Source organism: Pygocentrus nattereri, chromosome 10, assembly GCF_015220715.1.
Source record: "Pygocentrus nattereri isolate fPygNat1 chromosome 10, fPygNat1.pri, whole genome shotgun sequence".
Lineage (NCBI taxonomy): Eukaryota > Metazoa > Chordata > Actinopteri > Characiformes > Serrasalmidae > Pygocentrus > Pygocentrus nattereri.
Window position 1 is genome coordinate 2,041,081 of NC_051220.1, and position 72,089 is coordinate 2,113,169.

Below are 72,089 nucleotides of genomic sequence, written 5' to 3' on the forward strand. Positions count from 1 at the left end.
TACAGGCTATGCAAAACCATCAGCCACCTGAGTTTTGTATGTATCTTTGTAAGTTAAAAGGCCTGTATGCACATCCATGACATCACTGATAAACCTCATATCTCCGTTTTTCAATTTTTTGACATACTTTTAAAATACCCATTGTCCTTTATATTGTATGTAAATTTAATGATGAAGGCACCAAAGAAACTGACCCAAAAAGACTTGAAAAACTTCTGGTTCCATTGTAGACTAAAAGTGAAGTCCGTTTTTTGCATCTCCTGTAAAGTTACCATTTTGGAGAGGTTTTGTTCAAACAACAGCAATATGATAACCACTAATGTTGCTCATGCAGATGGATGGGGCAACAGTCAACAGTCAATCAAAGTTTTTCTAGCTGATTGGAAGTGGGGAGAAGTTAGGCCTGTTTAAATTTCAGCTGCATTATTAAAAATGCAGTTTATTCATTTTCTAGAACTTTTTAAAACCTGCCAAAATAATGCAGCCCTCCCAAAGTTTCCCCCCTGCCCAATCCAACCATAATCTGCCCAAGCTGGTGATACCGGTGAGCAAATGCTTTGGGATTTTCTTCAGTTACCAAAAAACAGATGTAAATGCTGTGAGCCACTGATGTGTCTAGATATGGGCACTCTGGTATTTGCCCAGCCCGTGCCCTTTGTCCTGGGCGGATTTCCATTCATTTTATTCAGAGCTACATTATAAATGACCATGCATTTTTTTCTCTCTCTCTCTCTCTCTCTCTCTCTCTCAGCAGCCCACACATACAGTGGCCCTTATTAAAAATGACCAGTCTACCCGTGGCTCTACCTAACCAGAAACACGAGCAGCTGCAGGTTTGACTTAGAGAAGTTTTCAGACCAACTTCAGCATCACAAAACCAAACAAACAGCTGCAGTTACTAGCTTTTTATACAACAGTGAGTTCCGGCCACGTGAGCTGATTGGGTGAGAGGCGTCTAACGGTGCTGTTATTTCACCAGAACATCAAAGTTTTTTCACAAACACCATATCACTCCACTGAGACGCCGTTGCTAAGCAACGACTCTGACAGCTGTAGGAGACGCTCGAGCCATTTCAACGTTTTTACTTCTCACTTTGCCACAAACAGAAAACGGACGCTGTTAAGACCACATCTGACCGACAGCCGATTTGGTCCGACTCTGAAGCCGAGACGACACTAAATTCCCAAACTGTCGTCTCCACTGAGCAGCTTTTCAGTCAGCAGCTGTGACAGAAGAACAGCTGAACAACCTGGAATCAGCCAGAAATGAACCCAACACCATTCGCCAAACTAAACGGGCTGTAAGAAGCTTTACAGACCGGCTGGAACAAAACAACATTAATACTGATCTGAAACTGACCAAACTGAGCTGAACCTGATATTGGCTCAGTTTTACGGCTCAGTCTGTACGTTAAAAGGTGAGGCTTACGGCAGACTGAGAAGCGAGTGGGCGGAGTTCGTTACTCTGACGTAGCAACAAGCTGCTCATTAAGGAGCTATAATTTGACAGAAGGAACTGCTAACATGCCCATTTTTATTATTTCTTACTTTTTTTATTCAACTGAAGCAATAGATCACTCGAGGTCATGTGTTATCGCAAATATAAGCTTTTCTTTTCCGTTTAGTCCTAGGGACTTCTAAGACTGGGGAACCTAAGAAAATAGGTCATTAAGGCTCCTGAGTGGCACAACTGTCTAAGAATTGGTCCCATCATCATGAGATCACGCCCTGATGATGCTACAGCTGCCCATGTCTGGGAGTCCAAGAGAGCACAACTGGCCCCTTGGGTGGGTAGGATGGCCTTCCTTGCTTGTGCTGATGAGCAGGAGAGACGGGGAGGCTGAGTGTTTCTTTATGGGGGAATCGATACGAAAGTGCAGCTCCACCAACTCAACACCTCTCATTTAACACCAGGAGGTGCTGCTTCACTTCGCAAAGCCTTTAGCCACAATATTGACCTTTCCTGGTATTAATGGTGCTTTAATGTCGTACATGTAATAACGACGTATGTCGTAATGTACAAACTCCTTTCTTGAAAAATTACGACTTTATTCTTGAAATATTACAGCTTTATTCTCAAAGTCTACTATTTTTATTTTTATTAACGCCATAAAACACCGTCATAAAATGCACTGCTTTTTTTAAAATGGAAAACAATCGTTCTTTAGCATCAAATCCGAACAAACGCTATTAATCGCAATTATGGTTGGGTAGTGTAGTGGGTAACACCTCTGCCTTCTACACTGTAGACTGGGGCTCAATCCCCACCTGGGCAAACACCCAAACACCCTACACTGTACCAATAAGAGTCCTTGGGCAAGACTCCAAACACCGCCTTGGCCTTCCTATGTAAAATGATCAAATTGTAAGTCGCTCTGGACAAGAGCACCAGCCAAATGCCGTAACTGTAAATAAATGTAAATATAATAATTAACAAGATGAAAAAATGTGATCAAGCGCCACAACATGGACAATGCAAAGCTTATACACCAGTGAGAGAGTTACACGTGCATGAGCAAAATATCAGAGCAGAGGAAAATTCCATGTTCCTTTCAGCTTCATCACGACAGGCTTCTGAAAGGAAAGGCATTGTTCCTCTGTGAGCAGACATGGCCATGGACTACATGGCTAATGTATCTGTGTAATGTGTGTGTGTGAGACGCTTTCATTTCTCTTACACATAGATATAACGATCCCAGTTGTACTTGCTGCCAGGCAACAACAACTGAATAGGGGGCTCATAGCACACACACACAACCAGAAAAGGTACACTCAATCACAGAGAACTGTTAGCAGAATCCCCCTCTCTCTTACCTGCACACGTCCTCTTCCACCTCCACTGCTATCAGCTCACATACACAGCTACAGCCTTATTATCCTCCTCTAATGCATTATCCATATGTGCCTCAGATCCATCACAAATAACCTTTAAACAGATGCTGAAACAGCACGAGGACGTTTTATATGCTGCCGTTTACCACCACACAAAGCAGGCAGATACTGACCATAAGTAATCTTTTTATTTATCAGCTCCACTGACCGTATAGCTGCTCTCTGTAGTTCTACAGTTACAGACTGAAGTCCATCTGTTTCTCTGATACTCTGTTACCCTGTTCTTCAGTGGTCAGGACCCCCATGGACCCTCACAGAGCAGGTACTGTTTGGGTGGTGGGTCATTCTCAGTACCGCAGTGACACTGACGTGGTGGTGGTGTGTTAATGTGTGTTGTGCTGGTATGAGTGGATCAGATGCAGCAGTGCTGCTGGAGGTTTTTTCCACCATCACTTGTTATGTTGACACAAGAAAGTTTACATAGAAACAAAAGATAAATGCCAATAATCAAGGATGCCTTAGTATATACCTTCACACACATACACACACACACACACACACACACACATATATATATATATATATATATATATATATATATAAGATTAAAATGATGTTTAGAGTGCTGCTGTTGGGATAAACCTGAAATGACAACTTTACAGGAGAAGGAAAAAAACATGCTTTACTTTTAATGGAAGTCGATGGATCCAGACTTTTTTCCACATCATTTTGGGTCATTTTGTTTAGTCCATTCAGCATGAAATTGACATACAGTCTAAAGAGCAACAGGCATATTCAAATTATGTCAAAAACTGAAAAAAAAACGACAAAAATGGAGATAAAAGGTTTTCTTCTGACACGTATAAGCAAAATTATTACTGGACTAAAGAGAGCGATGACACAAAGCGATTAACCTGTATCCTAGTTTGCATAACATCTGGTTCTTTGTGGACTCTCATCTCTTCTTGCAATACGAACTGCTGTTAATGACGACAGACCCGCTATAAAATAGTAGTCAAGCAATGCCTTTGACTTGAGCACCCAGACTGCAGAACATACTGCTTCAGTGACCTGATGGGTTACAGTCAAATCGACAAATCTTTCATAATGAAGCATATATCAAGTAAGATTAGGCCAAAGTGAGAAATATAGGGGGGTCTGGGACCACCTACTTAACCTCTTGGACACCCCTGAATGTCTCAAATATTAATTGGGGGGCCCTGAAAATGAACGTACTGTGATGTTATGCTATCCATTACGAAAAAATTGACATTCAAATACAAATTCAGGGAAAAGATCATTGCTTAGCTGCTTCACCCACAATCGGCAATCTTCAGTCTTTGATACTCAACTATCTGGGGCACTGGTCGGCCTCAGGGTGGCGCTGTTGCAAGCTGGTTCACCCAGTTGGTCCTTCATAGCCTGGAAACTGTGGGATACCAGTGAAAAACTTTATAGTATCCAACGGAATATTTGTAAATCTGAAAAAGTGGTGTGATTTAATTTTTTTAGAGGAAGAGATGAGTAAGATCTTAATTAATGCATGGAAGACTGCACTGCCAAACTGGGGAAGGGCATCTCCAGAAGAAGAATCATTAAACCAAACATGTTGCTGCCACTGAAGCTTGTATTCTTGCTCCTACGGTGATTTAATTAGCAGGCACTCTGTGCTGGAGTCGCCAGCCAATATGGAACCCCACGAACACCAAAAGGTGTTTTACACACTATTTTCATGAGCAGTAAGAGTTTTTTGGCTCAAATGGTGGCAACAATGACAGCAACCAAGCACTTGAATCCATAATTACTCTGACCAATAAACAAGCATCGCCATGCAAGACAAGCCACATCGCTGCGAGTGGTGAGAGTAACCATTACACAAGCTTTACCTAAGATTAAGACCACCCAGTTTAAACCAAGCAGTGGACACTGGAGCAAAATCCACAGGCCATACTTTGGCCACAAGAGCAGGACTCTAATTAGAAAGAACCTAATTAGAAAGAAAACACGTATCCATTGATGTGTCCAAAAACAACTATAAAACATCAGAATCCCAGAACAGAGGCAGAAAATCAAAGAAAGCAAATTCAGTGAACTGCCTGAGCTGGTTTCTTTACAACAGATGAATGACCTCGGTTGAAGCTCCTATTCTTACCGTCTTTTTGGGGGGAAATCTGAAAGACTTAGTGGGCTATCCATCACCGGGAAACCTGTTTCTGATGAGGATGAGGTGCAACTCGCAGGTTATCAGATGAAGACGCTGCTCATGTGGCTGAATTCCCTTTGTAATTCAAACTCCTCTGAAGCCCCTAATCATTCCCATTAGTTCTGGTGCACAGTCCATACTGATTCCTAAAAAATGATAAGAAAGAGCGAATGTAGACCTGCTGCTTTAATATGAAGACCTTCTGTGGCCTTTACGTTCACGGCTTTACGGCGGTAATATTAAGTATTCAGGACTTTATGCTCAGTAACTTGGAATTGATCATTTAAGAGCAGACATGGTGGTTTATACCAAACCCATGTTATGGTTTTTTATCCAATGAAGGGAATCGTCCTGATCAATACCTGAGCCACTGGTTTTGGGACAGTTGGACAGTTAATGTAGGTGGAGATCTTTGCACACAGAAATAGAACCTTCCAGAAAACAGAATACTGGCTGGATGTAACGCTGTGGACAGTCTCACACAGAAAAAAGGAATAAATGGGTTTGTGAAGTGAGACACATTTAAAAACATTGTTACATTGGGAAATATATTTCAAACACTAAAGTTTATAAACAGCGCTGTGTGAAAGTTTAAACAAATGTTTAACCAGTTTCCCTCAGCAGTGAGTTTATCACAATATACATTAGAATAAAGTCGTAATCATAATTCAAATAAACAGAAAAACTATAAAAAGTAACAAGAATTTCTCGGGTCCATATTTTTCCTGGACTCCTTCACAGCCGCCACAGAGACTCGTTAATATCATCAATTACATCATGAGCTCAATTTACTGAGCACTGATTGGTCAAACCAGGAGCTGCTTTATAACTACAAATAATACTGGGCTTCCTCGAGGAGGAGAGGCTTGGAGACGGGTAAACACACACACCAACATCCAGAACATCACTAGTTATTATTATATAATATCATTATTAATTAATATTATATACATTTAGTTTATTCAGATATTAACACATTTCTCAGCAAATAAACACAAACTACACAAATAAACAGATTTCGAGAACGTGTCTTGGGTGCCTCAGACTTTCGCACACTACTGTACATTTTTGCCCATTTTCAAACATTTTCAAACATATCTAATGAATTTGACAATGTTTTCTTTTAAATATGAAATATTAGTAAATATAATATGGAAAAGAAGCACCAGGAAAGACCTAGTCCTCTAATAGTGAGGATGGGCCGAGGCTCTTCACTTTGACAAGAAATGTTCCTCAACAAGCGAATAAAGGAGTTGAAGTTGTTCCACTGGCCTCCCGTAAAATATCGCATCCATTTCAAAAACGATCCTGCTCACATTCGAACCCTCGACAATCTTGCTCCTTTTTATCTGTCTGATCACCTTCTTCCCAAACCCACTCGTACTCCCAGGTCTTCTTTAGCTGGGCTTCTTCTTCCTACTTCTTTCCTTCATCCAACCTCCACAGCTTCGGCGAGTAAAGTCCAGCAGTCTGATTCTCTCCCCACATTCAGATCTAACCTCTTATTTTCTCTTGCCTACAATCTCCCCAAACTCGAGCAGCTCATCATTTGGCCTTCCCTATTTTTATATATATTTTTTGATGTTCTGCGTACTAATGTAATTGGAAGCGTCACTGGGTTCTCGAAAAGTGCTCCGAAATAAAGGTACTAGACTGTCACTGAGGTGGTCCCCTCAAGACCCCATCTCAGTGCCTTCAGTCAGGGAACATAACTGAACCATAATCCACTGAAATGATGTTCTAAGCTGGACTGACTCCACACACCCCGCCTCGCCTCGCCTCCAGGATTTTACTCTACTGCTCTGTTTTAAAACATTCGGTTAGGAAAAGGAACAAATACCAACTTTTCACCTGGAGAACCTGATTTAAGCTCCACAATCAGACCTTAGAACCACTGTAGAACCTTTGAGGGAACATCTACACTGTTTTTACCTTGATGATCGAAAGATTTACCTGTGCAGAACCTTCATTTCCAACTGTAGATGTTGTGTTTTATTAGCAGTAGTAAAAGGAGCCGTAGTATCATCTTCATTGTTTTGCCTTTTTCAGCATCGTCCATGCTTAGTTCAACATGACAACACCAAGCCACATTCTGCATGTGTTACAACATCGTGGTTGTTTAATAAGAGGGTGCAGGTGCTAGACTGGGAACTCTCTCCCATTGAAAACAGGTGCCACATTATGAAGCTCAAACACAACAAGGCTGCACAGCAAAGGACTAGTACAACAGCAGAATGGCAAAGGGAAAGGTGATGTAACACAGTGGTAATCGTGCACCTGTCTTAACTTTTTTAGGAATGTGTTGCAGGCACCAATTTCTTTCCATCTGTCTGCCTGTCTGTCTGTCTGTCTATCTCTCTAGTACAATAACAGTAAAGCTAGTAAATCATATCAATGATGAGCAGGCCAGTTGATGTGTTTCAGACAAAAAGGAGCAGAGAGATCTGAGACAGTGGTGGACAGTAACTGTGTAACTGAGTAACTGAGTAAATGTAATTAGTTTCTGTACTTTAGTATTTTTGGTGTATCTGTACTGAAGTTTCTCCGTTCTGGACTTTCTCCTTTCACTCCACTACATTTCAGAGTCTAATATCGACTTTTTCCTCCTACATTTTGAGAAATCTGTCGTTCCTTTTGGTTTCTGTGTGTATAAAAACGTCACATGTCAAAACGAAAGAAGCGCAAAGCCAGAGCACCAATCAGGGCCCAGCGGTCACTTTGTTTAGAGCTGGTTTTGACCTGTCGGTCATACCGACCCAGTGCAGCACGCGGTTCAACGTCAGCGCAGCAGCGTAAAACTTTGGGAGAGTCTGTTCAACATAAATGATGAACTAACCTAACTTTGTGTAAATAGAGCTCAATATAGAAATATGTCCACATATGCAGTCGAGACTGACGCGGCTTTTTTCTGAATTTCTACAAACACCATTTCATTTTATAGTAAATGAGTTTGGGCTGGTTTATGTTTATGAACAGACGCCTACAGATCAACATAGTAAAGGAGCTCATCTGTGATCCTGAGTTTAAAGCCAGTTTTTATTCAACTTAAACTTGGAACTAAGTTGTAAATAAATCTGAAACTTTGCTTGTGTGTAAAAAGTGATTTCAGAGCCACTCGGTTCTCCCTGATGGAAACTGTTTACCTTCAGTGTTTTGTGCTTCTGATCATTTTAATAGACGTCAGCGTCACTAATTAATGACGTCCTATTAAAAGACTGGTTTACCAAGAGAGACGCTGGAGGACTTTCACCTGAAATGAGTTCATGAAGCCAGTCTGGTTATAAAAATGATAACAGGACATCAGAGCCAGAATTACTCTTTTAGTACTTTTACTTTATACTTAAGTACATTTGAAGGGAAATACTTTAGTACTTTTACTCAAGTGGAGGTCTAAAGGGAGGAACTTCTACTTTTACTGGAGGAATATTTTACCTTGGGTGTCTCTGCTTTAACTCGAGGACATGGTTTGTGTACTTCGTCCACCTCTGATCTGAGAGCACTGAGTGATAATACAGGGTAGTGCTGGAGCTCAGCTAGTCCATATGTGAGGATGCGATCATGGATGCTCACTGAAAAATGGCTAGAGCTTCAAGTTAAATAAGCACAGTCAGCTAAAATGGCAAATAAAGCTGAAAGAGCTCATAGAGACTATTTTCTGAAATATCATTAACTTTATCATTTAAAGTGCCTCAAGTTCAATCGAAGGTGGTGCTAGTTGGGACGGGGATTAGGCGTTGGGGGAACTGAGTTGGGGGACTTGAGTTCCCAGATGTTGGTGGATTGATAAAATGTTTAAAGACCCCTGCTTTAAATCATGAAAATAAGGACCAACCTGTGTTGGTCACATGTGAGAAGAACCTCTTACTTGTGGAAATTGGCAGAAGATCGAATGTGGAACATTGTAAGGTGTTTCATCTTTACTTGAAGTAAATATCACTTGTTTTCATGAAAACTTCTTGGTCAAATCGCACAGATATAAGAAAAGAGGGAGAGCAAGAGTGGGAGCTGGACTACAGAAGAAGAGAAAGAGGCACAAACACAGGGAAGAGAAAAGATAGATGGCATAAAGCTGGACTGAGAAACTCTGTTTCTTCATTAAAGTTTCATTGTGGGGGGCGGCTGATTTATTCGTTTCTCCAGGACAAAAAGCAGGCAGGTCCATTGCTCTCTCCACTCTTTCCTTCCTTCTCCTTCCCTCTCTTCTTCTCTTTGTTAAGGGCGCCACCCATTCAGCCGCCAATCTAATGTATAATTCACACCAGCGACGCCAGGAACATCCCTCATTTGGCATCTAGAAGCATTTATGGCATTAGGCCTAATTCACTTTGCAAACGTGTTCTTTCTGAGGCCAAAATTGATTTTCTTCTGACCTCTATATTAATTGAAGCCCTTTCAAGTCTAAATACTAACCTGAATATCAATTGTCGTATGCTTTCTGTATACTTTAGCTCTCTTGGTTTGATGCAGGATGAGTCTGTAAATTATTATGTTATTATATTATTTTTCTTGCTTTTGTAAATAAGGGTCCACTCTAAACATTGATTAAATGAGTGGTTGGTTTAAGAGCACTAAGCACGTACAGTTTGACTAGGCTGTGAGTCAGGGACTTCACATCGTGACAGTGGATGAGTGGATAAGGCAGCAAGCAGGGGTTTTTGACTACACCACATGCTGGGGACATTGTGACAGCAGAGTTTGAGAAGGCTGCAAGCCAGGACAATTTTCACCATGGTAGCAGAGTTTGACTAGGTCACAACTGGATATGGCTATGAGCCATGGCAACCATGTCAACTGAGTTTGACAGGGCCATGAGCCAGGAATGGGAGTTTATTCCATTATTGATTGAAACTGGCCAAGTGACTTTGCAGTGCAGTAGCACAATTTGATTAGTTTGACTAGTTTCTGAGACAGCAGAGTTTGACTAGTCCATAATCTGGGGACTGTGCACTGTGACAGTGGGGTTTGACTGGGCCATAAGCTGGGGACTGTGCACTGTGACAGTGGGGTTTGACTGGGCCATAATCTGGGGACTGTGCACTGTGACAGTGGGGTTTGACTGGGCCATAAGATGGGGACTGTGCACTGTGACAGTGGGGTTTGAATAGGCCATAAGCTGGGGACTGTGCACTGTGACAGTGGGGTTTGACTGGGCCATAAGATGGGGACTGTGCACTGTGACAGTGGGGTTTGACTGGGCCATAATCTGGGGACTGTGCACTGTGAGAGTGGGGTTTGAATAGGCCATAAGCTGGAGACTGTGCACTGTGACAGTAGAGTTTGACTGGGCCATAATCTGGGGACTGTGCACTGTGACAGTGGGGTTTGACTGGGCCATAAGCTGGAGACTGTGCACTGTGACAGTAGAGTTTGACTGGGCCACGAGCCAAGACATATTTTATCACAGTAGCAGAGTTTTTCTAGGCTGTAAGCCAGGGACTTTGCACCACAACAGGGGAGTTTGACTAAGCCAACATTTGACCAGGTCATGATTGAGGGGCTTTGCATCTTGATCATGGAGTTTGACTTGGTCATGAGCTGAGGACATTGAATAGTAGCAGCGGAATTTTACTGGGCCATGAGCCAGAGACTTTGCCCCATCATAGCAGTGTGTGATGAGGGTGTTAGCTCGGGACGTTGAATCATGGCAGCAGAGACTGTCTAGGCCATGAGTTGGGATTTTGCACCATGACAGGAGAATCACATTAAACCACATTTGTCACTTGTGACCTGTTATTTGTCGAGATGCTGGTGTGTGCACTACACAAGCAGGAGCAGATGAGGCTCACACAGTACATAAACTTTTACCTGAAGAAATCCGTGACTGATGATGAAAGCCCAAAGTTACTGTAGATAGGAAAAAGGAAGAACAATTTTGAATAAATAGCCACTCCTCTGTTCCCTGCATCCATACAGAGTGCGAGTGACCATTGCCAGCACAGAGGAAAGCCTCCACGAATATCGACTCTAAACAAAGCTTTAGTGACAGTGAGCTGCAGCCTCGGTCAATAATCACAGATTTCCGATAACCATTTCGCCATGTTTGTTTTTGTTTTAGTTGGTCACGCCTCTTTCCCTGAGAGCTCTCTCACGCTCTCATTTGCTGCTGCTCATCGCTGCTTGTCGTAAAGGTGCTCAGACAAGATTCACCTCAAAGAATTTTACACAGGCCTCAGCAATGTTGGAGCTTTCACGGACAAGGAAAACTGGGATTCTTAACTGTTCATACTACGTGAAAAGTTGCCATGTGCACCCACCGCAATTTGGCTACGTTCCCACAGCAAGTAAAAGTGGCCTTTTTAATGTGACCTGCATGCAACAGTCTTACCAGGTCAGTTCCTAAACCGACCCACACGCGCAATAGAACAACGTGTGATGTGGCTCGTCCAGAGGTAAACAGGCATGAAGGCCAGTGAACGCCTGTCGTTCCTGGAGTTACGTCTTCTCAGCATCACAGGAGCGATTGTGAAGTTCCTATGGTTAACAGCTGAGCTCATCACCCAGAATGTATTCGAGTTCGCTGTAAAAAGGGTGCAATATTTGACCACAGCCACTTTTTTGGTTTCTGTCCTCAGATTCTTTTAACCATTCGTTGACACTGCAGCCTCGGTCTCCTCTGGCTGCATTCGGCCACTTTGTTCGAAACCTCTTACAGAGCGATTGTGATGAGTCTCTTCTCATTTTTTTGGTACAGAAGCATCAGCCTAAATGTTCCTGAGTCTCAAGCAATGTGAAATTATGATGAATGTCGAGCTGGACGGAAGTAAATTTGCATGAATTCCAATCTGGCTGTTCAGACGGAGTTGCGTTGCCGCAGATGGATACGTTGGATTTCAAATATTAAACATTTCAGCCTAACTGGGTTTTGAATGACCCACAATACATCAAGACAGAGGTCATTACATACAGTATAAAAGTCATACAGGCACGTTAAAATAATAAACCTCATTCAAAAGGTCAAATAAGATAGAAGGAAAATGTAGAAGTGGCTTCTTTTTCTGGCACATGGTCTTGTTGGTAGTGTGCATGAGTTGGACCCAAACAGATTTCATTCCTCTTTAACAGCGTGGGGAAAATGACAAGTGAGCAATCCATCAATATGGAGAGAATGGGAAAGGACAGAGATGATATTTGATAGACCACATGTAACATCTGCAGTCAGGCCGCAAGGAGAGTGATTGACAGCTGGCTCAAACATATTCCTGCTCCCGCAGCCGTACAACTGATCAATGTGAAATCCATGCACACTGTTCCGTTCACGTCCCTGCATACATATCTGCAGCTCAGTCACCCCACAGGTAAGGAGGTAACCGTAGACACACACACACACACACACTTTCATTTGTATTACAGTCCAGTATTCCATTCACATCAGCACCACACCTTTCCTCCGAACTGAGTTCAGTCTCATTTTATTCCTTTATTTTCCTCTGATTTGCCCTGAATATGAGAATATTCAGTCAATACACATATCTATTTATCTATTCATCCATCCATCCATCCATCCATCCATCCATCCTTCCATCCTTCCATCCATCCATCCAATCTACCTACCTACCTATCTATGTATCTATCTACATCACATTTCCAAAAGTTTTCACTCACCCATCCAGATCACTGAATCCAGGAGTTCCAGTCACTTCCATGGCCACAGGTGTATAAAGCCGAGCCCCTAGGCCTGCAGACTGCTTCTACAGACATTAGTGAAAGAATGGGTCGCTCTCAGGAGCTCAGTGAATTCCAGCGTGGTGCCGTGATCGGACGCCACCTGTGCAGCAAGTCCAGTCGTGAAATTTCCTCACTACTAAATATTCCACAGTCCACTGTCAGTGGGATTATAACAAAGTGGAAGCGATTGGGAACGACAGCAGCTCAGCCACGAAGTGGTCGGCCAGGTAAAATGACAGAGCGGTCAGCGGATGCTGAGGGGCATAGTGCGCAGAGGTCACCGACTTTCTGCAGAGTCCATCACTACAGACCTCCAAACTTCATGTGGCCTTCAGATCAGCTCAAGAACAGCGTAGAGAGCTTCATGGAATGGGTTTCCATGGCCGAGCAGCTGCATCCAAGCCTTACATCACCAAGAACAATGCAAAGCGCCGCCACTGGACTCAAACACCTTTGGGATGAATTAGAGCGGAGACTGTGAGCCAGGTCTTCTCGTCCAACATCAGTGTCTGACCTCACAAATGAGCTTCTGGAAGAACGGTCAAAGATTCCCATAAACACTCCTAACCCTTGTGGAAAGCCTTCCCTGAAGCTGTTATAGCTGCAAAGGGTGGGCCGCCATCATATTAAACCCTATGGATTAAGAATGGGACGTCACTCAAGTTCATATGCGTGAGAAGCCAGACGTCTGAATACTCTTGGCAATATAGTGAATCTATCTACACTGCATATTAAACAGCCACCCAAACAACAACCTCAGTGCTGCATGCTGTATATTTTGTATCTGTCACAGCCTCCAAACTTTGGGACCTGTCAAAAAAAAAGCTACATTGCCAGATGAAATAATCCCCCCATACTCACTCCCAAAAGCTTTGCAAAGGATTTGTTTATGTTTCAAATGCTCAAGTCTCTAAAACAAACCAAAGCAGCTCAAGGGGCAGACGACTCAATCAGCAGTCTAGACATATCAGTCTGCATGTGTTGGGGACAACTAGAAAAACTCTGTCACAAATACGTCTGTGCTAAAGTGGTCCTCCAAAAATGTCTACCACTACGGCGCATAACAGGGTTACTATTACTGCACATTTAGAGCGTAGATCCATACAATAACCATAATGTCAGAGGTTTACAAATGGAATGATTAATAATTATTATTAATTATTCCATTAAAAATGTGACTGCATAAAAAAAAAAAACACTACAAAGCCTTTGCTTGTTTCAGCAAGACGATGCCAAATCACGTTCTGCATGTATTACAACGGCATTGCTCCGTATTAAAAGAGATGACCAAAATTTGAAAAATCAAAATTAGAAATTCTTTTTTTTTTTTGGTGGGGAAATCGTGGAAAAATTCAAATACTTGCATATATTTTTCAAAAAACAATGAAATTTCTGTTTTCGCACTTGATGTCTTTGTACTATTTACAATGAAATATCAGGGTTTTTCTATGTTTTGTGACATCGCTTGTGTTTCAAGCCCCTTCCCCGAGCGGATGAATCTGATGACTGTGAGCCCATTGAAAGAGCACTGAAGAGAACTCAGTCAGCACTTGGACCACTATTGTCAACGTATCATCTGTGTAATGTCGTTTTTGTATTTGAGACCTAAACGCTGAGCTGGGCTTTCATTTTAAGCCATATTTTAGTGTGTTTTATTCACCTTCTGAAATCTTACACGGTGTGGCTTTAAACGGATAAGTTTGTCTCTGTATTTGTTATTTCCACTTAGAAAGTCATCAAAACATGTCATTTGACCATGCAGGGTGTTACTACATATATCAGCACACTAAGTGAAGACTACGGTTACACGGCATGAATCGAATACGAAGGATATCTGTCTGCTCGGCTTATCACCCACACCACTGAGGCTGTTCTCTTCATGGGGGCCTGACCAGCCAGTGGGAAGTGATATCAACCTCCAGTTTGGCAGATGGAGCGGTCTTTTTCTCGGGGAGCCTACAGTTCTTCTTATGGGTCCATCTAATATCCACTCAATAAACACACTACTAGCGCTCACACAGCAGAATGGAACTAAGGACCATCCCTTAAAAGCGATAAGGTGCTGGGAAGCCGTCCACAGCATCTCAGTGTTATGGCCTGAAGGCAGAGCTGCAGTCAACACTGTCTGTGTAGTGTGCCTTAAAGGCAGGAGTGTCATTAGAGCCTGTGAGTGCTTGAAAGAGCCTTATCAAAACTCACAGATAGAGACCGAGTTTTCAAGCGCTGGTAGCTGATGCAGCCCAGGAAGGAAACTGGAGCGATACTGTCCAGGGTGCTTTGCAAAGGGCTTGGAACATAAGCGCTGCTTGAATGGTAAATGCTTAAAAGTTGATGTGCACCATTTCTTAATGGTACAGAAAAGCAACACCACATTTCACAGGAGCATATCAACTACAACATGGCAAGAATCGTTACTGAAGGATATACAAAATACAAGCATGCATCTTACCTGAATGTCTGCTGCAAGAGATTATAAGCTTTACATGTCTGTTTACAGCTGCTGTCCATATGCGTGTGAAGCCGGGCGACCGAATACTTTTGGAAATATAGTGCATGTACATACAAATCTTTTTGTAAGTCGATCTGTATAAGAGCGTCTGCTAAATACTGTATATGTAATTTTTGTATTATATTTATATTGTATTTTTTTTCCAGTTTGCCAGGCATGACCTGGTCACATCTTCTCCTGGTGGGTATTTTTAAATCTAGACGACACGTTTCTGTTCTAGACATCGTCCCTCAAAAAAATGGTGCTTTTCATCTTTTTTTTTTTTTTTCATCTAACAAAAAAATATTTTTCATGTCTGTCGGTGTGTGCCCAGCGTGCAAAGACGCGTCCGAAAAATGTCCTTGTAGCGCCTTTGTCTGAAGTTCAAAAGAAGTCCTTTCAGGAGCCGGAATGAAAGTTTTTATGTTGCCTTTTTTTTTTGTGTTTTCCGATTGTCCATTACGGATAAATGTAAGACGTCTTCACCGGATTCAAAGCACGTTTCCATGGCCTGCAGACTTATTTCTGCAATTATTTACAATGAACACCAAAAGGGACTGCATACAGTTTACAAAGGCAAAAACTTTATTTTCTAATTTTTATTTCAGCATCTTTTCCCGGGTTCAAGGCCTCCCACATGAGTTATACGCCCCATCTCCCTTATATAAGCCCCTCCGCTCCCCCCAAACAGAAAGGTCTAAAAGATAACCCAAGTTTATGAATAGTTTGATCATTAAGATGGAAAAAAGCCATTGTAGAGTCATTTAGAGTGGTCTGATGTGAAATGAAACACACTGGTGGTGATGGGAACCAGGAGTCACGATGTCTACAACCCACTATAGCCGTGCTAGTTACTATCCAAACCACTACACGTGTCTCCTGAGCGTTTATATGTGATGTTGATGGTAGATACACTCTCTTTGTGGACTAATTTGCCTGACAACACCCTACACGTAATTCCCCATCACTAAAGGATTGAAAAAACCTCAAAAGACTAAAACTTTATTAACTTAAAAATGAAATAAAATAAAAAAAAAACAACGTTTCAGGCATCAGGCAGTGTTTTCCATCTAACAGCTTTCTGTGAGGGAGTGTTTCAGAGACGGTAAACTCTTCAGACGTCTGGTTCCTATCACCACCACTGTGTACAACTCTGGCTTGGTACGTTTCCCTTGAATGGCACACTTCACAATCCCCCCTTTCAGTTCCTTACACTAAGCTGCTGTACTAAATGTTACTCTTAGTGACCTGTCTGGCTCTAAATACATGCAAATCAAAGAGACAGGCAGAGATGCCAGGTTGGCAGTGCTCCCTCCGATCTTGGTCCGCTTGAAACTGTAATCACAGGTGAAAATGTTACAGTCGTTGAGCGTTTATTTATTTATTTGTTTGTTTGTTTTTGGGCCGATTTCAGCGTGTACCACGACCGCCAAAAAGAGTGATGGCACGCAGACGGTAGGAAATGAAAAAGAACCCTCTTGTAAGTTTATATTGATCCTGGTTTGATATCATGTCACTGATTCACATTCTGATGATATGAAGGTGGGTGGACATGCATGCAGTGGCACAAGAAAGAGATCTTTCCAAAATGAGAACTTGACAGGAGAAGGAAAAACTTTACTTCTAATGTAAGAACCAGACTTTCTGACATTATTTTGGGCCGTTTCTTTTGGTCCATTATTGAAATTTACATGCAATATAAAGGGGACCAAGCATTTTCAAATTATGCCAAAAACTGAAAAACACTGAAACTTCACAGGACGCCGTATTGTTTTATTATGCTGTCACAAGCCTCCACGATGCGGTGCCGAAGGTGGTGTTTGTTGTGGATTTTCTCAGCAGAACAGAACTTCGAACCATTTGTCACTGTGAAATTAGAACCTCTGCATTTAACCCATCCGTGCAGTGAAACACCCACACTAGGGGGCAGTGAGCACACTTGCCCAGAGGAGCGGGCAGCCCTATCCACGGCGCCTGGGGAGCAGTTGGGGGTTAGGTGTCTTGCTCAAGGGCAACTCAGTCATGGACTGTCAGCCGAGGGGATCAACCTGCAACCTTCCGGTTACTGGGCTGGTTCCCTGACCTCCAGCCCACGAGTGCCCCCATACACAACTTGTTTGAGATGACCCCAGAGATAAAAGTCGATAATAAAATAAAAAATAAAACGAGTCCTGTGACTTTAGACTCACCCTGTATTTAATGTACATATACAGGGTGATTCAAAAGATTTTCAAAGCGCCGTATTTTTACAACTGTGAGGCACCTAGGAACCAATCACAATCCAACTGAAAGAGGGGCTCATAGAGTTTCTGAATGTCAGTGGAAGACCACTGGGTCCTGACCACTGAAGCACAGGGTAAAAGGGGTCTGACAAAGTACGCAAAGCACCAATAAAGGTAGAACTACAAAGTGCACAGTGGAGTGTCAGTGGAGCTGATAAAATAGACAATGAGTGCAGAAACTGGGAGGTGCTTTAATGTTCTGGCTGACGGGTGTTTATGGCGTGTATGGCTGTGCAGTGAACTGGACCGTTGGTTTTCACCAGCATGCCAGACTGACTGAAGCAGCAGGATGCTTCAGGACCTGAAAACGCTTCTCAACGTCATTTTCAAAAAACAGGTTTTTCCATGTCAGCAGCTTCAGAGTCACACAAAATTACCCAGATGTTTTCTTGGAGACCAAGAAGTTCATAACCACATTACTGTGTGCTGACGGCAGATTTTAAAAATCGATGTTCAGAGCTTTTACTTGGACATTATGGGGGAAAAACCAGCCAAAAGACGCCCGTGTACTCTCCAGCAGATTGTTCGGTGGATTGATACGTTACATTGTCGTTTACTCTGAGTTAAGAAAAAGCAGCGTCTCCATAAGTGATTCCATCTGGGGTAGGAAACAGACGAAAGCACTGCTCCCGTTTACAGTCAGGATGCAGAAGCTGGTCTTGCCGTTTAAGGTGATGAGCAGTGGTAATGCAGCTCCCCCTTCTGGACAGAATAATTCGCTCCAGGAAAGGCAGGAAAAAAAATCCAGACGCTGAAAACAATGAGAGACGGACCTCTTTCCCGTGGAACTGAACACACCCAACATCTTTTGATGGCAAACAAAGCCAAACACTACACTTGTTTTATCTGGTGACCGTATCAGATCTTTAAACACACCTAATGATCATTTTTGGAAATGGGGTTATAGAACCATGGACACCCAGAAAAGGCTTTTGCATGATCAAAAGGTTCTTGGTAACATGAAAGGGTTCTTCAGATTGACGGAATATGTGTATGGATGCTCTACAGACGATTCCATATAGAACCTTTTGGAAAAGGATTCTTCTATTGTTACAAGCTTAACACCATAAACAACAGATGAACCCTTTAGGGTGCTACACAGAATCCTTTCAAAAAGGTTCTATATAGAACCATATACACTCTCCATCAATCTAAAGAACCCTTTCAAGATGCAAAGAAGGCTTTCATCATGCAAAAGGCTCGTGGAGTGTTCATGGTTCTATATCATTCTTAAAGAAAGCTTGAAGAACCACATTAAGAGTGAATTTATTTTCAATACAAAAACTTTAACAAGTAGTTTTCAGCAACAAGGTCACTGTGTGTGTGTGTGTGTGTGTGTGTGTGTGTGTGTGTGTATCTTTTTCAGTATTCTCTCTAAAGGCTGCTTCCTCCATCAAGCAGGAGAAAAACTCCAATAAAACTCCTCGAAACAAACCTGCAGTGAGACCCCAGATAACGAGCATGTATTGATCTGCTGGCTTGATAGGTCAGTAACCCTGCTTACCACTTACTGCAGCTGGTCCACCCTCAGACCACCCAGATTTCTGTCCTGCATACAAGGTTTAACTACACCCACCAGCCACTTTATTAGGTACACCTTGCTAGGAAAAGGCTGGACCCCCTTTTGCCTTCAGAACTGTCTTAATTCTTCATGCCACACTTTCAACAAGGTGTTGGAAACGTTCCTCAGAGGTTCTGGTTGGTTGAGTTCCTGTTGCCTTTCTACCATCTGGAACCAGTCTGCCCGTTCTCCTCTGACCTCTCACATCAACAAGGCGTTTTCGTCCACACAACTGACCGCTCACTGGATATTCCCTCTTTTTTGGACCGTTCTCTGTGAACCCTAGAGATGGTTGTGCGTGAAAATCCCAGCAGATCAGCAGTTTCTGAAATACTCAGACCAGCCCGTCTGGCACCAACAACCACGCCACGTTCAAAGCCCCTTAAATCCCCTTTCTTCCCCGTTCTGATGCTCGGTCTGCACTTCAGCAAGACGTCTTGACCACCTCTATATGCCTCAATGCACTGAGCTGCAGCCGTGTGATTGGCTGATTAGCTATTTGTGTTAACAAGCAACTGAACCTAATAAAGTGGCTGGTGAGCGCAGTTGTTAATCTCCTCAGACGTGTTTTATAACAAATATTACAAACATCTCAGAGGAAATGAATGCTAAGCAACGACTCTGACAGCTGTAGGAGACGCTCGAGCCATTTGAACGTTTTTACTTCTCACTTTGCCACAAACAGAAAACGGACGCTGTTAAGACCACATCTGACCGACAGCCGATTTGGTCCGACTCTGAAGACGAGACGACACTAAATTCCCAAACTGTCGTCACCACTGAGCAGCTTTTCAGTCAGCAGCTGTGACAGAAGAACAGCTGAACAACCTGGAATCAGCCAGAAATGAACCCAACACCATTCGCCAGACGTGTCTGATCTTCAGAGTCGGACCAAATCAGACTGAGCCGTAAAACTGAGCCAATATCAAGTTCAGCTCAGTTTGGTCAGTTTCTCCAGATCAGTATTAATGTTGTTTTGTTCCAGCCGGTCTGTAAAGCTTCTTACAGCCCGTTTAGTTTGGCGAATGGTGTTGGGTTCATTTCTGGCTGATTCCAGGTTGTTCAGCTGTTCTTCTGTCACAGCTGCCGACTGAAAAGCTGCTCAGTGGAGACGACAGTTTGGGAATTTAGTGTAAGGAGCTGGAGAACGAACTGCCGGCTGAGCAGCGAGTGGGCGGAGCTCGTTACTCTGACGTAGCAACGAGCTGCTCGTTAAGGAGCTCTAATTAGGAGGAAGGAGCTGAACATTAAAACATATTAAACGCCGCGTTCACGGCCAGTTTATTCATTTCTTACTGTATTTATTTAACTGCTGTATTAAAGCAGTAGAGACACTCGAGGAGGGAGTTATCACCAATAACATCACGGCTGTGATGATCTACGGCCTCCAGATCGGGATGGTATTTCATGACAACACACTCCGTCTATGTTCTATTGCTTTAGTAAAGCTCCATCAAGATAAAAGTGGGCCAATCTGAAGAATCCAAAACAGAAAACAGATTTAATTTGGTCAATACTCAAAACTCCATGTGTTATTTCAAAGTTCTGAGTGTGTGAAGCGCAGAATATATAAACGCCCTTCATGAGTAGTTGTGTCCAAACTTCTGAAAGGTACATCTGTATAAGAATAAAATGGCTTTTAATGGACCAATCCAAGGTTGCATAAAGTAGCAATTCATTTATTAAAGGTAAAATTATTTACAGGTAACCAAAGACAGTATCCTGGAAATTGGTAAAAATTGTTTATACATATATATAGATATTTATATATTTCCTGCAAATGTCTTATTCTGCATTTTTCTCAAAAAACAAAGGAAAAAAAAAAAAAAAAAACTGTATAAAAAATTCAATTCAGAAAAAAAATTATTCTAGCAGTCTAACGTCCAATTGGTAGTATTTACAGAAGATATTTACAATTCCCAAAAGAAAGGAAAACAAAAAACAAACAAACAAAAAAAAAAAATCAATCACTCCAAATTAACTTATCACAAACAATCGAAACTTGGGTTCACTGTAGCTTTACAAATCAGAGAAAATAGAAATGGTTTTTACTCTGTATGGCTCTGCTTTATCAAACGTCTGATAGAGACAGAAGACACTTGGCTTAGGTCAGTCAGGGAGGGGAGGAGGGGGTTGAAGCTCATGTTCATCAAGCATTATAAAGCTGCTCTACATCACCAAAGGTACAGCTTAAGACATCCAACAGGAGGTGGAACAAACAAAAACAAAACATGCTCACGAAGGACCGACTTAAGCACATTTCTGCTCAACTTCACACCAAAGAAAGAAAACCTAATTAAGCTGAACAGAAGCACAAGCTATAAACCTTTCAGCTGAACTCCTTCAGAAATATTAAAATAAAATAAAACATTTTTTGGTATTGCAACATTTAACTGAGGCCCATGAGCATTAACATCACCTCATTCAACTCGGCCCTATGTACATAAACTCAGAGTTAGTCCTAGCGTGGAGTCCTGGCTTAAAAACAAGTGATAACCCACAGTTTCAAATCAAGCGCTGTCTATTTTGCACTGTAAAGTCAAATGAAGACAAGCCAGTCCTGCTGATTTGATATTCACTGAAACAAAAAAAAAAAGAGAAAAACTAACAAAAGATCAAACCGAAATGTCCAGCTATGCAACTCTTTTCACTCATTGGCTTTTAAACGTGTTCTGTTTCTACATGATTGTTCTTCAAAACACAAAATCAAACCACGACAAATCACAGAAACAGGTTTGTAGGGATGCACCGATTCGTCAATTTTAGGCCAATATTGATATCCAATATCTGTAATGATGCCGATGCTGATGCATTAACGTTTATAACATTTAGGAACTGGAACTAAATCTAACATTAGAGTGATGTACACTTGTACACTGTACTAGAGGCATGAAAATTAATACATAGTCCAACAAAGGAGGACAGCATCACCTACTTTGCTCTTCTAGACTATATTTGAAATATCAAATCTAATCATTTGTCCAACGGCGATCACAAGTTCTTATTTTATTTTACAGTTATCTGCCTACACCAGGGATCGGCAATGTTAAGAAAGAGCCGTTTTGTTCTTTCAATAAAAATTAAAGCACTCTGGGAGCCACGTTTTGTATGTGCTGATGTACCAGTACAGGGTAAAAAAGCTAAAATAAAAATACAAACTCACTCACTTTGCTCTGCTTTAAGCTTCAGCTCAGCTGTCGTTGCTTTTCTCGCATCTCCAGCAGGAAACCGTAAAATGCCTCTCAAATGTTCAACTTTTTACGGGGCTAAAGTTGCTTTTTATTCTCCAGCTTCTTGTTAGAACTTTCCTGTTCCACCTTAAACAGCGCCAGAATGTTACTGCTGTACCACTTAAGGTGGAACAGGATAATTCGAACGAGAAGCTGACTCTAGCTTTGCTACTTTTCAGTGTCTTTTTTGGGTTCTCATTGAAGATTAAATGTATCAGGGAAAGCAGCTGGAGTGACTATAAACACTAATAAGTCCATCTGTCTCCAAATGATCGATGTCCGTCTTAAATCTCTCTCTTTGCCGTTTCAGGAGCTACTAGCCGGGCGAGACTGTTGTCTGTGTTGCTATGGTGACCAGCCGTCTGCGCTGATCTTCAGGGTTAAAGGGTGAATCAGCAGTTCTACATTAACTCCAGCGTTTAAGACCATTTACTGTTAAACTGTGTTGAACGGTCAGCAGAGCTTTATTTTACTGTAGAGGAGGATTATTTCATTTCGGCTGTGGAGCCGCAAGAGGGCAGTAAAAGAGACGCATGTTGCCGACCCCCCGACCTACACCGACATCATCGTGCATCCCAACAGGTACCTCTCTTTGTGCTCTGGCAATGATAAAATCTCCTACAATTGGGTTTGATTAGCAACCGAATTTAAGACTCCCTGAACTTCACACGGATGACAGTTTTGCACTACAAGCAAGAGACGAAAATCTGCTTGTATTGCCACTTGTGAAAGACAGAGCTAGGTAGGTTATAGGGGTCATGGGGATGCTCTTAATGTGAAGGTGTACATTGATCAGTGTAAAGCTTTCAGGCTTTTTTCCCCCTCCCCCGATTCTGCCACCCAAGTACCTCAAAAAGGTTGGAAAATACCAAATCACTCTGTTTACTACACAACTACGTAGATGTAAGGGCCGCACAATATATCGCTTGTCAAATGTTATTTAATCGGTATCGATTAAAAACATTCAATACTGATGCCGTGACTTCAATACCAACTCCTGAAATTTGGAACAAGCATTACTGCTCTTGGGCTAATTTGGTACTAACAGATTTTTTTTTTAATACTCAGTAGTATTTAAGTAATTCAGCTGTACTCAGCACCACAAAACCACTGAATTTCAACACCCAACCCTACTGACGCTGCAGAAGGCCGCAACCTGTAAATGAGCATCAGATAAGCTCCAGGTAAGTTTCTGGACAAATCAAGATGCTAACATTATCCAACAAATGGATATCACTTCAGCCAAAAATATTATCATACTATTATAATGATTCACTGATGTGGTTTTTAAATGTATTGGATTTAATGGAATTGCAATATGTAGCATTATAATTGCAATATGCAATACGGTCCAAATCGTGCAGCCCTAATTAGACATCCAACCTGGATAAACATGCCATTTCTTTTTAAAAACCTATTCCCTTTGTGACTACATTTCCCATGGGGCATCATTCAGGGAGAGTAACTGATTCTTTTCCATTTATCAAACCTTAAAAACACCAATTAAAATGGCCAATCCGGTACCACTTTAACAGACCATCCTCATAAAGCGTTACTGAATGGTTTAAAGTGAGTTTACTAATTATTATAAGTTGTCATAATCACCTTTAACAAGATTAATAAGCAGTTATAACACAAAAAGGGCAACAGTGATCTGTTATCTCACTTGAGCTTCTCCATCAGTCAGCTTTCATCAGATACAAGTAACCAGGATAATCTGAGGTTTAACAGTACAGATGAATGTGGACTCGCTATCTGGCAAGCAAGAGGTCTGATTTGTGTAATATCTGGTTATTTATCATTAATAAATTCATCGTAAGCCACTCATAAGGGTCGTCTCATTGCAAAGTGGTACCATCAGTCCTGCTAATTGTGCATCCGCCTTACTTTATTGTAACTATCCTGCCATCCAACGGTAACCAGTGTGTTTTATGAAGCTTATGAGAGAGTTCATCACCACGTCGTCCACATACATGTGCAAACATACGTTTGATTTCATTACATTTGATTTTCTAAACAAATATTAGTCATTAGTGATCAATAGTACAACTTATGGCATTTGATAATAAATAGAGGATCGCTTTTGAACATTTAAAAAAAGAATAAAATCTTTGTTTTTGTCCAAATACAATACTGGCGTATATCCTTGCCTTTATATATCGGTGGGGGGTAGGAGGGGGTATTATTTCTTTCAAAATATTAAATGCATACACACAGGTGTGTGTGTGTGTGTGTGTGTGTGTGTGTGTGTGTGTGTGTGTGTGTGTGTGTGTGTGTGTGTTTGAGAGAGAGACAGCATTTAAGTAACGCCTGAAAAGACCCGTGAACAGAAGGAGCCTCTAACCCCCGGTGATGGTGACCACAGCGAAGCCACCATAGATCTTTGTGCCTCCAGTGACGACAGGCCTCCAAGTGGGCTGCCAGGTCCTCTGATATTCCGCTAAACAGCAACACCTTCGCTAACAGTGCTCTAGATATTCAATCACCCGTGAGATGGACTTCTGCCCTGTGGTGCCAACAGAACACTAAAAAAAAAAAGAGAGGAGGAAAGAAAGAGAAGAGTGTGAACACCAAATGCTTTAAAAAGAACAAAAGCAAGCAGGTGAAGCGCAAAATATCTAAACATTTCCCTGAGCCTTCATTTATACAGGAGTCAGGTATGGATGTTCAGGATGTCTGCTGAATCATCTGAGACTCTTCTGATACAGACACCAACACTGGGTTTTCATCTTCGTAGGTCAGCAAGTGACCTAAAGCGTTTTTATTGTGTTTAAATGCTCTCCTCTACCGTGGCACTTAGACAACTATATATAAATATATTGGCGCTTGAAATAAAGATGCCTGTCCGTTTCATGTCGGCACGGCTGTCTTTGTGGAGACACCCCTCATTGCTCACTAGCAGCTCAGTCGCATTTTAACATGAATGAAATATATCGGAGATGTTTCTCAACCTGCCAGTGGAATGGCCACTAGGGGCCTACAGAAAGCTTAACAACTGAAATAAAAAGCTTAAAATAGATAAAAACAGAACTGAACAACATATTGCTGCGGTCCAAAATGCTAACTTTACAGCAGAAGGAAAAAAAAAAAAAACATACTTTATTTTTAATGCAAGTCAATGGAACCAGATGTTTTTCCAAGCAATTGCTTGGAACTTTCCCCTCCTCTGCTGTCCCTGCAGACGGGCAGGGTCGCCTACAGAGCGGCGCTAGTAGCTGATAATGAAGTGATGCTCTTTTATTAGACGGTCTCATTTCAGAGGGAAGATCTCAACCATGGCCCCTTTATAACTCCGCTCCAAGGGATTAGGGTGACACTCGAAAACAAGGGGTAGGGGTAAAAAGTAATGGGATTGGGCCCAAGTACGACTTCACTGTCTCTTTTCCATCAATTGGGAGAAAAAAAAAAAAAAGCTTTGTTTGTTTTTGTTGTTTCGGTTTACGGGTGGATGCCAACTGTCCCAGTTTCCAAGAGCTGCGAGATCTCAATCTTTATACTTTATCTTTTGTGTGACAAAAGGAGCAAGTGAGAAAAAGCAATAGTGTTGGCGGGAAACTCATTTCTGACTGGCAGCTGAGCTCAAAATGACTGAATTCAAGAAAAGACCCTTCACATCTATTTGATTTGTCCTACAAAGCAAGCGGTAGTGTCATCACAGTTACACTGATTGTTAACAGATTTCCTGTCCTGAGAGATGCTGTGTGTGAGGATCACTCAGCACTGCAGTAACACTGACGTGGTGGTGGTGTGTCAATGCGAGTTGGGCTGGTACGAGTGGATCAGACACAGCAGTGCTGCTGGAGTTTTTAAACCCTGTGTCCACTCACTGTCCACTCTATTAGACACTCCTACCTTGTCGGTCCACCTTGTAGATGTGAAGTCAGAGACGACAGCTCATCTGCTGCTGCACAGTTTGTGTTGGTCATCCTCTAGTCCTTCATCAGTGGTCACAGGACGCTGCCCACAGGACGCTGTTGGCTGGATATTTTTGGTTGGTGGACTATTCTCAGTCCAGCCGAGACACTGAGGTGTTTAAAAACTCCAGCAGCACTGCTGTGTCTGATCTACTCAGACCAGCACAACACACACTAACATCCCACCACCACGTCAGTGTTGAGAATGACCCACCACCCAAACAGTCCCTGCTCTGTGAGGGTCCATGGGGGTCCTGACCACTGAAGAACAGGGTAACAGAGTATCAGAGAAACAGATGGACTACAGTCTGGAACTGTAGAACTACAGAGTGCAGCTATACGGTCAGTGGAGCTGATAAGATGGACAGTGAGTGTAGAAACAAGGAGGTGGTCAGGATGTTCTGCCTGGCCCTGCTAGATCTTCCTCGGTCAATTGTGCTATTATTATGAAACGGAAGCATCAAGGAGCAACAACAGTTCAACCACGAAGCGGTAGGCCACGCAAACTCGCACAGTGGGGCCACGAAATGCTCAAGCACGTAAAAACTGCCTCTGGAAGCAACATCAGCAAAGAATCGTGCACAATGAGCTCCATGAAATGGCTTTGGATGATCGAGCAGATGCACATGCACATAAGATCACTAGACGCAGCGCCAAGTGTCGGCCGGAGTGGCGACCGGAGAAATCTGGGTTTGGTTGATGCCAGGAGAACATAACATACTGCAATGCAAAGTGCCAACAATAAAGTTTGGTGGAGGAGGGATAATGATCTGGGATGTTTTTAGGGTTATTAAAACCACACAAACTAATATTTCAGACTACAGAAGCTTGGGTTGCAGGGTTTTATCAGTATTGATGAAAATGTAGTTGACAACTATATTTTCAGCTGTAGCATTAATAAGATTCAAATCTGTGTTCAGCCAACTATAAAGCAAACCCTTAGACAGTCGCCACTGGAGAAGGGAACGCATCACGTCCTGTTGTAAAATAGGACTAAACCAGGCTGTATATGACATCAGAACACAAAACACCGTAGTTAGAATAACTAAAACCTGAAAAACGCATCCAAACCCAACCAGCAAGGGAATTAAAAGGTGTGTGCGAACTGCTCACAGGAAATCCAGTCCAAAGTATTAAGTTTCACTATTTGCTTATTGATCCTCGCTGCACTATTCTTACTGTAATCTACTCCCACATCTTCACCTCTGGTGTTTTATCAGTCCTTACCGTCAGGTTCATGAAGTTTAGGAACTTCTTCAGCATTTCAGTCATGATGGAGAAATCTCCTTTAGGAAGACTCTCTCTCACCGACTTCACATTCAACTGAAACACAGAGACACTTTTTTTAAAACTTGCTGCACGCTGTGACATGTTCAATCACACATTCATACACTCACCGGCCACTTTATTAGGTGCTAGTAAAAGGCTGGACCCCCGTTTCCCTTCAGAACTGTCTTAATTCTTCGTGGCAGACTTTCAACAAGGTGTTGGAAACGTTCCTCAGAGATTCTGGTTGGTTATTTGAGTTCCTGTTGTCTTTCTATCATCTGGAACCAGTCTGCCCATTCTCCTCTGACCTCTCACATCAACAAGGCATTTTCATCCACACAACTGACCGCTCACTGGATATTTCCTCTTTTTTGGACCGTTCTCTGTAAACCCTGGAGATGGTTGTGTGTGAAAATCCCAGCAGATCAGCAGTTTCTGAAATACTCAGACCAGCCCGTCTGGCACCAACAACCACGCCACGTTCAAAGCCACTTAAATCCCCTTTCTTCCCCGTTCTGATGCTCGGTCTGCACTTCAGCAAGTCGTCTTGACCACCTCTACATGCCTAAATGCAGTGAGCTGCGGCCGTGTGATTGGCTGATCAGCTATTTGTGTTAACAAGCAATTGAACATTGTACCTAATAAAGTGGCCGGTGAGTGTATATTAAACAACAAAGAAATTATTTTAACCAATAGTTCTAAAAAAAATAAAATAAATCAGACTACCTCAGTAAGTAAAGTAAATGACCGATACTAACCGGACTGTCCTGACACAGGCAGCCCAACAGCAGGGCAGTGTAAGACGCTACAATACTGTCCTCCATGTGCTTCCCAGCATGCTGCAGTGCTGCAACAGAAAGAACAGAGAACCCACCAATCAGCAAATCTACAAAGATACTAGAGACCTCATTTGAACACATTCACTGACCAAACACATCATTAAGTACACCTCCTTGTTTCTGCACTGTCCATATTATTAGGTCCACAGACTGTAGCCCATTTGCTTCTCTGCATGCTTTGTTAAGTGCCCTTTTACCCTGTTCTTCAGTGGTCAGGACCCCCACAGAGCAAGTATTATTTGGGTGGTGGATCGTGTGAAAACTTCAGCAGCAGTGCCGTCTGATCTACTCATACCAGTGCAACACTACACTAACACACCACCAGCACCACGTCAGTGTCACCGCTGAGAATGATCCACCACCCAAACAGTACCTGACCACTGACCAGAACAGGGTAAATAGGGCCAACATATTAGACAGGGGGAAAAAGGTGGACTACAGTCCATCCTGAATAATGATGCACCTATATAATATACCATAATAAGCAGACCTGATAAAATAGACACTGAGCGTAACTACAAGACCGATGTACTTCATGAAGTGGCTGGTCCACCTGCACGAGTATGAACGACTTTCTGCCCGGTGTTTTCAGACGTAATCGCCGAACACGGCATTTCTACGCCTTAAAAGATTTTTACATGCCAAAGCCGAATCGGAAGCCTCGGTACCTTTATTGAGGTCGAGCTCCTCGTCTTCTTCCTCCTTTTTTTCCTGCTCCTGTTTGTCGTTGGTTTCCGTGGCAACCCACTGAATCTCCCCGGAGGTCTCCTGCCACTCTCCGCTCTGGTCAGCCTGAGACTTGGGAGCCTCGCTGATGAGGTCATCAGTCTGAGCCTCGGCCAGCACGGCTGCTCTCTCTCGCTCCAGGAACAACTACACACACACACACACACACACACACACACACACACACACACACACACAGAATTCAAAAGGGAGAATTATGCATACATAGTTTTTTGTAGAGATGCACCAATATGGGAGTTTTGAGTCAGGGTCGGTAACAATTACTCATACAGTTAAAAATGAAGTAAAATTCATAAAATGCAGATAACCGATTCTCAAATAACTGATCAGACTAAATACCCAATTATCTCAAATAACTGATCAGACTAAAGAACCGATTCTCAAATAACTGATCAGACTAAATACCCAATTATCTCAAATAACTGATCAGACTAAAGAACCGATTCTCAAATAACTAATCAGACTAAATACCCAATTATCTCAAATAACTGATCAGACTAAAGAACCGATTCTCTCAAATAACTGATCAGACTAAATACCCAATTATCTCAAATAACTGATCAGACTAAATACCCAATTATCTCAAATAACTGATCAGACTAAATACCCAATTATCTCAAATAACTGATCAGACTAAAGAACCGATTCTCAAATAACTGATCAGACTAAATACCCAATTATCTCAAATAACTGATCAGACTAAAGAACCGATTCTCAAATAACTGATCAGACTAAATACCCAATTATCTCAAATAACTGATCAGACTAAAGAACCGATTCTCAAATAACTAATCAGACTAAATACCCAATTATCTCAAATAACTGATCAGACTAAATACCCGATTCTCTCAAATAACTGATCAGACTAAAGAACCGATTCTCTCAAATAACTGATCAGACTAAATACCCAATTATCTCAAATAACTGATCAGACTAAATACCCAATTATCTCAAATAACTGATCAGACTAAAGAACCGATTCTCAAATAACTAATCAGACTAAATACCCAATTATCTCAAATAACTGATCAGACTAAATACCCAATTATCTCAAATAACTGATCAGACTAAAGAACCGATTCTCTCAAATAACTGATCAGACTAAAGAACCGATTCTCTCAAATAACTGATCAGACTAAAGAACCGATTCTCTCAAATAACTGATCAGACTAAAGAACCGATTCTCTCAAATAACTGATCAGACTAAAGAACCGATTCTCTCAAATAACTGATCAGACTAAATACCCAATTATCTCAAATAACTGATCAGACTAAATACCCAATTATCTCAAATAACTGATCAGACTAAATACCCAATTATCTCAAATAACTGATCAGACTAAATACCCGATTCTCTCAAATAACTGATCAGACTAAATACCCGATTCTCTCAAATAACTGATCAGACTAAATACCCAATTATCTCAAATAACTGATCAGACTAAATACCCAATTATCTCAAATAACTGATCAGACTAAAGAACCGATTCTCTCAAATAACTGATCAGACTAAATACCCAATTATCTCAAATAACTGATCAGACTAAATACCCAATTATCTCAAATAACTGATCAGACTAAATACCCAATTATCTCAAATAACTGATCAGACTAAATACCCAATTATCTCAAATAACTGATCAGACTAAATACCCAATTATCTCAAATAACTGATCAGACTAAAGAACCGATTCTCTCAAATAACTGATCAGACTAAATACCCAATTATCTCAAATAACTGATCAGACTAAATACCCAATTATCTCAAATAACTGATCAGACTAAATACCCAATTATCTCAAATAACTGATCAGACTAAATACCCAATTATCTCAAATAACTGATCAGACTAAATACCCAATTATCTCAAATAACTGATCAGACTAAAGAACCGATTCTCTCAAATAACTGATCAGACTAAAGAACCGATTCTCTCAAATAACTGATCAGACTAAAGAACCGATTCTCTCAAATAACTGATCAGACTAAAGAACCGATTCTCTCAAATAACTGATCAGACTAAATACCCAATTATCTCAAATAACTGATCAGACTAAATACCCAATTATCTCAAATAACTGATCAGACTAAATACCCAATTATCTCAAATAACTGATCAGACTAAATACCCAATTATCTCAAATAACTGATCAGACTAAAGAACCGATTCTCTCAAATAACTGATCAGACTAAAGAACCGATTCTCTCAAATAACTGATCAGACTAAATACCCGATTCTCTCAAATAACTGATCAGACTAAATACCCGATTCTCTCAAATAACTGATCAGACTAAATACCCAATTATCTCAAATAACTGATCAGACTAAAGAACCGATTCTCTCAAATAACTGATCAGACTAAATACCCAATTATCTCAAATAACTGATCAGACTAAATACCCAATTATCTCAAATAACTGATCAGACTAAATACCCAATTATCTCAAATAACTGATCAGACTAAATACCCGATTCTCTCAAATAACTGATCAGACTAAAGAACCGATTCTCTCAAATAACTGATCAGACTAAAGAACCGATTATCTCAAATAACTGATCAGACTAAATACCCGATTATCTCAAATAACTGATCAGACTAAAGAACCGATTCTCTCAAATAACTGATCAGACTAAAGAACCGATTCTCTCAAATAACTGATCAGACTAAATACCCAATTATCTCAAATAACTGATCAGACTAAATACCCAATTATCTCAAATAACTGATCAGACTAAATACCCAATTATCTCAAATAACTGATCAGACTAAATACCCGATTCTCTCAAATAACTGATCAGACTAAATACCCGATTATCTCAAATAACTGATCAGACTAAATACCCGATTATCTCAAATAACTGATCAGACTAAATACCCGATTATCTCAAATAACTGATCAGACTAAATACCCGATTATCTCAAATAACTGATCAGACTAAATACCCGATTATCTCAAATAACTGATCAGACTAAAGAACCGATTATCTCAAATAACTGATCAGACTAAATACCCAATTATCTCAAATAACTGATCAGACTAAATACCCAATTATCTCAAATAACTGATCAGACTAAATACCCAATTATCTCAAATAACTGATCAGACTAAATACCCGATTCTCTCAAATAACTGATCAGACTAAATACCCGATTATCTCAAATAACTGATCAGACTAAATACCCGATTATCTCAAATAACTGATCAGACTAAATACCCGATTATCTCAAATAACTGATCAGACTAAAGAACCGATTCTCTCAAATAACTGATCAGACTAAAGAACCGATTCTCTCAAATAACTGATCAGACTAAATACCCGATTCTCTCAAATAACTGATCAGACTAAATACCCGATTCTCTCAAATAACTGATCAGACTAAATACCCAATTATCTCAAATAACTGATCAGACTAAAGAACCGATTCTCTCAAATAACTGATCAGACTAAATACCCAATTATCTCAAATAACTGATCAGACTAAATACCCAATTATCTCAAATAACTGATCAGACTAAATACCCAATTATCTCAAATAACTGATCAGACTAAATACCCAATTATCTCAAATAACTGATCAGACTAAATACCCAATTATCTCAAATAACTGATCAGACTAAATACCCGATTCTCTCAAATAACTGATCAGACTAAATACCCGATTCTCTCAAATAACTGATCAGACTAAAGAACCGATTCTCTCAAATAACTGATCAGACTAAATACCCAATTATCTCAAATAACTGATCAGACTAAATACCCAATTATCTCAAATAACTGATCAGACTAAATACCCAATTATCTCAAATAACTGATCAGACTAAATACCCAATTATCTCAAATAACTGATCAGACTAAATACCCGATTCTCTCAAATAACTGATCAGACTAAATACCCGATTCTCTCAAATAACTGATCAGACTAAATACCCAATTATCTCAAATAACTGATCAGACTAAATACCCAATTATCTCAAATAACTGATCAGACTAAATACCCAATTATCTCAAATAACTGATCAGACTAAAGAACCGATTCTCTCAAATAACTGATCAGACTAAATACCCGATTCTCTCAAATAACTGATCAGACTAAATACCCGATTCTCTCAAATAACTGATCAGACTAAATACCCAATTATCTCAAATAACTGATCAGACTAAAGAACCGATTCTCTCAAATAACTGATCAGACTAAATACCCAATTATCTCAAATAACTGATCAGACTAAATACCCAATTATCTCAAATAACTGATCAGACTAAATACCCAATTATCTCAAATAACTGATCAGACTAAATACCCGATTCTCTCAAATAACTGATCAGACTAAAGAACCGATTCTCTCAAATAACTGATCAGACTAAAGAACCGATTATCTCAAATAACTGATCAGACTAAATACCCGATTATCTCAAATAACTGATCAGACTAAATACCCGATTATCTCAAATAACTGATCAGACTAAAGAACCGATTCTCTCAAATAACTGATCAGACTAAATACCCAATTATCTCAAATAACTGATCAGACTAAATACCCAATTATCTCAAATAACTGATCAGACTAAATACCCAATTATCTCAAATAACTGATCAGACTAAATACCCGATTCTCTCAAATAACTGATCAGACTAAATACCCGATTATCTCAAATAACTGATCAGACTAAATACCCGATTATCTCAAATAACTGATCAGACTAAATACCCGATTATCTCAAATAACTGATCAGACTAAATACCCGATTATCTCAAATAACTGATCAGACTAAATACCCGATTATCTCAAATAACTGATCAGACTAAAGAACCGATTCTCTCAAATAACTGATCAGACTAAATACCCGATTATCTCAAATAACTGATCAGACTAAAGAACCGATTCTCTCAAATAACTGATCAGACTAAATACCCAATTATCTCAAATAACTGATCAGACTAAATACCCAATTATCTCAAATAACTGATCAGACTAAATACCCAATTATCTCAAATAACTGATCAGACTAAATACCCGATTCTCTCAAATAACTGATCAGACTAAATACCCGATTCTCTCAAATAACTGATCAGACTAAATACCCGATTATCTCAAATAACTGATCAGACTAAATACCCGATTATCTCAAATAACTGATCAGACTAAATACCCGATTATCTCAAATAACTGATCAGACTAAATACCCGATTATCTCAAATAACTGATCAGACTAAAGAACCGATTCTCTCAAATAACTGATCAGACTAAATACCCAATTATCTCAAATAACTGATCAGACTAAATACCCAATTATCTCAAATAACTGATCAGACTAAATACCCAATTATCTCAAATAACTGATCAGACTAAATACCCGATTCTCTCAAATAACTGATCAGACTAAATACCCGATTCTCTCAAATAACTGATCAGACTAAATACCCGATTATCTCAAATAACTGATCAGACTAAATACCCGATTATCTCAAATAACTGATCAGACTAAAGAACCGATTCTCTCAAATAACTGATCAGGCAATTACGTAATAATGGTGACAGGCCAAGTCACTAAAGATGCAGTTTGTCTTTTTCCCTTATTACAGAAATATCTGAACTCTGAGCTCTTATCTGCTTGGTCACCATGACAACATCAGTTAGGGACAAATTTGGACAGTAGCTATTACAAATAAACTTTATTTATTTTAAATATGTTAATACTGAGAATATTCCAATAGCACCGTATATCTCTAGTATTTTAGGGGAGCAAACATGATGTTAGAAATGAAAAGAAGACAGAAAACAAGAATCTGTGAAAAATCTTATCTGGTCAGATTTTAACTTGGGACTAAAGTTTCTGTAACACAGGCCCTGCGGCTTATGGCCGATGTGGGATCCCCCGACCACAAGTTCTTTGGGAGCTGGATTTTAGCTCCGTATGCAAAAACGGGCCACTGTTGAGAAAACAGGAGCATCGTTTTGTTTACTACTCAATCCTTAAAACCAACGTATGTTTGCAGACGTACAAGACACTCGCGTTCATAACTCCTACATACCTGCACCAGTGCAGCCAGTGCATTTGAGGCCCCTTGCGTGCTTGGTTTATCTCCCTCTTCTCGTTCCCACTTGTCCTCCTGCAACTTTCTCTGGGCCTCTCCCTCCATCCCATCTTCTGTTTCTTTCTTCACGTCTCTCTCTGGCTCTACTAGGCAGCTTGTGTCCACCTCCATTTCCACAAGACAGTGCCTGTTTCTGGAGCTGTACTCAACCAGGTTTATCAACAGCCCCAGGCCCTGCACACAAAACATACTCAAAACTCAAACCGCAGAAAACAGGAGAGGACAGGAGAAGAGAGGAGAAGAGAGGAGAGGTGAGGAGAGGAGAACAGTACCACTAAAGGTGTAGAAATGCACTGATGGCGATTCAACTGCATCGACTGTAAAGCGTAAGAATCAACGCTGAATAAAATATGATAAAAACGACAAAAAACATTTTCAAATGTCACCACTGTAATATTTCCTCCATTTACAACTGCACATGGGAGAGCTGAGCACAAACTAACATGATGTACAATGTAAAATGGCTATTTTATGTTGTTTAACAGTTTTAAGCAAGTCATTAGTGAATTTTCACAGTAACTGGACAGGTAATTCTCCAGATTCAGGCTGTTTCTGTACCATGAAAACATTTTTTCTTCATCTTAATTATTTTTTCAAACACTAAGAATTCGCATCTATATTATTTTAATCTCCCTCATTTTGAAGCAGGTAAATAACTCACAGTAAGAGCCAGGTAGGGCTCCACATGGTGGGCTTGTCTGTAACGCAGTACAACTAAGTCCCCCCTGAATGCAAACCATGGGCGTTCCCTGTTTACGTACAAACAGACAGAATAAAACTAATTCCCTCTCCCTGAGTTTTTTCCGAGGATACAACTGCCCACCCGTCTGGCTGGACACTTAAGGACGACTGACTGTCGAGCTCTCCTGCTACCTGCCCTCTCTGTGCATCACATTTAACCCCATCTATGGACTAAACTGCAGCGTTTGCATTCACTGTCCTGTCGGCTGTGCTGTTCACAAAGGGTAAGTGCTGGAAACAAGTTCCATGCTTTTACATTTAGCAGAAATGTTTAGGTTGCATGTATAAAAATTTGATTAACCTTGTTTTCAAATGATTAGTTTCCCAATTATTAAGCAAAAACTCGGTTGTGCTGTCCTGCTCTTCCTTACACACTGGCTTTTCATGAAGTATGAATCACAACAAAACAACCTAAAAAAATTTTACTGTGGTGAAATTTGAAATTTTATGATTGAATTTAAGATTTCATGAGATTTCCTAAAGAATCGTGATTCTGGAGTTTTACGCAACTCTAATGAATACAAGGGGGACACCAACAAGAAAGTCATGAACACGTACGAGCACTCGGACGTCGAATCTCTGCTCCTGAGGTAGGAAACGAGGGACTTTGAGGACACAGTTGAGCGCCGTGATGATGAGCTGATCCTGTTCACCAGTCTTAGTGCTGCCCCACTCTAGAGAGAGAGAGAGAGAGAGAGAGAGAGAGAGAGAGAGAGAGAGAGAGAGAGAGAGAGAGAGAGAGAGAGAGAGAGAGAGAGAGAGAGAGAGAGAGAGAGACACACAGACAGAGAGAGAGAGAGAGACACACAGACAGAGAGAGAGACAGACAGACAGACAGACAGACAGACAGACAGAGAGAGAGAGAGAGACACACAGACAGAGAGAGAGAGACAGACAGACAGAGAGAGAGAGAGAGAGAGAGAGAGACACACAGACAGAGAGAGAGAGACACACAGACAGACAGACAGACAGACAGACAGACAGACAGACAGACAGACAGACAGACAGACAGACAGACAGACAGACAGACAGACAGACAGAGAGAGAGAGAGAGAGAGAGAGAGAGAGAGAGAGAGAGAGAGAGAGAGAGAGAGAGAGAGAATGTTTCTGTAACCAAAAATCAGAAGAGACGTGTCGCAGCCGGTCAGCGTTTGAAGAGGTTTCGGACGGAGGTCAAGGCTGCAGGGTGACGTTTAAAGAATCCGAGGACACGGACCAAAGAAGTGGCCTTGACCAAACAATGCGCCCTTTTTACAGCAAACTTGAACACATTCTGGGTGATGAGCCCAGCTGTCAACCACTGGAACTTCACAACTGCACCTGTGATGCTGGCGAAGACGAAAAGGAAGGTCCAGGAACGACAGGCGTTCACCGGCCGTCATGACCGTTGACCTCTGGCCGAGCCGCCACGTGAAGCTCTGTTATTTCGCGTATGCGGTCAGTTTCGGAGCTGATCTGTTCAAACTGATGTTGCATACAGATCAAACTAAAAAGATGATCTGAACAGTCAAACAAAAATAATCGGATTTGGTGAGAAAATCAGATTTGGGCCACTTTTACCTGCTGTGTGAACGCAGCCACCAGCCACAGTGCTGTCGCGCCCACTGGTTCACCTGGAGCCAGTGGTGTCTCTACATTAGAGACAGTAGATGTCGCTGTGGAGCAGCACACGACGATCAATAATTCAGTTTAACTAATATATAATTGTTTTTACTTCGTGACTAACACTGCTGCGCATTTATTACATATGACAATGGTAGGGCTATCCGATCATGCTGGGCCCAAGCTGAGAGCAGCCAATAAAAAAAAACAAAAAAAAAAAAAAAACACCACATTTACATACGTCCAGATATTTAGTAAACATTGTATACGATGTGGCCGTTGCCACCCAGCTAGCCACTGTTCCTCATCAGCTGTGGTAGCCACTCATAAAAGCAAGGCAGTGTAATGAGTCGAGTCAAAAACGTCATAAAAGTTCAAACTGGTTCCAGCCTTTAGAGCAGAAATTAAGAGATTAGATGTTTGGGACACCAGAGGATTTCAACATCATTCAGTCTGGAAAGGACAAAAGCTGCTCCTCCAATCCTGAGAGGCTCAAGAGAAAAACATGGCCAACTGTGAGCTCTCCTGCTTTCCTTGCCTGCTGTCGCTATGCCATCACTTGAATTCATTCATGGGTTGCTGGACTTTGGGTCTGACAAGTTTGCCCAGATGAAAGATTGTTGTGCATCTTTTCTTTTCAAGCAGTGAGTCATTCTGCTTTATTACAGGCCATGTTCTACAGCGTGTTTCCCAGCTCTGATGTGTTGTTTGGATGTGTGTTTGTAGACCACAGTGATCATCTACTGCTAGATAAGTTTGGCTTTGTAATGATGCTGTATGACCAGATCTTGAGATCTGATGTCGTTACCATATCACTCATAATCCCGACTCCACTCCCTCCAACTCCTCCACCACGTTAAGATCACTTGTGACGGTGCGGTTTCATTGATGGAGCGAGTTTGTGTTTGGATCAGGTTTGTTTGTAGTTTCACTGACGAGTCGGCTGCTTCCCCGCCAGGCTTTCGGTGCCAGAGACACCGAATCTCGGAACAACCCATACATGCGTTTCACTCTCGGTAATGTAGTACATAAACATTCAGTTGCATTCAAGCATATATGATTTACAGACGGGCAACAAATTACAGTTTTTAAATTGAGCAGAGCAACATGTGCAGATGTTTCCAGACAGGTGTACTGCTTGATACAATTAAGAAATTAACATCCCACCACGCTCAGTGGCATGTAGACAAACGCTAATCAGGCCTCGTTAAGGAAACAAGCCAAATGACTTTGAAAGATGATTCTTACGGGGCACAAACGGCAAAAGCTTCAATCACAAGAACTGCTCATCCAGCTAGGGTTTCAATCCGAACAGTAACTAAACTGGCTTTTTCATTTAGAATAAAATCGGCACTTGGGCCCATTTCTTCTTTTCACCCTTAACCCTGGTTTCAAGGGGCACCCCAACCCTCTTGGAACTGAGTTACAAGGGGTAGTGGCTAAAATCTTGCCCTACGAAACGGGACAAACCTCAATAAAAGAGCATCACTTCATTATCAGCTACTAGCGCCGCTCTGTAGGCGACCCTGCCCGTCTGCAGGGGCAGCAGAGGAGGGGAAAGTTCAGCTCCTCACTGCTGGGCTTTAGTTACATTTAGGGAACAGACGCCTTCAAAGAGGGGGGCAGTTATTTATTATCACCCCCCCTAATTCTTCAGTGATGTGAAGCTGAAGTCAGAGATTCTCCAGATTCCTGTTAGAATTTTCCCGTTCCACCTTAAATGGAGCAGCAGTTACATTCTGGCATCAGAACTGACAGTGGAACGGCAAAACTGAAGAATCACTGAAGAATTATGGGGGTGATAATAAATAACTGCCCCCCTCTTTGAAGGCGCATGATCCCTAAATGTAACTAAAGCCCAGCAGTGAGGAGCTGAACTTTCCCCTCCTCTGCTGTCCCTGCAGACGGGCCGGGTCGCCTACAGAGCGGCGCCGGTAGCTGTTAATGAAGTGATGCTCTTTTTTTGAGGTTTGTCCCGTTTTGTAGAGAAAGATTTCAGCCACTTCCCCTTATAGCTCCAGTTCCAAAGGGGCTAAGGTGACACTCGAAAGCAAGGGGTAGGGGTATAAAGAAGAAACGGGATTGGGCCCAACTTTATTCCATTCGGTCTACGAGGGGGCGGCATTTCACGTATGTCAACACTCGTAATTGATGGCGTGTGCGGGTCTCACCGTTGTCATGCGTGAGGTTGAGAAGCACTCCTATTACTGCTCTCATGCAGTCCTCCACGGCCTTGCCGACGTTGCTATGGCTACAGTGAGGGAGGGCAGTGCCAGAGGATGAGAGGGAGCTGTTGACCTCACGGCTATACCGCTGAATCATCTCTTCACAATAGCGCAGTCCTCTACACACACACACACACACACACACACACACACACACACACACACACACATTATAAACATCCACAATGTACTTAAAATCTGAATGTCCAGAACGATGAAAACATACACAAACACAGCTGAACTGCAGCTCTACTGCTAATGTACTATGACATGAATCTCTGTTGCAAAACAGCACACAGGTACGCCGCTCACCTTGCAGAGGACACTATTAACTGTGAGTCTTTGTAGGCAATCAGGTAAGCCTGGTTCTCTGGGTTATGGACGGTCACCTGAATAAAAAAATAAATAGATAAATACAGAGAGAGAGAGAGAGAGAGAGAGAGAGAGAGAGAGAGAGAGAGAGAGAGAGAGAAAGAAAGAGAGAAAAACTCACACTCCACAGAGTCTCACTGCCTTGTACTTACACTCTCTAGAACCCGTAAACATCGCTCTGCTCCCCATAACGAGGCCACAAGGTTCTCCTTATCCTCTTCTTTGTCCAAGCTCTCCACACACTCTTTCACTGGGGGAGAGAGAGCAAGGGGGTGAGAGGGGGCGAGAGAGACTCAGTCATGTATAGGCCAGTATACTCATAACTGTAAACAGTGACTCTTAGGCTGTGGACCACCGGTGGTCCCAAACCACTCTTCATCATGTTCTTCATAACGTTCATATTCCATAAGCTCCGTTCAGAAGCTGGGCGTCGTGTGAGGCTGTAGCTCTTCCCTCCAGTCTAATAGACGGTGATGTCATTTTAAACCCTTATAATAAAAGAAGCTGAACTCAGTTTGTTTTTCTACTGAAAGTCGACCCGTTTTTCCCCAAATCTGGGCTCTAAACTATAAACAGACGGCGTCTCTTCAGTGATCTGCTCTGGAAACATCACTTTTAGAAAACAACACAAAGAGCGGCGCAGATTTTTGGCTTTCGGCAGTAAATTGCAAGCCTGTAGTGATGTGGAGATCATAAAACACACGTTCTGTTCATTTGAGGAGCTTTTACAAAAAATAAATAAAATAAATAAATAAAAAAAAATTTAAAAAAACATTTATTTCACGCAGTTACTGAATAATTTGCCTCACAGTTTCATCACAAATATTCAGATGGAAAAACCAAAATACACCCTGGAGATTAAGAGGTTAATCAGTTTGGTACACACAGTCGAGTCACATCATTATGAACACCAACTAATAACCAGAGTGACCACTGTGTGCAGCCCAGACAGCAGCCAGACGGGCTGGGAGTAACTCAATAAGGTCCTGGTAGGTGGTCACTGGCATCTGGAGCCATGTTGACGGCAGTGCATCCCACAGCTGCCGGAGGGGGCGCAGGGGAGGATCCGTAGATAAAACATGATGATCGAGGTGGTCCCACAGATGCTTACATGGTTCTAGGGGAATTAGGGGGCCAGAGTAGTACTTGGAAGTCTTGGTCATGCTCTTCCAACCAATATCAGACATTTCTAGATTTGCAATGCTGCACTGACCTGCTGGGAGATCCCATCGACCCCAGGGAAGACGATCAGCATGTATGGGTGTAACGTGATCTGGGAGGATGGATTCGTACCCAAATCGGTTCAGAGTGCCTTCCACATGGATGAGTGAGCCCAGAGAACGCCACGAAAACCCCCAGACCAAAACGCTGCAGCCACCACCAGTAGGTAGTGGTCATAATAATGCGACTCGACTGTGTATGACAATTTTAAACCTGAAGTCTGCGTGTTTTCCTACTTGCTCTGGGAGATCTGAGATGATCCATCTTGAGCAGAAACGATCAACATCTTAGGCAACAGTCACGTGTTTAATGATGGCAGTTCAGAAGCCACACTACCTTTATCTACAATGTGATCCAGTCCACCCAACAACCGCAACTCCTCTTTAAACCAGTCTCCTGCTCGCTTAGACGTCAAAGAGAGAAGAGTCTCCATCGCTAGGTGACCCGTCTTTGGAAGGACATACAGAAAAGACGATGTATGAATGAACACCACCATCCAAAAGCTCACAATCAGTTATTTGTTCCTTAAAAAACATCAACTTTTTCCACGTAGATCAAAACTATGCCCATCATTATACTTATCTAAGTGATAAGTGAGTAATAATCTTGACTGAGGCAGATCATTCATGAAGTTTCAGACTAGAAAAGTGCTGTAACTCACAGTGATGTTCTCCAGGTCCAGATGTTTATTGTGCACCGTTTCGCAGAGTTTGCGGATCTTCTCTTTGACCTTGTTGATCTCTTTAGCAGTAAGCTGGTCAGCCACTGAATGGTCCTGCTCTAGCTCCAGCAGCCGGATCATCAGTTCTAAACAAGCCCGGTCCAGGTCCATATTTAGCCGGTCCCGACTCAGGATGTACATCAGAGAAGCAGTGCATAAACCCAGGTTCTGACAGACAGGGACGAGAAAAAAAAAACAGAAAAACAGAATTCTTATTTTATTTTACAACATACAGGAGTTTCTGGTTCATTAGGTACCCTCACCTTGTATCTTGGTCTTTAAATTACGAGCACCTACCACATGAATGCAGTCTATAGGTTTACAGGCCTTCAGAGGTTTTTGGCTAGATGTTTTGAACTATTCTCAACCTAGACAATGTAGTGACACTGAAGTGTATCAAATCCCCTTTAATAACAACGAGCTGGATGATGGATGCTGTGCTGAGACTGGCCCAGCACCTACTCACATGAGGTCAGTGGTGGTCATATGGTAATCCCTTTAAACTCAATCAGTAACTATAAACCTACCAAAGAGCATCTACACTACTGAGCCAAGATATTGTCAGCACCAGATGCTGTTGGTCCTCTGTGTGCCACCAAGACAGTCCCCACCAAATGAGGTACAATTTGGCCATTGAGTGGCAAAGTCCTGGCTCATCGATATATGATCACATGCAATGAGTATCCCTAATAAACGGGCAATTCAGTGTATAGCGGCCAAAGATCTCTGCAAATTGAGCCCATCTGATTGGTGAAAAATTGGAGATTATTCTTTATAGGAGCTCACCGGATGCAGTGGAGCGTCACTGAGCATCTTAAAGACCTGTGCCACCTTCCCTCGAGCCCTCAGGTGCATGCGGAAACTTGGCATAGCACAGCGTGTGGCCAGACTTATTATACTGGAAGGCAAGAGACAAACACAGCCAGATAAAACATTCAGATATGCACACAAAATAGCAGCAAGCCAATTAATTGCTTAGCCTAAGGGGAGATTATAAAAGATCCATCAATCTGATGATGGCTATATAACTCCATACGTTGTAAAAATGTTCTAATCTATTGTGATCCATTATAATATTCGAATATATCTGCGGGTTCAAGCACGAATCACCGGAATGAGCCTACAGTATGGCTCAGTGACACCTAACAAGACCTAAAGCAGCTCAAGCCTTGCTTATAGACAAAGAGGAAAAACCTGAAAGGAAGCCAGAGTTGATCATAACACGTCTTTTTGAGGTCCAGCCTGGATTTGTTGACGGTCTAAAAGCCCAAACTTTCAATCCTTCTTCAAAAAATTTTGGGTTTGCAGGTTTTAACCTCTTCAACTACATGAGACCACCGGGGATTCCAAAACGCACGTGGTCATGTTCTTCATAACGTTCATATTTCATAAGCTACATTCAGAAGCTGGGCGTCGTATGAGGTTGTAGCTCATCTTTCCAGTTAAATAAATGAAGTCATTATAAACCCTTATAATAACGGAAACGGAAATATACTGACTTTCTACTGAAAATCGACCCATTTTCCCCAAAATCTGAGTGATAAACTATAAGCAGATGCTCTGTAAAAATGACCTATAATAAAAATGACAAAGAGCGTCTGAGACTTTTGGCTTTCAGCAGTAAATTTAGTAATATGTGTGATGATAAAACACACTCTGTTCATTTGAGGGGCTTTGAAATAAATAAATAAATAAATAAAATAAAATAATTGACATTTATTTCATGCAGTTACATGCAAATTCAGATGGAAAAACCAACATATACCCTGGTGAATAAGAGGTTAAGCAGATAGAAATGTTTCTCAAAACAAATCATTTGCTCCGTTGCCGTTCAGGTATTTACAGTAGTAGCATTTTCCTGACCGTCACGTGGCACACTGAAGTGACCATGCCCATCAAAGGACCTAGCTTTATGAGCTCTGAACCGGAAGAGTTCAACTTTTCTAAAACTAAACCGACAGATGATTAAAACATAAATCATGACATTCCTAAACGTTTATTTTCTGGAAAATTGATCAGGACTAGTCGACAGTGGGACAGGTCCGTTTTTAGAGTATACAAAAAAATAAAAACGCCACAAATGTGGGTTTAAGTGAAACAGTTTAAAGCTCTGTATCGTTTATGCTTGGCGAGTCGTATGTGTTGTCGGTCTATTACCTAAGGCAGCGTGTGTTGAGAGGCTGAGTGCTCTTCAGGCCGGTCTCCAGATACTCAAAGTCGTCCGTGAACTCCTGATTCTCCCCGAACTCCACCACGTCATTAAAGTGCTTCACATGCTGGACTACTGTATACAGCTGTGGACAAATACAAACACATGTGAACGTCAATCTTTCAACGAGCGCATAAATGTTCGTGTTTCACAGCAAAATAAAACTGACTACAAACCTTTCATAACAGAGAACGATCATGTTTCGCCAATACTTCAAGTAGACGTTTAACATATTAGTTCGTGTTGCTTTCCAGAAGAGCAGAACATTTAGGTGATGCATGGCAAGTGTGCTAAAATATCTGCATTTTATTCATTTTACTGCAAAATCTTTACTTCTGTAACGCTAATCCAGGTGAATTTAATCCCAAATCTCAAACGACACTTTCAGTGGCTTTGGCAATGGGAAAATCTCAGATGCTGGCATTGGCCCAGATTTACCATTTCACTGCAGCCTTATCATCAATTACCTGAGAATCAGGGAACAATGAAGTGAAGCGAAGCCAAATATTTCAGTGTTTATCGTGTATTTTCTCCAGCTGTGATGATATTCGTAAACACATACGGACACATTGGGATAATCTGGATGCATTTGCAAACGTTTAGAACAAATGTGGAACCCTTGCTTGAAAGGCATGGTGTGATCTACCTTCTAAACCACCTTCTATATAAATAGACCATACCTTATTTTGTTTTGTAACAATTCTTACAGCCATTTTAACGTCATCATCTGTTGTTTTCATTTTTTTTAATGCTTTTAAATGTTTAGTGTTTTAAAACGTTCAATTTTTGACTGAGCACACAAAGTAGAACTATGGGCTGTACAGACAAAAGCAGGTGATATTGTGTCTCGAGTTAAGTAACAAAATATTTACGTTAAAAAAAAAAAAAAAGTGACCTTTTGACCTTGGGCAAGCCAGGCCAGATATTGTTTCATATGCCATGTGATAGTATGTTGTACATCTGTACCTTTCCAAAAAAGTTGGGACACTGTGCAAAATGCAAAAAAATGATGCACAAATTATTTTAACTATATAAATATCAAATGTTGACACTGAGAAATGTTATTGTTTTTTGAGAAATAAATGCCCATTTTGAATTTGATGTCAGCAACACAGAACACAGCTCGTAACTGCATCCACGAACGCAAGTTAAAACTATGCAAAGAAGAGACCAGATACTGATAGGATCCAGAAACGCTGCCACCTTCTCTGGGCCCAAGCTCATTTAAAATGGACTGAGGGGAAGTGGAAAAGTGTCCTGTGGTCCAAAGAACTAACATTTGAAACTCTTTGGAAATCATGGAGTCTTCTGGGCTAAAGACCACTCAGCTTGTTACCAGTGTACAGTTCAAAATCCAGTAATCATGATGGTTTAGGGGAGCATCAGAACACATGGCATGGGTGACGTGCTCACGTCAGTATCTCATTAATGCTGAATGATATATACAGTTTTTTCCAAGTAACATATACTTCATATATATATTTCAAATTTCAATACTAGATGTGCTGCCTATACTATTTCCAATTAAATATAATATTTAAACGCACATCATTGCCTTTTGTTTTATTTTTCACAGCATCTCAACTTTACTGGAAACAGGGTTGCAAAACAAAGCAAAATTAACCGCACTAATTAATTTTAAGGTACAGATCTTTTATTTTGCTGCACTATATGTAACAGCTACATAATAAACAGCAAATGTACAAAATGTCTTACCTCCTTGTGCTCTTTATTGCACTTGAGCGAAGTCACAATATCCTGGTAGGGCTCGGTGGGGACGGTCACGGTTTTGATGACTTTTGGAGGAGGGGGCGGGGCTTTGAACACTCCATCATCTTTGAAGGAATTTGCTTCTTTGCTTGCACTTACACTGGGCTTCTAAGAAAAGCAACACAAGTATGTAAGATGCTTTACTAATAAGTAACTTTGGCTAAACTAATGTTTAAATATAATAAACTTGGTTCTATTTCGTATTTCAGAATAACTCAAAGTACAAAAGGTTGGTTGAAAATATTTATTTTTATGACAGCAAGATCCTTCTTATATGGCTTATGTGAGTAAATCTGGTATATTTTTATCAGTTATTTTACTGCTAGGCCATAGAGCTACTAATGTCTGATTAGTATCGACAAGGTAGCCAATACCACCTGCTGACTGCATTAGGAAAAGTTTTAATCTACACTGAATGTTTATAATGAAATGTCTTATGTGGTTTCCTTCCGGGTCACAGCTCTGCAGAAACCGATGCTGCTAAACATTAAGGGTCTCAAACTACAGACTACACAGATCAGGCACAACATTCTGACCACCTCCTCGTTTCTACGCCCACTGTCCATCTTATCAGCTCCACTGACCGTATAGCTGCACTCTGTAGTTCTACAGTTACAGACTGTAGTCCATCTGTTTCTCTGATACTCTGTTACCCTGTTCTTCAGTGGTCAGGACCCCCATGGACATAATGGTCAGAATGTTGTGCCAGATAAAGTGGACAAGTCAGAAGTACGTACAGGTGCAACAACAGTGCGGGCGGGCGCAGAAGGGGGCACATCCTCTGGTTCAGGCTGGTTCCAGTGACGAGCATTATACACTGCCTTAGCAGGAGACTGAAACACACACACACACACACACACACACACACACACACACACACACACACACAGAGACTATAATATCTCCACAAATTAAGCCATCAAATAAGATGGGATTCTGCAGCTTCTCATTACTGCATTTCATGCAAATTCAAACTGAGAGGTAATAAAAATGAAAAACTGAGAATAAACATGAAAAATGAAACTAATGGTGTTACAATTCTTTCATTTTGACTGAACTGGAGCCTGCAGGTAATGAGGTTTTATAACCGAGAAAAAGAAACTTTATTTTCTGAAAACTGGTCTGAGAAACTCCAAATGTTCAACCTAGACAGGTAAACAGTTTCTGCATCATTCAATAGTTGAGATAAGAGCGAGAGTGGTTTGATGTGAAATGGTTACTAAACACAGGACTGTTTTAAAGTGGAGGAAAAAAAAAAAAAAAGACTGATGTCAACACTGCATATATAGCCATTTTATTAACTACCCAAATGACCAAACTTGCATGTCTTCCGAGTTTCTACAGATAACATGGTCAACGTGAGGGAGAAAGAACAAGGCAAAACGCTATTGCGCCTTCCAGTGCGCTGCAGGTACCCCTCCACCATACGTGCATGTTTTAGAACAAACATCAGAGACTTGTCTGAGCCTCAGGCGTTTTGTGAGGTAGCTTTAAAAAGAATGGAACACCTCAGATGTCTGGTTCCCATCACCAACGCAAGGAACAATTCTCAGTCTAAGTTTTTCTTAAACTCAGCATTTCACATTCAACTACTCTGAACGGCTTTTTCATTGGAATTTAGTTGATTTACTCAATATGAATAAATCTATGGAACTTGCTTTAAAAAGTATTAATAATAATAATAATAATAATAATAATAATAATGTTATCATAACACTACACTGTCATTATGCAAAAAAACCAAGTATCTTGAAAACGGCTACTTTACAGGTTAAGTTCAATAGCGTTCCTTATTTTTAATGCAAGTCGGTGTGAAGATATTTTAGTCCAAGCAATTTAGGACAACAGCACTTCTGTTGGTTTTCATCAAGAAATGTTCACACAATTTAAAGGCCTAGTGGCTCCAATGAAGCAGAAAAACTGAATTTATTTCTTTTTCTTCCCATCCAAATCACTGAATTCAGGTGTTCCAGTCACTTCCATGGCCACAGGTGTATAAAGCCGAGCCCCTAGGCCTGCAGACTGCTTCTACAGGCATTAGTGAAAGAATGGGTCACTCTCAGGAGCTCAGTGAATTCCAGCGTGGTGCCGTGATCGGACGCCACCTGTGCAGCAAGTCCAGTCGTGAAATTTCCTCACTACTAAATATTCCACAGTCCACTGTCAGTGGGATTATAACAAAGTGGAAGCGATTGGGAACGACAGCAGCTCAGCCACGAAGTGGTCGGCCACGTAAAATGACAGAGCGGTCAGCGGATGCTGAGGGGCATAGTGCGCAGAGGTCACCGACTTTCTGCAGAGTCAATCACTACAGACCTCCAAACTTCATGTGGCCTTCAGATCAGCTCAAGAACAGCGTAGAGAGCTTCATGGAATGGGTTTCCATGGCCGAGCAGCTGCATCCAAGCCTTACATCACCAAGCGCAGTGCAAAGCGTGGAATGCAGTGGTGTAAAGCGCCGCCACTGGACTCTAGAGCAGTGGAGACGAGTTCTCTGGAGTGACCAGTCACGCTTCTCCATCTGTCAATCCGATGGATGAGTCTGGGTTTGGCGGTTGCCAGGAGACGGTACTTGTCTGACTGCATTGTGCCGAGTGTAAAGTTTGGTGGAGGGGGGGATCATGGTGTGGGGGTGTTTTTCAGGAGTTGGGCTCGGCCCCTTAGTTCCAGTGAAAGGAACTCTTAAAGCTTCAGCACCAAGAGCTCCCAACTTTGTGGGAACAGTTTGGGGACGGCCCCTTCCATTGTGCTTAGGACTACCACAAAACACCAAATCCAAATCAAGCTGAAAATGCTTTATGGTTGCCTTTAGAAGTAGTACAACTGCAGGCATAGACCGAGTGTGTACACACGCACTCAATAATCCGATCATAATTGGATTTCGGCAATTATCCGATTATTCAAATGGTCCTGTAAAACACCATATTCTGATCTAGAAATCCAATAAAGAATTCCAATAAAGAGGCTGGATTTTCAGTATGACTGGTTGCAAAGCAGAAATCGGATTACTGTCTGACTCATGTCGACCCGGAGATCCCCCATTATTATTATTATTATTATCATTATTATTATTATCATTATTATCTGATTACTGAAGTACATGTAAACGTGTTGATCAGATTACTGACAAAATCTGATTTTCTGCAGTGATCGGCTTATTGAGTGCATGTATACACACTCACTGTCCTACAGATGCAGCCCTAACCCAACACCATTTGTCAAGACCTCCAGGAGCATACAAATATATGGCCGTGTGTCCTGGGGCTGAACAAACACTCAGCAGGACGGTGGTTTCTGTGGCTGTACCTTTTTAGGCCCGCTGAAGATTTTGCGGCTGATTTCTTTCGCCTTATCCGTCTGTTTTCCTGCTCGTTCTTTCTGCGAGTTGTAGCCAGCAGAGCCCGACTCCTCCAGCCACTCCTGAGAATCTGAAAAAGTGGGAAAGAGAGTCTGTACAGCTCATCATTGCTAAAAGAATACAAGAACACTTCAAAAGGAAAAGAAAAAAAAAAATCCACATTTACACAATTTACCCCCTTTATGCAAAACGCAGTTGATCAGCCAAGACGTTTTAATCTAATTTTGCCGTTTTAATTTTGCACTGGAGACCCAAGGATAACAAACGAGTTTATAGCAGATCATTGCTCAGACAATTGGCTCGGAGAAAACCCATACTGTATACGCTCCAGATTCATTCTTAGAAAATGTTTGTTATTCACGATTCTGTCTTCGATGTACGGACCACAGACACAACACCTCATTTCACGAATTATCATTTCTGGGCTGTTATTAAGCGAAAACCCCTAGTTAAACACTGGGCTACACAGGCTTTTTCAAGAGGTACATCCCTGAATTCTGGCCCTAAAAAACTTCCAAGGGTAAACTAATGCACCCGCTTTCAACATTATCGTTCAGACAGGAGGGTACATGGGCGGCACGGTGGCGTGGTGGGTGGCGCTGTCGCCTCACAGCGAGGAGGGCCTGGGTTCGATTCCCCGGCCGGGTGACCGGGGTCCTCTCTGTGTGGAGTTTGCATGTTCTCCCCGTGTCTGCGTGGGTTTCCTCTGGGTTCTCCGGTTCCCCCCACGGTCCAAAGACATGCAGTCAGGCCAACTGGACATGCTGAATTACCCCTGGGTGTGAGTGACTGTCTGTGTCTGTCTGCCCTGCGATGGACTGACGACATATATATATATATATATATATTTTTTTTTTTTTTATTATTTCTTTATCCTAAACAATCATGGCTGCTGCAGTGGAGTCCAGCTGTGCTGCGGAAGAGGTTTCTAAAAGTTTCTAAAGTGTCGAAAGTATGGGAATATTTACAAATTAGAACAAAAGAAATAGGTGGTTTGTACTAGTGCTAGTTTTTGTTTGTTTATTTTACTCTCACAGCTCACTGACGAGGTGTGTACTGTAAATATATGCATATCTTATGGTAAACCGTCTGAACAGTCGGATCAGAAATCACGGGGCTTTCACGTCAATCCAACTCGTCATTCGTCATAATTTTGTGCTGCTGAGACCTAATAAACATCTGGGCTGATGTTTCTGTAAAAAAAATAAATAGAGACTCATTAAAAATGTTATAATTAGAAATAAACGTTGAACGCGGCCGCAGGAGAACGAGGCTGCAGCGCCAAAAAACAGTTAAAGGTTTTGGGTGTTCTGGGTTGATGGGTTGATGTTCTGGGTGATGAGTCCAGCTGTCGGTCAGTGAAGCTTCGCGATGGCTCCTGTGAAGCTGATCCTCCGGGAGAGCAACTGGCGTTTGTTGGCAGTCGTGATTGTTTACATCTGGATGAGCTGTGAAGCAGCGTGACGTGTTCTTTTGCGCATGTGGGTCGGTTTAGGAACTGATCTGTTCAGACTGATGTCGCATATAAAATCACATTTAAAAGATAATCTGAACAGCCAAAAAGAGAAAATCAGATTTGGGCCACTTTTACCTGCTGTGTGCACACAGCCTTAGCTTCCATGTGGCAGAGTGGATGTGGTGGAGTCACGTGAAAACACGTGTGGTAGTAAGTTTAAGGGGACAGTACATAAGACACACCGGTTCGAGAAAGGATTAACAGAATTAGAATAAAAATTAAATAACCAATACGCAAGATTAAATCGGTTAGAGGTTCTGAATACTTAGATTAGCAGCTCTAGTTTGCGCCACAGACGAAACCAAGCCAGCTTCTTTTTTGAATTTCATCAATCCACCTTAAACGGTGCAGCAGTTACATTCTGGCACCTGCGCTGTTATTTTTGTAACTGCAGCAGCATTTAAGGTGGAATGGGGAAATCTGAACAAGCAGCCGGTGAACAGCAACCCATCTTCAGCCTCGTACACCACAGCAGCACTAGTGTGATGCACAAACACCTCAAGAGAAAAAACACAGGCGCTATTCCGGACGACTGACAAACCAAACCACTAAGTGCTTGTTTATTCATGTTTATTAGGTTGGTTGGGAAAGCTTTTTAAAATGTTGTCCTTGCAGCTGCAAATCACATTCTTTATTAAAGCCACAAAGCCTCTGTGTTTGCCTCTCCACATTAAATTAGTAGGGAAACCTTTTTGAAATCTGTCGTCCTTGTAGCTGCGAAATATACTCATTATTAAAACCACAAAGTCGCCTGCCTGCTACCTGAGAATTTCCACTGAATAAGTGTTTGGGAATATGTTTAGGCTAGAATCTGGGCTTGTTCTACATTAGATTGACAGCGCCAGTGTGTGCTGGTGCATGTTAGGCTTGATGGGACGTGTACCTCATCTAATTATTTTATTTCTACCCTAATTGTTTTTCTACTCCACATTGTTTTGTGGAGACTTGACTTTTTTGGAGGAAAATGGAATTTTCTGATTACATGACTAATCGGTGAAATAGCCAACAGTCTAACATTTACTGGTTTCACTGGTGTTACTGATCCTTAAGGGAGTTACACATAAGAAAAGTAACACCAGAGACATTTTAATGAAAAATGCATTATATAAAACGGCTGCTACAGAAGATCAAATCACACACACACACACACACACACACACACACACACACACACACACTTTCTAAGCCGCTTCTCCCTCAGGGTCACGAGGAGGGGGTGCTGGAGCCTATCCCAGCGGTCATCGGGCGGAAGGCAGGATACACCCTGGACAGGCCGCCAGTCCATCGCAGGGCAGACAGACACACACTCACGGGCAATTTAGCACGTCCAATTGGCCTGACTGCATGTCTTTGGACCGTGGGGGGAACCGGAGAACCCAGAGGAAACCCACGCAGACACGGGGAGAACATGCAAACTCCACACAGAGAGGACCCCGGTCACCCGCCCGGGGAATCGAACCCAGGCTCTCCTCGCTGTGAGGCGACAGCGCCACCCACCATGCCACCGTCCGCCGTAGTAAATCATGGAATATCCACTAAAATTTGCGTTCCGATTCCAGGTGATTCAGGCTGTTCTGAAAAGCGGCTCAGTGGTGACGACAGTTTGGGACCAAATCGGCTGTCGGTCAAATGTGGTCTTACAAGCGTCCGTTTTCTGTTTTTCTCAAAGAAGTAAAAACGTTCAGACGGCCTGAACGTCGCCTACAGCTGTCGGAGCTGAACGATTGTCAGAACGCTTCTCAACCAATCAGCTTGCGTGGCCAGAACTAACTGCTGCATAATCCATTATAAGTCCACAAGAGAGCGAAACACTACTACCCTCTGTGTGTGTGCTTGTGAGTGTTTGTACCTGCATTAGTGCTGGTCTGACTCTCCTGCGAGTCACTGGTCTGTGGGCTGTCCACTCCAGCCGCCAGAGCCTCCGACGCAGCTTTCTTGGCCTTTTTCCTCTCCCTAGCTGCCGCATCGTCCTCGTCCTCACTGTCGCTCTCACTGAGGTCATCAAAACCAAAGTATTTGATCTTGTAGCTGGTGCTGCCAGAGGCACCAGGCTCTCCATCTGTTTCCTGACCCTCATTCTCCTCGAAACCAAAAAACTCCAGTTTGGTCTCCTTCTTAGTCTTAGTTTGAGTGGGTCGAAACCTGAGAGAGAGAGAGAGAGAGAGAGAGAGAGAGAGAGAGAGAGAGAGAGAGAGAGAGAGAGAGAGAGAGAATAAACAGGAACACAGGGAAATAACTACATTAGTAAAACTCAGCATCAACACCGCTCATGGCAGAGGATGTGAATGTGTGACGACAGGCATAACATGGTGTTCATGAAATCAAGACAGTACAACATGTTTAATGTAGTATTGTGTGACAAACGTCTACCGCGAGAATGTCTGGGTGGTCAGATGTAATGAACTGACCAACTTTAAAATGGCTTAGTTAACTTTAAAAAAAAACATTAACTTAAATAATGTTTAAGTACATTAATGTATAGTACATTCTAGTTGGTTGCATGGAATTGCTAGTTTCTATAGTATTCTGGGTGGTTGCTAGGTTGTTGCTAAGCAGTTGCTATGGCATTAATAGTTGATCTCAATGGTACCTCAGGCAGTTGCAATGTGGTTGCTAGGGTGTTGCTAAGCAGTTGCTACAGCATTACAAGTGGTTTATAGGGAGCTGACAGTTTGTCTCAATGGTACCTCAGGCAGAGGCAATGTGGTTGCTAGGGTGTTGCTAAGCAGTTGCTACAGCTTTGCAAGTGTTTTTAGGGAGTTGATGGTCCCTCAGGCAGTTGCAAAGTGGTTGCTATGCAGTTTCTACCATATTGCAAGTGGTTGCAAATCGATTGGTGTGGTATTCCAGGAGGTTGTTAGGGCATCAATAGGCAGGAGTTAGGTGGTTGCTAGGTTGCCAAGAGTATTACTGTGAGGTTGCTAATGATTTCACAATAGCTGCTGATCCGAATGCAAATGAGTGTTACCTGGTGGGTTTGGCAGCTTGCGAATCTGCTTTCCTCCGGAAAGTTCCAGCCTCTCCCAGATCTGCAGGTGTCGTGTTCACAAGCTCATCAATACTCCTGTCCATGGAGTCCTGGATGGTGACGTTACACACTGACACACACGACGGGTGTAGCACTGTGTAGTCCCTCACCCTGCCCCGGCCTGCAGCAGGCTTGACCTGTGAACTACTGGCCGCTCCAGTACTGCTGGAGCTGTTAACTGGCGCAACGGCTGATATACTTGCCCCGACTCCTGCCGACGTCTCTGCGGTTCCAGAACTCTCCGGCTGTTCTCTGTTCCGATTGGGCCGCCGATAAACCCGGTCACTGTACGGTTTGAGGAGAGGCAGCTGTTCAAAATCGACAGGCTCCTCATGAGGAGGCTCCGCCTCTCTGGGTCCTTGCTCGGCTGTTTTTAGGTTGTCCGAGGCATCAGAGGTTTGTGTGGATGCTCCTTCTCCAGCCTCTGATGGAGAATCCTCCCCAGGAGAGTCCCAGTCTAAAGAGTCTCTAGCAGATGTTTTTAAAATGTACTGAGACATGGGCTTGCTTGTTGTGCTCGATGACTTGTACCAGGCAACTCCAGCGCTTGAATTTGATGAGGTCTGCAGAGGCTTGACTGGAAGAAAGTAGGGTTGGATTACTTGCAATGCAAAGTCAAACTACAGCTGTTACAATTACTTAATCGCAATAATCTGACAAAAATAATAAAAATCTAAATTACACAAACAACAGGCAATACATACCTTAACTTTTACAGTAAATGCATCACCCACGTGTAAACATTTCTGTTATTTTAAATACAGGGTGATTCAAAAATCCTATGTCAAAGTGATTTATTTCACCTGTAAATCACCACAGATCAGTGCAGTGAGCTGTAAACGGTGTAAATGAGCATAAAGCTTATTATGTAGTTCTACAAGGTCTCAGTCTGAACCTCCTCCAGCTGGACGGACGACATCAACACCACAGTCAGACTCATCCCAGACTGGACTGAGCGTGTCGGGCGTCGCTGCTCTCACGGCTCTTTCAGTGGGATTTCGGAGATCATCCAGTGCTGTGGAACCAGCGCCGAACGCTCTGAGCTGCTGGAGCTTCACTGCCCACAAAAATCATGCTGGACAGTTCTGATGGACTCACTCTTACTGAAGTGACAGTCTTATGGTGACAGTCAGGAACCGTACCACTCCCTCTTTCAATTGGATTGTGATTGGTTCCTCGGCGCCTCACGGTTGTAAAAATACGCTTTGAAATCTGACGAATCTTTTTCAACCACCCTGTAATTTCTGATGACCTCTTTTTAAAAGAGCACCTCGCTTATCGTTTTCCAACGAATGCGTCGACCTCCCTAATCAAATATAATTGTATTTGTAGAGCAAACACAGTCACAAAGCAGCTTTACAAAGAATACCCAAGACTCAAAACAAACACACCACACAGCCAAATCACAATAAACAAACGACAGCTGAGAAAACTTTCATACAGCTGTGAGGGTCCAACTACCTTAGTGCTTTTTCTAACAAAGTACTACACGCAAACAATGAAATTACTCTGCTCCTTCGTCTTGCAGGGCATCAAAATGAGAAGCATAATGACCCCCCCCCCCATATCCAGAATGCAACTCCATATAGATTAAATGACATTTTAACGATCCTGAGATGGAAGGAAAGTTCTAGGAACACACTTTAAGGAACAACTTCTATAATAGCAAACATTAAGCATGCTGGAAACTCTCTGGAAGAGCAGAAGCTACAATAAGCAGATTTTTCACAACCCAATCTCTAAAGAAGTTGGGACGCCGTGCAAAATGTAAATAAAAATAAAATGCAATGAAGTGCAAATCAATTAAACCCAATACTTAATTAACAGTACACAGTAAACAGTACAAAGACGACTTGTCAAATGTTGAAACTGGGAAAGTTTTTTGAAAAAGATATATTCCCATTTTGAATTTGATGCCAACAACATGTTCCAAAAAAGTTGGGACGAGGCAACAAAAGACTGACAAAGGTCAGTAAAATGATGTATAATGATGTATGTATGGGTATAAAAGAGCATCTCAGAGAGGCGGAGTCTTTCAGAAGTGAAGATGAGGAGGGGTCACCACTCTGTGAAAGACTGGACCATCAAATAGAGCAACAGTTCAAGAAGAACGTTTCTCAACATGAAGCAGCAAAGAGCTTCTGCTTTTCATCGTCTGTGGTGCAGAACATCATTAAAAGACTCAGAGGGTTGGCAGCAGTTTGCTGGTGGTGTTAGTATGTAAATGCTGAGGTTTATTTTCATGGTGGTGAATAATGAGGACAGAGCTGAACGTGTCTGTTTATTACGAGAAGTAAAGCGTTTGGGAAATGAAGACTGAAACTGTGGATCAGCGACACTGATAAACAGCAGGGGGCGCTGATCCAATACTCAACTTCCAGTTTATAGCGCTTCAGGTTTTGTTTGACCTCTTTAAATCAGTAGCGTCAGCTGTCTGGCTAACTGGCTTGATCATTTTGATTGTGTGTTTATGTTTCAGTTGTGTATGTATAGCTGGTTGCTAGGTAACAGACGTAACAGCTGACTGACAGTAAGTTAAGATGCCGTGAGATAAGACAAGACTCCCAAATTAAGATCAGATTTACTTCTGTAACATACGAAGCCCTGATGACACCCTGTTTAATTAAAAACAATGCATGGCCACGCCTTATTAATGTGTGGGAACGAGATCCTAATGCGTGGCCAGAACAGAGAGATATGGGAACGAGATCACGGCTTACTAAGTCATGGCCACTCATTAGGATCTTGTCCCAACCTGTCCTAATCTCATTCCCACGCCTTACTAAGTGGTGGCCACGCATTATTTTTATTTATATAGAAGTTCACCAGCAAGACTCCATAGTAATACGATGTTATGAGGGCCAGAGGGGCAGTCGTGGGCTTTAGACTAAGGAACCAACCGGAAGTTTGCAGGTTTGATCCCCTGAGCCGCTGGTCCGTGACTGAAGTGCCCTTGCACAAGACACCTAACCCCCAGCTGCTCCCCAGGCACCCTGGATAGGGCTGCCCACTGCTCCGGGCAAGGCGGAAGGTGGAATTTCCCCGTTGAGGGATTAATAAACGTCACTAAAAAGAACTTCTGATCATTATCTGCCAAAACTTAAGCTAAGACAGACAGACAGGAGGTTTCTGTATAAAGGCTCCTGGTCTGTTATGGCTGGAAATAACTGCCCAGCAGCGTCACAAAGACTGTCGTCAAGTAAACCGACTTTCCTACGGAGCCAGGTTTAATAGATCTTACCTGCAGTTGTGCTGTTAGAGCCCACAAGGCTCCTGCTGACATTGCTCCCCAAAACCGATGTGCCTCCACCGGCCACGGCACCACCATGGGTCTGCTTCTCAACCAGAGCCTTGGGCTGCTCATTCCAGGAGCCTGCCGCATCCGAGCCCGTGTCCAACTGAGGGGTCCCTCTGGACGTGACGGTCTTGGACTCCTCATCACTGTCGAAGCCGAACGGGTCCTCTGAGCTGTCGTCGTCCTCGAAGCGGGGTCTCTTTACCAGCTCTGGCAGCTCGGATTTGTACGTGGGTCGCTTGGTCCCAAGCTGAGCCTTGTACGTCGTCTCTCCCCATTTGGTGCTGAGCGTCTTCTTATTGGCGAATACCTCCTCAAACTTCGAGTTGGCTTCCCCTCCCTTCCGAGTGTAGGTTTTACTGAATCTGGATGTCATGTTGACGCTTGTTGCATATGTTACATATTCCCTGCAAGAAATACAGAGGGCAGGTGAATAAAACAGAAGTCTGTCTCTGGATTTATACCTAATCCAGAAAATGTTGCAACTGGTTTTAAGCCCGTTTCAAAAGTACAGCACACACCCACTAAGCAATAAGTGAGCAATCTGACCATGCATGGTCTAAAACTTTCACCAAAAGACCTACAGTTTAAGTACAATGCTGTGATCAATAATGTATCAGGACAACCCAAAAATATCTACAAGTGAAAGCTAACGAAGACCCTGCGACACAGAAAATACACTCTCTAAAAGACCCTCACCCGCTTTACTTCAGGACTCACTCACTCCTGCTTAAACCTGAGCGGACTGAAATCGATCTGATAAGCCTGTCACTTCTCTCACCATCAGCAGGGTCTTTTGAGAGATTAACGAATTAACACCTTAGTAGTGGACACGTTCGCATGAACACCAATCAGGCACAACATTCTGACCACCTCCTCGTTTCTACGCTCACTGTCCACTTTATCAGCTCCACTGACCGTATAGCTGCACTCTGTAGTTCTACAGTTACAGACTGTAGTTCATCTGTTTCTCTGATACTCTGTTACCCTGTTCTTCAGTGGTCAGGACCCCCATGGACCCTCACAGAGCAGGTACTGTTTGGGTGGTGGGTCGTTCTCAGCACTGCAGTGACACTGACGTGGTGGTGGTGTGTTAGAGTGTGTTGTGCTAGTCTGAGTGGATCAGACTCAGCAGTGCTGCTGGAGTTTTTAAACACCTCAGTGTCGCTGCTGGACTGAGAATAGTCCACCAACCATAAATATCCAGCCAACAGCATCCTGTGACCACTGATGAAGGACTAGAGGATGACCGACACAAACTGTGCAGCAGCAGATGAGCTGTCGTCTCTGACTTTACATCTACAAGGTGGACCGACAAGGTAGGAGTGTCTAATAGAGTGGACAGTGAGTGGACACAGTGTTTAAACACTCCTGCAGCACTGCTGATCTGATCCACTCAGACCAGCGCAACACACATTACACACACCACCACCACGTCAGTGTTCCTGCAGTGCTGAGAATGACCCACCACCCAAACAGCTCCTGCATAATTAAACGCTTAACATGTCAAAGCCCTTCAGAGTGGTCTGGTGGGAAACGCTTCGCTCTTTAGAACCCTACCGAGTCAGAACTGGTCACAGCGGTGGTGACGGGAACCAGATGTCTCAACAAACGAATCGTTTCATATCAAACCACCACTTTATTTACGCAAAAACCAGTGCGACCCCCCTTCACTGTACTGCCCTGAGTGAATACTTAGGCACTTTTTAGTGGCAGTCGTGGGCTGGAGGTCAGGGAATCAGCCCGGTGACCAGAAGGTCGCCGGTTCGATCCCCTCGGCTGACAGTCCATGACTGAGGTGTCCTTGAGCAAGACACCTAACCCCTAACTGCTCCCCAGGTGCTGTGGATAGGGCTGCCCACCGCTCTGGGCAGGTGTGCTCACTGCCCCCTTGTGTGTGTGTTTTACTGCATGGGTTAAGTGGGTTAAACGCAGAGGTCTAATTCCACAGTGACCAATGGTTCTGAATCCTACTCTTTTTAACGTACTCTTCCCAGCACAGTGGAGCCAAAGCTTGTCCCCCACGACCCCCACGACCCCGAGGAGCAGCTGAAACATTTGTCCGGCCAACAGACGCGTTAAGACAGTTAAATCAGATAAAACAGCAGCGGGGAGAACAGCTGAACCGACAGGCGGGCCTAGATAAGCTAAGCTAAGCTAAGGGCTTATACTACTTACTCAATGCCGGGTTATCCGCTTTATTTACACAAGCGGCTGACAAAAGCGTCTAAACCAGCGGCCAGAGAACACAGACAGCCAGGCACAGCACACCTCTGGCTTCATAAGCGCCCGAGTTTCCACGATTGTAATCGAAGTCGCGCTGTTTCGCGGCGAAGTCTGACAATGACAGTTGTGACTCGGCTAAACTAGTTAGCTTAGCTTAGCAGGCTAGGCTAGGCTAACCGCTGTTTACCTCCCCCGTCGTCGTGTTTACACCGCCAGACCGCCTCGCCGAGCCGTTTAACGGCGACAAAGTCTCCCCGCTGCACCCGCACAGGTCCCGCAGACGGTCCCAAGCCCGAACCTCCTGGACGCTGGTTCCGAGAGGTTTGAAAGTCCGGCGCACTCACCTCTCCGCCTCTGCCCCCTCCCGCTAGCCGAAGCGGCTAAGCTACCTCCCGGCTAGGCCTCCTGGCTCAGCGCTCCGAGCGGACGAGCCGATCAGCTCGCTGCCGGGTTTGGTGCACAGGAGACCGGACGCCGCGCCGGGCCACTCGATAAAATCGGTGAATATAGAGATTATCCTCGCGGGGTTGTGGTTTATTTACGGCAAGGTGGATCAGTCCGACTGTGATGCGCCATTAAAGCCACCCCCTCCTCTTCCACTCTCCTCCCGTCCGCCTGCCGGAGCGCGGACTCGGCCAATCAGGCGAGGGCTTTAACGCGAAGAGGCAGCAAGAGGACGCGCTATTGGCTAAAGCGCATACGGAACCCTGATGGACGACGATGTATGGATTTCAAATGTGTGACATACCTTAGCACGTATGGATTTTTCCGGCGTGTATGTGTCACATATGGGCGTATAACTTACGTGGCATGGCTATATGGCAGCTTGTTCGAAAAAAAAAAAAAAGTCATATATCAACATATACAAACATATCTAACACGTGTAACGTATATTTCAAAGGGGAATTTCCAACTATTTATTTATTTATTTATTTATTTATTTATGTATTTTGCATAATTCGTCGCTGCCGAGTAAACAAAGTCATTTAGAGCGGTTTGATGACGTCTTTACAGTGGTGGTGATAGGAACCAGGGGTCGCCATAAGTACAACACCGATATAGACATTTTGTTTACTATCCAGAGACACCAGAGAGCCTAGAGGAGTCTTCTGAGTTTGTGGACTGGTGCTCAGTCGCGGTGGAACAGGAAGGGGCCTGTTCACCAAACCGTTCCCACAAAGTTGAAGCACAAAACTCCTGAAAACAACCCCACACCATGATCCCCCCTCCACCAAACTTTACACTTGGCACAATGCAGTCAGACAAGTACTGTCTCCTGGCAACCGCCAAACCCAGACTCTTCTGTCAGATTCCCAGACGGAGAAGCGTGATTGGTCACTCCAGAGAACTCATCTCCACTGCTCTAGAGTCCAGTGGCGGCGCTTTACACCACTGCATTCCACGCTTTGCACTGCGCTTAGTGATGTAAGGCTTGGATGCAGCTGCTCGGCCATGGAAACCCATTCCATGAAGCTCTCTACGCTGTTCTTGAGCTGATCTGAAGGCCACATGAAGTTTGGAGGTCTGTAGTGATTGACTCTGCAGAAAGTTGGTGACCTCTGCGCACTATGCCCCTCAGCATCCGCTGACCGCTCTGTCATTTTACGTGGCCGACCACTTTGTGGCTGAGTTGCTGTCGTTCCCAATCTCTTCCACTTTGTTATAATCCCACTGACAGTGGACTGTGGAATATTTAGTAGTGAGGAAATTTCATGACTGGACTTGCTGCACAGGTGGCGTCCGATCACGGTACCACGCTGGAATTCACTGAGCTCCTGAGAGCGACCCATTCTTTCACTAATGCCTGTAGAAGCAGTCTGCAGGCCTAGGGGCTCAGCTTTATACACCTGTGGCCATGGAATTTAAAAAAAGAGATTTTGGACAATTTCACGCTCCCACCTTTGTGGGAACAGTTTGGGGACGGCCCCTTCCTGCTCCAACATGACTGCACACCAGTGCACAAAGCAGGTCCATAAAGACACGGATGAGCCAGTTTGGTGTGGAAGAACTCGACTGGCCTGCATAGAGTCCTGACCTCAACCCCATAGAGCACCTTTGGGATGAATTAGAGCGGAGACTGTGAGCCAGACCTTCTCGTCCAACATCAGTGTCTGACCTCACAAATGAGCTTCTGGAAGAACGGTCAGAAATTCCCATAAACACTCCTAACGCTTGTGGAAAGCCTTCCCAGAAGAGCTGAAGCTGTTATAGCTGCAAAGGGTGGGCCGACATCATATTAAACCCTATGGATTAAGAATGGGACATCACTCAAGTTCATATGCGTGTGAAGCCAGATGAGCGAATACTTTTGGAAATATAGTGTATTATTCACAAATGATTCAAAATGTTACGTTTTCATCTATTTACCATAATTTACCACTATTTTCCCATCATCATCAGTACTTATAAAAGCTCAGAAGATGTGTGTAGGTTCACTGGTCATTTTGGATAGTAAATAAAATGGTATATTTGCATTGAACACATTGTGACCCCGGTTTCCACCACCAAACTTCAGCCAATGGGCTGCACCTGTGACACTAAGCAGACTATCTTGGTAGGAGGGACCACCAAAGTCACCACACCACCATTGTGGTGGTTACAGTTAACAATCTACAACCAATCTGACTTGTCTGATTAGTTTCGTGTGGGACCACATTAGCAGGTTTGCTAAAAGGGAAAAGCAGTGTGAAGTTGGTCTGGTGTAGTTGTAAGGAAAAAGTGCAATCTCTTATTTCACCAGTAGGAGGCACTTTGGTCTTCTCAAAGAGTCTTCAGTCTTCTCAGGCACCCTCACTGAACCCATTGTCCATCTTATCAGCTCCACTTACTGTATAGCTGGTCTTTGTAGTTCTACAGTTACAGACTGTAGTCCATCTGTTTCTCTGATACTCTGTTACCCTGTTATTCAGTGGTCAGGACCCCCATGGACCCTCACAGAGCAGGTACTGTTTGGGTGGTGGGTCATTCTCAGCACTGCAGTGACACTGACATGGTGGTGGGTGTGTTAGTGTGTTTTGTGCTGGTGTGAGTGGATCAGACACAGCAGTGCTGCTGGAATGTTTAAACACTGTGTCCACTCACTGTCCACTCTTAGACCGTGTCGGTCCACCTTGTAGATGTAAAGTCAGAGACGACAGCTCATCTGCTGCTGCACAGTTTGTGTTGGTCATTCTCTAGTCCTTCATCAGTGGTCACAGGACTTGGTTGGTGGACTGTTCTCAGTCCAGCCGAGACACCGAGGTGTTTAAAAGCTCCAGCAGCACTGCTGCGTCTGATCCGCTCAGACCAGCGCAACACAAAGTGCACCTATCTAGTAAGTGAAGCTGATAAAATGGACAATGAGCGTAGAAACAAGGAGCTGGTCGGGGTGTTTGGGGGGCAAAGCGCTCTCAACAGCACAGCTGAGCCTGATACACTCGTGGCAGCGCTACACACGGCCAACTGGAGCTCATACAGTGGTCAGTGAGTGGAAGAACAGCGTCGCGAAAAGCTGTAAAGTAAATCATTAGTGCAATATTTCAGACCCATCATATACTTCGACATCTTTGAGAGCGAAAATATCAAATGTCTTTTATTCTTTTTCAAATACAAAAAGCAAAAAAGTCAATTTTATCTTACAAAAAAAAAGGTATAAAATCTAAGACAACTGTCTGAAATCGCTGTACATGTTTCGCCTGATGTTGCTGGGCTGGACACGGGTCAGAAACTTTTATTAAAGTTCTTTTTTTTTTAGTTAAAAGAAACAACAACTTTGAGAACTAACCATGCTTAATGGTTTATTTTAACTGGTAGCCAGTAGTTCTTTAAAATAAAAACAAAAAAAGACTTAATATGTGTGAACAAGGATCTACATCAATGTGCTCTGTACAGTTTGCAAGGCAGGACCTTCACCCCGCCGGTCATTAGAAGGCCATCGGTGACTGACCAAAGTCACTCCGGTGGGCGTGACCTCAGACATGCCCGGTAAGTTCATTGGTGTGGAGATCGAGCACCAGCTCCAGTCAAGGTCAAGGATCAATTTCCATGGGGACGACGGTGAGAATAACATCCTCGTTGCTACGGCGAACGACCATGCGTAACGCGGCGTCTCTTTTGATGGCAGCGCTGACGTCTGTTGCCGAGGAGATCTGTTGACTGTTGATGGAGATGATGACATCATGCTCCTTCAGGCCACCACTGGAAAAGAGAAAGAGAAACAGACAGAGAGAGAAAAAAGAGAAAGAAAGACAGAGAATAGTTTGTTGCTAAGGCATCACATATGTTGACATATATGAAACATATATTTTAGATATGAAGAAATATATGTACATATATTTTTCCTGGCTTGGAATTTCGGTGCAAAGACATAAACCAGTACAGAAACGTCACATGAATTTCACATGTGGATAAAACGTGGATTTTACACACTTCACATGTTAAAAGTGTGTCATGTTAAAAAAAAGATCTATGGCAGACCATTTTATTCTTTTCTTGAAATCAGGAATTCAATTTACACCTAAAAATTTCTTACTAGTCAAAATGAAATTTTTACTAGTTGTAATTCATGAATTTCCCCATTCATTTCAATGAGGGAAACATTTTTACTAGTAAGAATGACACTTTCACCAGTAAAACTACAAAATACAGATATTCTTACTTGTGAAAACGAGATTTTTACTGGTAATAACTATTACATATAAAAAAATTTAATTTAAAAAGTATTTTTACTTGCAGAAAATACAAATTTACTACTTCCAATTAAAATTTTACTAGTAAGAATGAAATTGTCACATAAGTAATGAAATTCCTGATTTAAAAAACAAAGGTTTGAAAGCTAAAACGGCTCGCCGTAATCTTCACATTCGAGATCATGTTCCCATGTGAAAAAGACGTGATCACATGCATTTTTCTTAGCTTGGAATTTCAGCGCTAAGACTTATTTTGCACATGAAGTTTGGATATGAAGAAGTTTATGTATGTATATTTTTCCTCGTTTGGAATTTCAGCACTAGGGCATTACATATATTAACATATATTACACATATGTTAAATATGAAGAAATATATGCACATATATTCTTAGTTTAAAAAAAAAGACATGCAAATACTGGCATATATTGCACATATATTTCAGATATGGATATTTTTACTATAGTTGTGAATTAAATTTCCAAGACAATACTTGTATTAACAAACACTGCAAATGTATTTTGGATATAAAGAAGTATATGTACATATGTTTTTCTTACTTTTAGTGATAATATACACACATTGACATATATTGCACATATGTCATGGTGCATATATATATATATATATATATATATATATATATATATATATATATATATATATATATATATACACACACATAGGAAAGAGAACAAGACCAAGCGAAGTGAACAAAGGGGTGAGACCAAATGAAAGGGTGAAAAAATAGAACCAGAAAGAAAGAGTGAGTGTGTTGGGCAGAGGAATAAAATTACTGTCACTATTTTTGATATAGGACACCCCAGTGCAATTACCGAGACTGAAACGTCTCCAATACAAATCAAACATAAGTGCATTTCCCAGAATTTTTTCCTGACCATTTCCAAAGCCAATACAAACCGTCACACGCAATGCATTTTTTGAGTTGCGCAATCTATAAAAATAGCACATTAAAAAATGCGGAACTCAAAGCCAAATCACAACTAACTGAACCTTTTAGCCCAGTTCAGGTATCCTCCTACTTAACCTCTGAAATCCAGGCTAATTTTCCCGTTCTTACTCTTAAAGTGTACTAACTGTTCAGTAGCCTTTATGGATTATTCAGCAACTGCTATGAAACTCTCAGCCGTGTTCAAAGCCTAGGCTGCATCCTCATAGCAGGCCGTCCCAAAGTGAAGGACGCCTAGAAGTGCAGCTTAAGTTCTGAGTCAATTTAAGGACACATCAATTGTCCACGCCTTCGGTTACCCACAGTTCACATGAACGGCGTGAAGGGAAAATAAAACAGCACCTAGGAAAATCGTGGAAAACAAAGCCGCTGGAGCAGAGCTATTGTTCACGCCCTTGACTTTGCCTTCGTTACCTTATAAAGTGTAAAATGACTGATTAATTAAAGAATTCGTCCACATGTCGTGTTTTCTTTAGACGTATTTGTACGCATGTAGTTTATTGTACCACATAAGAACATCTCCTCCATTTCCGTGAAGAAATGAAAAAGCAACAGGCTCCGTTTTCTCCCACCAGCTCCCTCACGGGTTTGGCGCCGCTCTGGTGGCGTCACCGCGCAGCCTCGTTAGTGCTGCTCCATTTGTGTGACCAAAGGAGGAGTCTTCACAGGACAGTCCTACCGAGGACCTGCACTACCTCAGCTGCACTGCAGCTAGTATGTAGGTTATGTAGTTATGCATGTGAGAACCTGAAGTACGCAACTGCCCATATGTCCCACATTTAAGGGACTGAAGTGACAGAAATCACATAAAATAAATTTACAAAAACCTCCCTTTACCCAAAATATAGGCAACCAGTTAAGACATATTTGGTGTCTGAATGTTTCCAGTGGAGCTATGTGGCATATATAGTTAATACGTAACAAGCTTACAGCAAACTATACTAGCTGTGTTGACTTCTGATGGCAGGCGTTTGTTTCTTGAAGAAAAACAGGAGTGGAGACTCGAGGAAAAAGAAGTTCAGTGAACGCCCGTCTTCCCAACCGTAAGTCTTACTCAGCTTACACAACCATGAACTTACAGTCACCCAGGTAACCCTCTAGCGCCTCTAGCTGTCTCCGTGTAAATTACCCCGAAACCCCCTACTGATGGCCGGCTGCCTCTACCTTTGTAATTAAAATAGAGGTGTTGAGGCCCAGCTAGGAATTTACAGTCTCCCCCATCTAGAAGCCAGGATGTCTCCGAGATATCCCTTCAACAAACGGCATCGCTAGACTGGGGAGCTATAGACACCCAGATGTGAAATAGGCCAACCATTGGAGGTCGTTACATGACAAAGGACCTGCTCTCCACAGCCCCCCCCCACAAAATACCAACGAGATTATCACAAAAGGCGAATGAAACAGAACTTACAACGTTAATAAAAGCAAATAAAGTAAAATTACATATATATTTAATTATTTTTACCCGATTTTCTCCCCAATTTAGTCGTTTCCAATCCACCCACTACTTAAGACTCCCCCAATCACACGACAGACACTTCCAACGCTAGAGGGTGAAGGCAGCACAGGCTTCCTCCGACTCTTCTGACTGGTCCCACAGCGTCACTGGACAGCCGAACGCACTCGGAGGAAAGCGCCGACCCACAGATCTGTTACGTCAGCTAACAGACGCCTGCGCTGACTAGTATCATGTTGAGTGATGGGAGGAGAGCGAGGCCATCCTACCCACCCAGAGAGAGCAAGGCAATTGTGCTCTCTTGGACTCCTGGCTACGGAGCATCACCAGGGATCGACCTCGCGATCTCCTGATGACACGGCCAACGCTTAGACAGTTGCGCCACTCGGGAGCCGTAAAATAATATTTAACAATTGTTTATGTGGTTTCTGACACATTCTAGTATCTATACAAATAGACAACAATGTGTTGTGTAGCTAAAACCTTGGTAACAGCCATTTGAACCTGGAACATTGTCTGCATTTCTGTTTGTTTTTATAGATTATAGATAACAGTGTGTCATACAGTGTCCACAACTTTTTTTATCCGACAACAGCGATATACATCTCAAAAAAACACGTAGATTCATTTTGGATGGTAAATAAAATGACCGTATTTGCACTGGAGACCATCCTGACTCCTGGTTATCACCACTGTAAAGAAAGGCGAGTGGGTAGTTTTCTCTACAGTGAACCGTTTCACGTCAAATCAATAGAATTCCCTTTCAACAACTTTCCATGGTTTACATAAGGTGGTTATAAGAAGTAAACGTGTCTTGGCTGTTCGGCTGCATTTAGATTAAGGGGAAAATTGTTAGGGGGCAAAAATGAGATCTTTCGCTGAACTATCGCTTTAACACTGCAGCAAAAGAACTCTTAACAGGGACAACACTGTCAAACATGAGGCATTTATACATGGAAAGATGGTCAGTTATTTCAGTTAGTTCACAAGAAGAAGCCCAGAGCCCATCAGTCTCCACAGAGTGAGTCACCGGCGTGGCAGGAAGGCCTGCGGTTGGCCGGGATGAGCGTGAATGTGTATTTGAAGCGACTTTTTGGCACATTTTTCTCACTAAACACACAAAGCTCCTGCCACGGGAACATGCAACATCAGACCTTCGGTCATGGGTGTACACTTCTGGGAAAGGGGGAATCAAAGAGACTGCAAATATATGAAAAGGTATCTCAATGGAACTAATATGAATATTATTGCAAAATGGAATGAAGTGCAAATCATTCAAATCCTATAATTAACTGAAAATAGTACAAAGACAACATATCAAATGTTAGAACTGAGACATGTTTTAATTTGATGGCAACAACATGTTCCAAAAAAGTTGTGTATTGCCTTAAATAGCACCCCAGCAACCACCAGAAACACCACAGCAGCCAACTGGGATTCCACAGCAACCACCTAGCAACACCCTTGCAACCACTTGAGATACCATTGCAACCTCGTATTAACCCTAGTAACCATCTGGGATACCATAGCAATGCCCTTGCACATTCCTTCTACCACCTAGAAACCACATGGGATACCATAGCAACAACCTAGCAACCACCTAGAATACCATAGCAACCACCTAGCAACACCCTAGCAACCACCAGAAACACCCTAGCAACCACCTAGCAATACCTTAGCAACCACTTAAGCAACCAAAGCAATTTTAGCAACACCCTAGTAACCACATGGAAAATAAAATAAAATAATAAAAATAATGATAATCATCATCACAATAATAATAGCAACACTTTTACTTCCAGTAATTTGCAGACACTCCAAAAACTCTCAAATAGACAAGGGAGCAAAGAACACATGCCAGCTGAAGCTTAATTTTAAACTAAACATAATAAAGAAGCACAGCTGTTACTGTAGTTTATTATTATTGTAATTTGGCCCTGAAACTGTAACTGTGAGAGCAGCTCAACTGCCGCATTTACAGAACTATCCCATCTATGTTAGTGAGTTATTGCTTCTAGCCTTAATAACTTCAGGCTGGTTTAAGATACACACGTTCCACATATCAGGTCATTCAGCAGACCAGTAATTCGGCTCGGACAATCCTGATATTATTGCTCTGCTGTTTGGCCTTCATACTCCAACAAAGGGTTAAAACAGAGACATGATTCACCATCAGGTCATCATCAGACTCTGACCCACCATCCAGAGAGATTTCCTCCACCTGTGACCGTCCATCAGCCGGAGCTCAGCTCCAAAATCACCCAAACCCACTCGCTACTGTTACACTACAGCTCTGCTTTCAGCCTCATGTCATAAACAAAGGGCTTTCAGTTTACATTGATTTTGAGTATTAAAAATATCTGATATTAAATATGCAGCTCAATTCTCTAAAAATAAAGCCTGTCTTGCTGTGTATCAGAGTTTTAGCACTGAGTCTGAATCCAAGAGGACAGAAAATCAATAAAAAACCATGTCCGTCTTATGATAATTGTTATTTTTACTCATCATAATCAATAAAATCAATAATCTCCATCAAAATTATTGCACTTTCAGCTCACAGACACTCCAGACTAGCAATTTCTGAAAAGATAACGACAGCCGCACTTCTTTTCAGTTAAAACAGTACAACATTTAGCAGCCGCTGGGTCCATTTTTGATCAGAAATGTCCCAAATTCATAAAGATATAAAATTCCTGTTGCATTTACATTTCAAACAATGGCGTATCTGAGCAGCCCAGGGTCTCCTGAGAATAACAACATATGTGTGACTGTCACATGTAAATACTTTATAATTGTAATTGACCCAAAACAATTCCCCAAAGTTGTAGGTTTCTAAGGGTTAAAGCACTTCTTCATGTAAGTACGGTCAACAAGCTCATGCTATGACCACAGCCCACGGTCACTTCCCCTTTTTTTATCACGCCTTTTTCGTCACGACACTCTTCACAAGAATGTGGACGAAATTTGCCTGAAAAATGAAAGGAGACTGAGGATAAAGTGAAATGCTGTATCAGCACCTGGTCAATGTGCTGCCCTCACCACACCACACACACACACACATGCACACACACACTACTGTTAAACTGTGGTCACAGAAAATACTGAGTGGAGGATTTTTTGAGGGTAAGTAAACATGTGGGTCTGTGAGGATGAGGTTATGTGGGTGGGTGAGGAATGAAGGGGTGGGGGTCTCATATAAATTTGAAACATGTGCAGTTGTAAAGAGCCAAAGACAATATCTGTCCAAGTGTGACGGCAGAGGAACACAGTAAGAGCTACTAAAATGACCTGAACGCCTTCAAGAAGGTTTCAGTACGGTCATTTTTGACCTGCTGGGCAACTAGAAATGAAAGGTGTGTGAATGACCTGCTATGCTATGGTGTTACTGTGAGTTTGCTATGATATTCCAGCTTGTTGTTAGGGTGCTGCTTGGCACTTGCTAAGGTGTTGCTAGACAATTGCTATGGAAGTTTTGCCAGACCGTTGCTATGGCATTTCATGTGGGCGCAAAGGTGTTGCTAAGCCATTGCTATGGTATCCCAGGTAGTTGCTAAGGTATGCCATGACTTTGCTCGTCCAGTTGAGTCCCAGGTGGTTACTGAGGTCTTGCTAGGACATTGCTATGGTATTTTATGTGGTTGTTAAAGTTTTGCCAGACCATTGCTATGGTATCCAGGTGGTTGCTAAGGTGTTGCCAGGACATTGCTATGGTATCTCAGGTGGTTGCCAAAGTTTTGCGATCCTATTAATTTGGTATCCCAGGTGGTTGCTAAGGTTTTGCCAGACCATTGCTATGTCATCTCATGTGGTTGCTATGGTGTTGCTAAGCCATTGCTATGGCATCTCAGGTGGTTGCTAAGGTTTTGCCAGACCATTGCTTGGCGTCCCATGTGATTGCCATGGTATTCCAGTTGGTTTCTAAGGTGTTGCAAAACTCTTGCTATGGTGCTGCTAGAATATTGCTATGGTTTCCCAGGTAGTTGTTAAGGTGTTGCTAGTCCATTGCCATGTTAACCCAGTTGGTTTCTATAGTGTTGCTAGCCTGTTGCTATGGTTTTTCAGGTGGTTGCTAAGGTGTTGCTATGCCATGACTTTGGTATTCCAGGTGCTAAACCGTCCCAGGTGGTTACTAAGGTCTTGCTAGGCCCTAGCTATGCTTTCCCAGGTGGTTGCTGAGGTGTTGCTAGGCTGTTGCTATGCTATCCCAGGTGGTTCTAGTCTCTTGGGGTATAGGGTCTACGATCCTGCAAAGTGTCGTGGTTGTAGGTCAAAAGCTGTAGGTGTAGCATTGCAAGTTTTTTTTTTAACCACAGAATAATAACAAGTAGAAAAGAAAGAACAGTAAATTGGCTTTTTTCAAGCCATCTTAATAACTTACGCTTCAGCTGGGGTTTTGGAGATGACCTCAATGACATAGGCTCCGGATGTGACATCAGGGAAGTCCCTGTGTTTGGCTTTCAACTCCTTAGCCAGTCTGTGGAAAGATTAACATATTCTTAGAGAAGGGCCACTAGTAGTTACAAACTACTGATGTCTGCAAACGTTTGAGTGCCCCTGTCTAATTGCACATTTGGTTGATTTTCTAAGTGAAAGTGCATTAAAACATTACAGGGAAGATGCACATTGGACACAATGTGCAGCACTGTGTTGTCCCTATAGAGGTACTTGTGTATTTGTTTTTACTTAAATGTGTCAGGGGGACCCAAACATTTGCACACAACTACATTTAGATTCACATATGAGCTCAACAGCTTGAATACTAACGTAGGGGTCAGGGTCATCATTCGAACACCAATGTACTTCTTCTTTGCTGTTCCTCTACCTGTCAAGAAGCCAGATGAACAACAATCAGTTCAATTTGCTCAGATGGAAGTAGGTCACATTGCTCTCATAAGACTGTTAAAGGAATACTGCAGCTCTCTACAACCAAATCTCAAACTATTCTACAACCGATTACCACAGACGGAGATTCTGACGTACATCACTGCTTAGAAAGGAGCAGAAACTCACATGTGATAGAAACCGAAAGGCAGTTGCTGAATTCTGTGAATAAAGATTTGAAATATGTGGCTATACACCAACCAGGCATAACATGATGACCACCTCCTCGTTTCTACGCTCACTGTCCACTTTATCAGCTCCACTTACTGTATAGCTGCACTCTGTAGTTCTACAGTTACAGACTGTAGTCCATCTGTTTCTCTGATACTCTGTTACCCTGTTCTTCAGTGGTCAGGACCCCCATGGACCCTCACAGAGCAGGTGCTATTTGGGAGGTGGGTCATTCTCAGCACTGCAGTAACACTGACGTGGTGGTGGTGTGTTAGAGTGTGTTGTGCTGGTGTGAGTGGATCAGACACAGCAGTGATGCTGGAGTTTTTAAACACTGTGTCCACTCACTGTCCACTCTGTTAGACCTTGTCGGTCCACCTTGTAGATGTAAAGTCAGAGACGACAGCTCATCTGCTGCTGCACAGTTTGTGTTGGTCATCCTCTAGTCCTTCATCAGGGGTCACAGGACGCTGTTGGCTGGTTGTTTTTGGTTGGTGGACTATTCTCAGTCCAGCAGTGACACTGAAGT

The 72,089-nt window shown here is 42.4% G+C and overlaps 2 protein-coding genes across 3 annotated transcripts in view; both read right to left on the reverse strand.

Moving 5' to 3' along the window:
- Window positions 1-22,689: 22,689 nt before the first annotated feature.
- wapla (WAPL cohesin release factor a) lies at window positions 22,690-60,009 on the reverse strand. 2 transcript variants are annotated; one of them, XM_017719343.2, is made up of 20 exons: window positions 59,760-60,009; window positions 57,136-57,596; window positions 53,835-54,471; window positions 52,716-53,008; window positions 49,299-49,420; window positions 46,730-46,825; window positions 45,939-46,100; window positions 44,171-44,307; window positions 42,800-42,911; window positions 41,954-42,181; window positions 41,629-41,740; window positions 40,224-40,321; window positions 40,012-40,088; window positions 39,646-39,818; window positions 36,431-36,546; window positions 35,069-35,305; window positions 28,952-29,156; window positions 28,203-28,291; window positions 27,403-27,498; window positions 22,690-24,786 (listed from the first exon to the last, which is right to left on the reverse strand). In XM_017719343.2, the coding sequence occupies exons 2-20, from the start codon at window positions 57,563-57,565 to the stop codon at window positions 24,721-24,723; spliced, it is 3,486 nt and encodes a 1,161-aa protein (XP_017574832.1). In that variant the 5' UTR covers window positions 57,566-57,596; window positions 59,760-60,009; the 3' UTR covers window positions 22,690-24,720. The 2 variants fall into 2 exon arrangements, with proteins under 2 accessions (XP_017574832.1, XP_017574833.1); XM_017719344.2 differs by lacking the exon at window positions 59,760-60,009 and adding an exon at window positions 59,603-59,746.
- A 3,086-nt stretch (window positions 60,010-63,095) lies between these two features.
- htra1a (HtrA serine peptidase 1a) overlaps window positions 63,096-72,089 on the reverse strand; it is a 70,872-nt gene continuing 61,878 nt past the window's right edge. Inside the window, exons 7-9 of the mRNA XM_017719345.2 lie at window positions 71,273-71,330; window positions 70,887-70,982; window positions 63,096-63,591 (exon numbers count right to left, since the gene is read on the reverse strand). Of these exons, the coding sequence (XP_017574834.1) occupies window positions 63,423-63,591; window positions 70,887-70,982; window positions 71,273-71,330 (323 nt within the window). The 3' untranslated portion in view covers window positions 63,096-63,422. The remainder of the gene's footprint in view (window positions 63,592-70,886; window positions 70,983-71,272; window positions 71,331-72,089) is intronic.

What these genes read in the sequence shown, in the direction of transcription:
- wapla (XM_017719343.2), bottom strand. Translation starts at nt 57,565, where the DNA reads ATGACATCCAGATTCAGTAAAACCTACACTCGGAAGGGAGGGGAAGCC. An exon ending in GTGACGCTCCACTGCATCCG is followed by an intron (nt 42,182 to 42,799) that starts GTGAGCTCCTAT and finishes CCTGTCTGTCAG; the next exon opens with AACCTGGGTTTATGCACTGC. An exon ending in GATTCGACGTCCGAGTGCTC is followed by an intron (nt 35,306 to 36,430) that starts GTACGTGTTCAT and finishes TTTTGTGTGCAG; the next exon opens with GGCCTGGGGCTGTTGATAAA.